Below are 71,608 nucleotides of genomic sequence, written 5' to 3'. Positions count from 1 at the left end.
AAAGAGTGAGTTTTCGATTCCCTGGCTTGTGTTTTTGTTTATTGTTGTAATTGATTGATGAGAAATGGGTGTTGATAATTTTGGGTAATTTTTGTAATTTATGATTCTTCAGGGGTATTTCATGGGCAACGAAGGATAAGATTGAACGAGCTAATTACTTTGGCTCTCTCACCCAAGCCTCTGCTATCAGAGTTGGTTCTTTCCAGGGAGAGGAAATCTATGCGCCGTTCAAGAGTTTGCTTCCAATGGTAACCCTTAAAACAAACACCTTCCATTTAATTGTATAATTAATTAGCTGATTTTTTGGTTTAATTGAGAACTTATTGTATTTAGATATGTAATGAAGTTATTATATTCTGTGATGAAATAACATAATTTTCTTTTTAAAAAGTCATAAATAAAGTAAGTAGATTGAAGGGTATTTCATCCAATTTTATTCAGAGCCACCCAGAAGAGTATTTTCTAAGTTTGCTTGGATTTTGTTTCTAAAATGAAAAAAAGTTAATCTATATTGAATGTCGTAATCCTAGCTTGAAATTTTTTAAATGTGATTACATCTTTATTTTATTTTATTTTAGAGACAAAATTTAAATAAATTGTTTTCCTCCCAGATAAGCTTTGAAAACTTTGTTTGAGCTTAATCATTAGTGTTCGGTTAAAATTATTAGAGTAGCTTATGATTAAACTATAAAATCTTTTGAGTTACTTCACCTGGCTTGGCGTAGTAGTTTATCATTTCGTCCCTTACGTACCCAAGTGGTTGGGAGTTCAAATACCTTGTGAGGGGAAAAAACTCTGTAGCCAGCCGACCCTTACCGCTTAGTGCGTGGATTGTGAGGCAAGATATTAGTCTCACGTCACACCTAGCGGCGGTGGTGACATCTGACAAAAAATAGGAGTTCAAGATGTTTTGATTTTTCAAACGTGTGATAAACTTGACCTTGTTTAAAATCTGCATATGCAGGTCAACCCTGATGACGTTGTGTTTGGGGGATGGGATATCAGTGACATGAACCTGGCTGATGCCATGGGCAGGGCGAGGGTGTTCGACATTGATTTGCAGAAGCAGTTGAGGCCTTACATGGAATCCATGGTTCCACTCCCTGGAATTTATGACCCCGATTTCATTGCTGCCAACCAAGGTGACCGCGCCAATAACGTTATCAAGGGCACTAAGAAAGAGCAAATTCAACAAATCATCAAAGACATTAAGTATTTCCACTGTCAATCTACCTGCTTTTATTTTTGCATGCTTATATACCTATACCCTGTTAAGCTACAAGCTTCCTGAACCTGTTCCTGTGTTGACATAAATTCAGGGAATTTAAGGAAGCCAGCAAAGTGGACAGGGTTGTCGTCCTGTGGACTGCCAACACAGAGAGGTTTAGTAATTTAGTTGTGGGACTTAACGATACCATGGAGAATCTCTTGGCTTCCGTGGACAGAAATGAGGCTGAGATTTCTCCTTCAACATTGTATGCCATTGCTTGTGTTATGGAGAATATTCCTTTCATCAATGGAAGCCCTCAGAACACTTTTGTCCCAGGTTTGTTATTTGCCTTTATTTTCACCCCATATTTATGCAAATATGACTTGTATTTATGCAAATTTGTTAACTTTGCTTGTGTTCTTATCAGGGCTGATTGATCTTGCTATCAAGAAAAACAGTTTGATTGGTGGAGATGACTTCAAGAGTGGTCAAACCAAAATGAAGTCTGTGTTGGTGGATTTCCTTGTGGGGGCTGGTATCAAGGTACATTGTTTTTTATCAATGTCATATCATGTGCTTTGCCTATTCTTTGTTTGTTTGTATGTTTAATATTTGCAGTATGCTAATTTCATTTGGGAAAAAAGGGTAACTTGATTGATTGTTTAAGAGTGTGGTTCATGATTGACAGCCAACATCAATAGTGAGTTACAATCATCTGGGAAACAATGATGGCATGAATCTCTCAGCTCCGCAAACCTTCCGCTCCAAGGAAATCTCCAAGAGCAACGTCGTTGATGATATGGTCAACAGCAATGCCATCCTCTATGAGCCTGGTGAACATCCAGACCATGTTGTAGTAATTAAGGTAATTTTTCATTTCACCCACCTCTGTGTTTTTGTTCTTGTCTTTTGACATAGTTTTAATTTTCTGCGCTTTGTTCCTTTGCAGTATGTGCCTTACGTGGCGGACAGCAAGAGAGCCATGGATGAGTACACTTCTGAGATATTCATGGGTGGAAAGAACACAATTGTGTTGCACAACACGTGCGAGGATTCGCTGTTAGCTGCTCCAATCATCTTGGACTTGGTTCTCCTTGCTGAGCTTAGCACTCGAATCCAGTTTAAATCTGAAGCTGAGGTAAGTAATATGTATGCTTTGCTTAACAATTTCATTGCTTGATTGTGCTAGTCCATGTATTACTTTTAGCCTTCTGAGGCACACTAAATTGTGGTTCCTGCAGGACAAGTTTCACTCATTCCACCCAGTTGCTACCATCCTCAGTTATCTGACCAAGGCTCCTCTGGTGAGTTCAATTTATCTGGCTCAATGTTAAGAATACACGCAAGTGCTTATTTTTATGTTAAACTTTCATTTTTACATGGCTTCTCACAAGATAATTGTGGCAGGTTCCTCCAGGCACACCCGTGGTGAATGCATTGTCAAAGCAGCGAGCAATGCTGGAAAACATCCTGAGAGCTTGTGTTGGATTGGCTCCTGAGAATAACATGATCCTCGAGTACAAGTGAAACATGGGTAGAAATAGAATGTAGTTGGAGTTCTCTAGCTGAATGCTGAGAAAATTTGTCTCCTTTTCCCCTATCGTTGAGAATGTGTTTGCTAAATGTTTTCACAAGTGTAATATTTTGATTGTCTTTGCTCCCAAGTGCTCAATAGCATATTTTGCTTTCTAGTGAAGTGAATGTATAAATTTGTGTTCTCAGATGGTCTTTAATTTTTTACTATTTTTCAGAGGTAGTACCCATTATAGTACACACGGTAGAACCTGCTCTTTAAGATCTACTCAAATTGCGGTGGATGTGAAATGTAGTCATAAACTTATAATAGGTTATTCACATGGCTAACATCAGTTGATTGAATCTTCAATGATTTACCTTCTCTGGTGCTAATTTCTTGAAGATGAGTCATAACTCGAACAATAAAAATGCTATAATTATAGAAGTTGGAATACACATCACAACAACAAAACTCCTGATATTGACTCCTCTTTAGAAGAGAACCATAGGAAATTATCAATTGGTGCAAGGCTCAACTTATATCTGGTAATGTTGCTGGCTGTGGCATAAAATGGTGGAGAACTGTTAATATCATAACTTCTCTTATATAACTTTATGGTAATGTTAATATCCTGGAATATCTATTAATTATGTGGAAAATAATGGCATTTATTCCTTTACCCTATCTTTATAGTTTATCAAGTTTAGTTCCAACCGTGTAATCAAGCCTATCTATGTGATTTAAGGCCTATCAACATGCTGCTAATGTAAGGATGGCTATGGTCTTTATATGATATTGGCAAAGATGAAAGAAGTAACAATATCGCAATCAGCCAAACTTGAAATGAATTATTTAGTGAAATAAGTTAAGTTGTACCAAAAATAATTACTACTTTTCAGACACCATAATGGCTCTTCGCCTTTAATTCAACACCACTAGATATTACTCTCAAAAGTACTAAACGTGTGAGATTTGGTGAGAAGACGTAGATGAACAAAAATGCATCTGTGGCCTTTATGGGACCATTGGCCCATTTATAGATGGATCAGTTATAACTCGAACAAGGAAAGGTTCAATGTTGTTGCGACCGAAAAATAATGTTTCACTCATGATCATATTTAAAGTTCAAAAAAAAAAAAGACCTTGGATCGAAAAAAAAATTTGACCATAAAAAAATCATGATCATAAACAAAAAATGCAAATGATGTTTCAATCATGTTGACTAGTGTCAGTTCACTTGTGGAGAATTTCTCAGTGTCTGTTTTATTCTTTTGGGTAAAAAGATACTCTGAAGGTTTTGAAAATGACCCTCTGATAAGTAGATATAATTTTGATTAGCTTCCTCTCATGAAACTTATACTCTAACACTGTTTTTTTCAATGGTTCATCAATTTTATATAAAAGCCCACTGAAACGGGTGGGACTGAGTACAATCCAAACCAAAACAACCTAATCCAAGTACGGAGATAAAATGTGACGGTAAAGTCAATAGCTTGGGGTCGGGTTTTGCCTTTTTCAAACTCAAACCCGAACTCTCATACTCAATCCAAACCTAAACTCGTCGAATTTCGAGTTTACCAAAATCCATTGTAGCCTCAGGCTCACGTCCTAACCTAACTTGATGCATTTACTTTTTACAAAAGAAAACGAAATTTATATTATTTTGTTGTGAAAAAACCGTTTTATATATTTTTGAAAAAAATATGGTGTATATATATATATATATATATAAGAGAAATTATGTAATTTCCATATATATTGTTCGGGTTCGGATGTTGGTTTCATAAATATCAAATCCAATCATATCGAGTTTTACCTGTCAAATCGGGTCGGGCGGGTGCCCACAGATTCAGGTTATCTTGCCATTCCTACTAGGTCTATGGTTAGATGATAGATCACATGTTTAAGGTCCGATGTGATATGCATATATAAGAAAATGCTATATAATTAGTGAAGACACATATAAAACTCCTTGCTATATACCTAATTACTGTTAGGTACCACTGCACGTTCACAAAAATCCTAAATTTCACTTTTATGAAGTTATTTAATTAAGGGGAAATATTGGATTATTTTTTGAAAAAAAAAAGTTATTTAATGAAGGAAAATGATGGTAGACGAATGAGTTTAGACTTTAGACATACAAAATGAGAAACAATTAATGTGGTACATATATGATGTAATTTGATAAGAAAAGAAATCTAATTTTTTTTTTGGATGTATGTGGACTTAATTTGAGTGTCAATGTATAGTAATTATTTAATTAAATAAATCAGTGTACACATATAATTATATAGAAATAATTTTTTATAATATTTTAATTAAAAGTTTAAAATAAATATGTGTTACTATATTAATGTGTTCAATAACATGTTTATACATATAATTATATACAGTTTTTCTTACAAAACTTGTTGCACAAGTGAACAAGTTTTGGAGTTTGTTATTCTTTACCATCTTCAAGAGTCAAGAGAGATGAGTGATAGTCTTGATGCTGAGCGTTCTATAACAAGCCATCGGACACCTCTACATCAACTCACTTATTGTCACAAAGTTATATTAACTAATAATTCTAAATTTAATTAATTTCAAGATTAGGAATTGAATTAAAACTTTACTCCAACAAATGATAATATTCAAACTTCACCTATTATACTGAATTAAAAACTTTAAAAAAATAAAGTAACTCATTCACTTGTTTGTCAAAGAGAGTAACTGAATTCAAATCTATCAATCAGTGTAATTAACCTAGTGTTCTGAAAATTGGACCGGACCGACGAGTTCGACCTGTTCAACCGGGAACCGCACATCATTACATGTATGATACCGAATCTAGTTCGCTTACTACGCCCCTCCTCGTCTCTGGGTGCCTAGGTATCCACCATAAGCCTTTCCTCGTTTGAACAAAAAAAAAAATTATTAGATTAGAGAGGCTCCATTGTAGAATTCGGTCCGGGGTAGTAACCGGAGGATGAGAGGACCAGTGTAAAACCGGTCAAGAACCGGCAAAACCGAGGAAAACCGGTGGTCAGAGGTCTAACCGGTTCAGGTAGAAGAAGCTTTTTTTTTTTTCAGAGTTGTTCATGTTCTCTGAAAATGAGAAAGTGAAATCTTCCCATTCTGGAAAAAACAAAAACCAAACGTGTACTGTGCGAGCTCTTTGTTGGGAAACAACAGAGCTGAAGAAAAAAACAAAACACAATCACAACACAAGAAAATTACGTGGAAACTCCAAAACCGGAGAAAAAACCACGACCGTTGTCTAAACCGACAACCAGAGAAATATCACTATGTGAAAATTGTTACAACACATAGACTTCTCTCACTCTCACCTCAATGCCCCAGTACAACCACACTCTCACAAAGCAAATATTAAACTAAGTCAGATATAAGCTTAAAGTGCTACTGACTGTGGTGCATCTAAAAACAAAGAACCTAGGTCCAATATATAGCCTTGGTCTCCCCCTTGTTTCACCACACTAAGCGATGTGGGACTTCTCCAATAGCTAATTTTTAACCTCCTTCTTTATTTTAGAAACTTGGGCAATGTGGGACTTGACAATCAACCCCAACAATCTCCACCTTGATTGTAAGAGTTACACATCTTCCGCTTGCATTGTCTATACCGACAATCATACTCCACCATAAAAGAGTACACTTTACTTGGAAACAAACCATCCCAAGAATTTCACTTGGAACTAAACCATTCCAAGAATTTCCACATGTCGAAACCTTGCTGAAATTTTATGGTGCAACTCCCATGTTGGCTTCCAGGAAGTTCTTCAGCCATCGACACCTTTCACCACACACCTTGCATCAATGTCAACCAATGCCCGTGTGTTGTTTCTGAATCCGCTAGCAATAACTTGTCCTTTTCCATGGTATAGCGGAAATACCATAAGGACAAACTTTATCTTCTATATGAGATCATCACCATCATCTCCCAAAACAAGGGAGACAGTGCTAGCACTTACCTCAGAGTCTTTTTCAGATACTGCTCCATCTGAACAATTTCTCTTCATATGCCCAGACTTTCCACACTTCCAGCACGCCAGATTCTTTGCAAGGATCTTCTTCCCATTAGCCCCACCTCCAGTTAGCAATATTGAGCTTGTTGAAGTGCTTTCATCATTTTTCATTCTCCTTTCTTCCGAAATAATTTTAGTTTCAACTTCTTCAAAACTCAAACTTTCCTTCCCATACATCAAAACAGGTTTCAGATGAACATAGGAAGATGGAAGGGACAAAATGAGCCTTAACGCTTTATCTTCATCATCAATCTCTACTTTGATAGATTCCAGCTCGGAGATAATATTATTCAAAGTACTCAGATGATCAGATATTTTCGTACCTTCATCCATGCATAGATTGTGGAATTGCTCTTTCAGCAACAACTAATTTGAGATGCCCTTTGCCTGATATAACCCTTCAAGCTTCTCCCAGAGCTCCTTGGCTGATGACAAATTCTGCACATTTACAAGAACATTCTTTTGCAAACACAGACGAATTGCACTTGCAACCCTCAAATCTAGTTCCTCCCACTTGTCGGCCTCCATGTTGGAAGTGTTTCCTTTCAGCGCCTTGTGTAATCCTAATTGTATCAGCACATCCTTGACTTGTACTTTCCACAAGCCAAAGTTGATTCTTCCATCAAACTTCTCTATGTCAAACTTCTTAGCGCTCGAGTAAGACATAACAGCTGCAAACTTCTTCTTCAGCACCTCCACATTATCACACTTCTTTTCTGGTGTGGAAGATCAGATAATTCTGCAACCACAGAGCATACTAAGAATTGTGATATCTCATCGAACCGAAGCTCTTAATACCACTGTTGGGAAACTACAGAGCTGAAGAAAAAAACAAAACACAATCACAACACAAGAAAATTACGTGGAAACTCCAAAACCGGAGAAAAAACCACGACCGTTGTCTAAACCGACAACTAGACAAATATCACTATGTGAAAATTGTTACAACACATAGACTTCTCTCACTCTCACCCCAATGCCCCAGTACAACCACACTCTCACAAAGCAAATATTAAACTAAGTCAGATATAAGCTTAAAGTGCTACTGACTGGTGCATCTAAAAACAAAGAACCTAGGTCCAATATATAGCCTTGGTCTCCCCCTTGTTTCACCACACTAAGCGATGTGAGACTTCTCCAATAGCTAATTTTTAACCTCATTCTTTATTTTAGAAACTTGGGCAATGTGGGACTTGACAATCAACCCCAACACTCTCAACCATGTCGTAACTCTATATGCAATAAGTCTCTATTTTTTTCCTCGATGTTCTCTCTATCGGTTTGGGACTGAAAATATAACATGATGAGAAGAAAGCTGCGCAGTGTTGTGTGGCTGTGATGGAAACACTAAAAATTGGAAAAGATAGATATTAGGGCTTCTTTTTGGGCTGGTTACATAGCTTTACAACATGGGTACATATCCAATTGGACTGCTAAGTGAGTGGGCCATTGATAAAAAACAAACGTGATCCCACTATTGAATAAAGCATTTGTTTTTTTTTTCTTTGCTAACAAAATTTAATGGGCTGGTTATAAGTATTTATTATTACTACTATTTCAAAAATATACTAACGCACCATGACATATCTATGGCTTCCATGTTATGTTAGTTCTCTTTCTAGATTCTAGTTCTCTTCTATTGAACGTGGTGGATATGGTCTTGGAGTGCTTTCGAAAAACCGTCTAGATTCAATGTATCTGAAAGCTTTGGTGATGGTGCTCAATTAGTGGACCAAAGACATTGTGCTTGGGTGCTTTTTTAGGTTATTTTATTGAAAATTTACTTTACTTGGCTGTTGTAGATTCGAGTGAGATGGCGTTGACTGAGTAAGCCTATATACATAAGACCTTTATATTTATGGCATCTTATACAGATTACCTTTTATCATGCGACTTTGGAAGGTAATGTAACACCACTACCACTTTTAAAGGAGCTGATGCAGACAATTGGAGGGCGTGTCTGTATCAGTTCTAACATGAACAACAACATTAACAGGTTCTAACTTTTTTTTAAAAAAGAACAAATTCTAAATTGATCGTGTCTTACATATATACAGATCAATGTATATAGCACAGAAAGCTATCCACTTACTTAAACTTAACTCAACTAACTCAGTAATAATTATTTTTGCTTAATAGTTTTATAATACAACATTTGTTCATATTTAACTATTCGGAGATAGAAGAAGTATACATATTAAGAAAGATAATGAATTTTGTTAATTTTCAAAAATAAAAGAATACACTAGGCCCCGATCCTACTCCTGGGACACGTCATACATCTATCAACTTGATCGCCCGATGCCCAATTCCCCTGAGCCTTCTAGAAGGGGATCCACCCACTATAGCTTCGGAGTTGATGAGGACTCCGTCAATCTGATGGTAGATTGCTTGAGAGGTTTCTTAGTGGCGGTGCAAGACTTCTAACGCTTGACTTCACGATCGTCAGTAGTTGTGGCGGCCCGACCGTCATCACGAGACGCCATAGTCTCTTTTCTTTTCTTATTCATGGCCAGCTCAGTTTGCTCGGCCAAGAAGGCGACCATGTTTCCGGCGGAGATGTCAACCTTTCCTTTACCCATTTCACCTGAGAAAAAGAAAATCAGTAGTAAGATTGAAAAGAGGAAATAACTTACTCATTTCATAAAAATTAGGAAAATTACTAAAAAAAATTGATTCACGCGCCCTTCTTTGGCGGCTTGAATCAGTTCGGTACCGGTAAGAGTAAGCAAATGGGCTAGATAACAAGCAACCCTTTTTTTCCGTCGAATCCAGAGCTTTGAAATCAACCACGATGGACCGGCGGGGTTTCTTGGTCCAGTAAAAGGGAAAGGGGGGATGCTTCTAGGCGTCGAAGAAAACGTTGGCAAAGTCTTGTGTATCAACAAATTTAAAAAACTTGCGTTGCCAATGCTTGAAGTTACTCTTTAGTGGAGAAAAAAGCGCCATACAATGGCGAGGGGATAAGGAAACCTACTTAAACATTGGGGGTTTACTGGTGGCGGTCTTATAGAAAAAAAATAAAGGATATGTGGGCGTGACACTAAGGTATTCACAGAGGATTTCGAAGCAGTGAATCTGATGGTAAATTGCTTGAGAGGTTACTCATTGGCGGTGGAAGACTTCTAACGCTTGACTTCACGATCGGCAGTAGTTTTGGCGGCCCGACCCTCAGAACAAGACGCCTTAGTCTCTTTTCTTCTCTTATTCTTGGCAAACTCAGTTTGCTCGGCCAAGAATGTTTCCGGCGGAGATGTCAACCTTTTCCTTACCCCTTTCACCTGAGAAAAAGAAAATCAATAGTAGGATTGAGAAGAGGAAATAACTAAGTCATTTCATAACAATTAGGAAAATTACTAAAAAATTGATTCACGCTCCCTTCTTTGGCGGCTTGAATCAGTTCGGTACCGATAAGAGTAGGCAAATGAGCAAGATAACAAGCAACCCTTTTTTCCGTCGAATCCAGAGCTTTGAAGTCAACCACGATGGACCGGCGGGGTTTCTTGGTCCAGTAAAAGGGAAAGAGGGGATGCTCTTGGGCATCGAAGAAAAGGTTGGAAAGTTCTGGTGTATCAACAAATTTGAAAAACTTGTGTTGCCAATGCTTGAAGTTACCCTTTAGTAGAGAAAAAAGCGCCATACGATGGCGAGCGGATAAGGAAACCCACTTAATCATTGAGGGTTTACTGGTGGCGGTCTTATAGAAAAACAAAAATAAAGGATATGTGAGCGTGACACTAAGGTATTCATAGAGGATTTCGAAGCAGCGAATGAAACCCTAGGCGTTCGGAAGAAGCTGGCTAAGGGCGACATTCAAAAAATTCAAAACATGGCAGATAAAGGGAGAAAATGGAAGTCTCATGCCATGTTCAAAAAATTGGTAATTATACATATCAAAGAAGTCGAGCGATCCATCATAATCACATTTGCGGGTGGTGATGAAATCACCCTCACCGCAGGGAGATATATTGAGGAAATTGTCATCGTTTTCGTTGGTTAGAGGGTTTATTTTGGTAAACCCTTGGGTGTTAAGGCGATGGTTGGTACTTGTCGTCAACCAGGTTGGCGTCCGATCGCCAGTCGGGCGAAGGAAGTTGACTCTCGGGGTGATAGAACAAAGGAAATGGAGAAGGATGGGATGGGCGGTCTGTTTGTTTCGGATGGGTCGAAAATGAACATTACAGAGGATGATGATGAATCGTTGTCATCAAGAGAGGGACTGGAAATCTCAAAAGACGACACAAAACTTTCGTTTCCACTGACCATTTTAGAGAATTTCATGAACGCTTTATCAAAATAAAAAAAAAATAGATGAAAGAGAGAGAAAGAAGGAGAAACATAAATGAGTTTGAAAGATGGATGAAACTAACCGGAAGAAAGAAACTTGGGAGTTTTTCCGGAACAAGGGGGGAGAAAGCGATCAGCACCGCGCTATATGTTGACTAATCGGAAAGAACGAAGGTCACCGGAGATGAGAGCGGTACGAAAGAATTTGGGAAGTTGAGGGTTGAGTAGAGTTGAATATTTTTGAAAATTTGAGCAAGGAGGGGTTTTTATAAGCAAAGGAAGGAGAGATAAAAATGGAACGACGAAACGACACCTAAACCCTTTAGGTCTTCTTTCACCAAACGAGGCATCCCTCGATATGTGTGCGAAAAGACAGCTGCCATTACTGCTTATGAAGGCAATCCCTCGAAATCCACGGAAAGCGTGTGTTAGTGGGATATGAACCGTTGGCGGCCCCCACTTAATGAGGTAACAATATCTGAGCATGACCATTTGTATTCAAGGCGGGAAGGATAGCCGTGGTTGCATGATCGGGTGGCAGAGCAGTACCAATTAAGTGATGAAAGGCGCGAGCCCATTCTTTTCTACATTGAAGACATCGATGCTCTCAATATTCGAGTCTCATGTCTTATGGGCTGGGCGAGCGCCTAAGAGTTTAAGTGGAAGAGTAATGAAGTCTTTTTCCTTTCACTTAGAAGACATTGCAGCTCTCAATAATCGAGCATCATGTCTTGTGGGCTGGGCGGGTCCTTCACAAGCCCCAGGACCCGCCATACATGATCGGGCGATCAAGTTGAGAGATGGATGACGTGTCCCAGGAGTTGGATCGGGGTCTAGTGTATTCTTTTATATTGGGAATTGAGCCTTGGTTGTAAGGCCCAATTCCCCTGAGCCTTCTAGAAGGGGATGCACCCACTATAAAAGGGTGTCCTCCATTGTACTTACTCACTTAATGAAATAATACTTTTCTTATGTCATATTTCCTTATTTAGTGTTCTACTAGAGTTTATTAGATTATTTCTTTATTCCTTAGTTGCCTCTACCACGAAACATTTCCCATGTAATTTCACGCTAAAAATTATATCTTCACACTCCTAACACACTCGTACTTAGAAATTAATAGCATGAATATTTTATATAATTAATAATGTGATAGGATAGAAAGATATAAAGTGAGTGAAAATTGGAAAGAAGGGAAAATGTAGTGAGTATATATCAAACCTGATTTGAAGCTAGCTCTATATAATACTTTACTTATAATGTAATTAATCTTAAGCTAAAAACTATATTTGATACCACTACATACTCACACCTCGAAAAATGAGTGAGTGATATGATGAATGATGTGATAGGCTGATAGCTAGAAAAATAGAAGATTGATAAAAGGATATAAAGTGAGTGAAAATTATATTGGATATATAGGAAAGAAATTGTGAGTGTTAATATATCATAACTATTATCAAGCAAGTCTTTCTTGCTCTATATATAAGGTTGCGTTGTTTGTCAACAAACCTTGAATCCCACAGCTGCGCTCTTCAATCATCCAGGTAAGTTTCACCATCCAAAGTTCATGAGAGTGTAGTTAGATTCCACAGGGCGAGTTCTCCCAAACACTTCAATACTATGGCTTCTTTAGTGGCACTGGACATTGAGAAGAACACCCAGGAGGTGAGGTCTCAGTGGGTTCTCAACGCCCCTGAGCCCCCCACTGCGTGGAACATGGTTACAGATTCTGTGAAGAAAACCATCTCACAGTTTCCACGGAAGCTTAGTTATCTCAAAGATCAACCTTGCAACACCCTCATGTCATTTTTGCAGGGGATCTTTCCTATTCTTTCTTGGGGCAGAAACTACACCGCTGCTAAATTCAGGAAAGATATTCTTGCAGGTCTCACTATTGCAAGTCTATGTATTCCCCAGGTTTGTAATTCTAATGACATTTAATTGATTAATTGATTAGTGTACGCACCACTATTTTATGGCAGAAACCGGGCTAAAAACCGCTACAAAGTGTCTGTGTGTCTGGTAGAAAACGTGATACATAAATCAGCATGTTTCTAATTAAATCATGTAGTAGCTATATCATGACTCAATTAATTAAGAAAACATGTACTTTTCCAATGTAACAAAAAATATTAAGAAAACATGTTAACTCTTTTGTCTTTATTTCAACTTTTAATGCAGAGCATTGGGTATGCGACCTTGGCACATCTTGATCCTCAATATGGCCTTTGTAAGCTAATTTTTTTTTTCAATATTTGTGATGTTCATGTTTTTCAGGTTCTTTGTTATTTTTTTCTTTTGAGTTTGCAAATTTTGCATTTGATATTGATTTTTTAAATTTGTGTGATTAAATAACGACCTAGATACAAGTGTTGTGCCACCACTTATCTATGCTGTAATGGGAACATCGAGAGAGGTAGCGGTTGGTCCAGTAGCTGTGGTTTCACTGCTGTTATTCTCAATGGTTCAGAAATTAGTAGACCCTGCTGTGGATCCAGTGGCTTATACCAAGCTGGTTTTCCTCACCACTCTCTTTGCGGGAATCTTTCAGACTGCTTTCGGACTCTTCAGGTGAGAAATTTCTACAAATATTCTATCTAATTTAGTATTCATTTTTCTTCAGTTTTATTTTCTTCAAAAAAAAATTCTCTTAATTCTTCACATTACTCTCACATCACTAATCTATCTCTATCATAAAATAAATGTGGAATGAATGTGAAATAATTGTTTTAAAAATAACCAATTTTTAACCCTTCCGACAAGTTTTGGTTTCGGACGGTTTTGACCGGTTCTCTGTCGAATCTGTTATTAGAGTGGACCGAACCATACAAGTTACTAGTTCCCATTCGAATCGAACCATAATTAAATCAATAATAATTAAATAATATTTTTAAATAAGTATATAAATAATGACATATAATGTATAAATGTTTCACTTTCAATAAATACATATATAGCGATTTTTAACAACTGATTTTACAAATAGCCTATTTTTTTTATAGACAAATGTTAGTGGTTAGTTGTTAGTAAGTTAGAAAATCTCATTCAAATCACCCTTTCAGGATTTGAACCCTGCACCTTCCCCTTCCCAACCCTTATGTCCCTAGCTCTTTACCACTGAGCTAACCCTTCTAGGACTACAAATAGCCTACTTAATTCGTAGATTATCCTTTTTGCATGGAATCATAGCCTAGAAAAAAGGTAAGAAAATGAATGATCGGGTTTAAACCGATTTTTGACCGTTCTAACAAGTTTTACCTGTTTTGGACGGTTTTGACCGGTTCTCTGTCGGGTCCATTATTGAAGTGGACTGAATCATACAGGGTACCAATTCCCGATCAGACTCGTTCTTCTAACATGATAAAAAGTAATTAAAACCATTAAATTTAAAAGTAAAAAGATGAAAAAATTGATCAAATTAATCTGAAAAGATTAATAAATATATATTTAATTTTAACATTTTGAAAGAACTGAACTAGACATTTTGAAAGATCAAATTAATCTATATTTACTTTTTCTTTATGAGAATCTTCTAATTTTTCCAATTAACAGGTTGGGGTTCCTTGTGGATTTCCTATCCCATGCTGCAATTGTTGGATTTGTAGCTGGAGCAGCCATTGTAATTGGCCTTCAACAGTTTAAGGGACTGTTAGGCATCACTCATTTCACCACCAAAACCGACATAATCTCTGTTATGAAAGCTGTTTGGGAAGCACTTCATAATCCTGTATGTAGACGCTTTTCCTTCTCTATTCATTTACTTTTTCTTTTGCCAATAAATTGGGAGCTGGTTGAAAGTCACTAAGAATAAAGTTAGCTTTCGACACTAAGAATAAATTTAAGAAGGAAAGTTTTCATTTTAATAATGCACAACCTAGTAGCACACGATTTATTGCGGTTGTGGACCCCCTCCTTAATGATAAATTTCATGTCACACTTCCGAATTACCGGCACAATGGGTAGATACTAAGATTTTTAACCATTTAGTTTAGCGAATAACCTATTGATATATAGTGTGAATAGAGAAAGATTTATACTTGATTCGGATTTTGAGAGTATTAGTCTCATTGATAGTGATAGTAGGAAATACCCTAAGTTGCAAATAGTTATAAATTTATAATCAACAACAGCTAACAAATAAGTATAGATTCATCATATGATCATATTAATAATGCTTGTATATATTGGATTACAGTGGCAGCCTCGTAATTTTATCCTTGGAAGCTCGTTCTTGATCTTCATCCTAACGACTAGATTTCTGGTGAGTAATATTGCTCAAGCTTTTATTTTCTTTTTCTTCTTTAATTAATTTCTGGTTTGAATTTGAATTTCCTCAAATCAATGTTTAATCCATGACGGGGGTTAATTTCCATTTTTCAGGGAAAAAAGAAGAAGAAGCTATTTTGGTTGGCATCAATCGCACCTCTTGTGTCCATTATACTATCAACTCTAATTGTGTTTCTGACACGAGCTGATAAAAGTGGAGTTAAAATTGTGAAACACGTCAAAGGGGGATTGAATCCAAGCTCCCTCCATGAGTTAGACTTCAACAATCCTCATGTTGGAGAAGCGGCCAAAATTGGACTTGTCGTTGCTGTTGTTGCACTTACTGTGAGTAGTCAATTATAATTGCACTAACATACATGCATACACATAATCTAATTACATAATTAGTACATGATTGTATATATAACATTCTCACACTAACAATATTCATATATCCACATAAATATATTATGTATATAGAGAAGTACATATTTTAGGTGATAGTTATTTTTGATAGGCAACGAGGATGACTAATTAATTTCTAACAATACAATCACTAGACTAAATATTGTTCATAACGACAAAAAACCGTTAGTAATGTTAATTTACTGACGATTCATGATCCGTCGGTAATAGGTATGTCAGAAAAATTTATCGATTATTAATACATATAATCATTTGTAACTTTACTGACCATTCTATTTCTTGACGACTCATACCGTCGATGCATCGAAGGAAAAGAACGTAAGTAACTTTAGAATTTTTTTTGAAAAAAAAGTTAATAGAGCTCAAATACATGATAGCCCTAAAAACCATCGCCGGGAATAAGAACAAGCAGCAACATCTCGTGAACAAGATCCAATGGCATTAGGTGGAGTAGCGCGAAGAGAAGCAACAATAGCTGAAGGAGGTTGAAGAGCAGCAACAAGCGGCAGTAGGAGTAGGCTAAAGTACAGTAGCAACATGAGCAACACTATGGTTTGTGGCTTGCAAAATCCTAAGATTCTCTATCAAGCACGTGAGATGTTAAGTCATTTCATGTATTTGCACATCCTCATAAGTCTTAATTGCCTCATTTTCTGCCCCTGTCTAGACATTCGCTTGCTCCATATGCTCTCAGATTGAATTATTCTCCTTCTACAACCTCATCAATTTCTCATGAAACTCAAGGGTCATCTCGTAAACCTGAAGCTTGAGACGATTGTGAGGCTCTTGACTCTTGTGTAGGGGGGTGGACATTGTCAACGGGTTTGTAATGTGTAGTCATGTGTCGTCGTGATATATTTGACCTTTTTTGCTCCCCCCTTCTTTTCAATCCATATTGGGTATGGATGGAGGAGTCAACCTCTACTGACTTGCTATCTGAAGATTGAAAGACATATCTGAACTCCTTTCTCAAACTTAGCATGAACAAATAAAAAACAATGTTAAAGCAACACATAAAATATATATTACAAGTTACTCAATGGATGTTCATTGACATTTATTTGTCTATCTCTTGCTCATTTATCGACCCAGCTGTTGTCATTCTTTTGCGTGTGTGTACACTGGAAGACCTCCTCAACATTTTCTTCTATTTAATTATCTCAACTAGAATAACATATAGATAATAATGGTTAAAGATTCATAATACAAATCTAATCTGAATCTATCTTAATTAAGTTGAAAAACATACTAAGTGTTAGCATGCTCAACTGTTGAGCTAAAGCCACCAGTGTGAAGTGGCTCCACTTCTCTGACGCCCAGTTCTTCTTTGCCTTCTATGAGATGTTTACTTAAAAATCTAAAGACCAAAACCATGAAGGTTGGCTTGGTCCTTTCTCCTATCTAGTTGGGTCTTGCGTTGACCTTCACTCATCCTTGAGTATCTCAAACAAGCAATGTGAGCATTTTCGCTTACAATTCTTGTTCACAGACTGCTGATCTTGAGGGATCCATCCAATATGCTTTTGTGATTGGGTAAATTGTAATGTCAAAAATGTAAATAACATATAATGGATAATTTAAATGAAGTTAACACAAAAAACATGAAAATTATAAACATGTCGTGAATGTCTCCTACCATTCCCTACAAATGGCTTTACCATTCCTTATAGTCTGAAAATATTTAATCCCCTTTCGATATTGGGTCTGGATTACAATCCCTTGAGGCCAACCTACCGGGTAAAAGACGCAATCAATGATATAATGATAGTAAAATATAGTTAAAAATATTAATAATATTTAAGTCAAATATAACATACCTGTTGTTCTCTAGGAAAATTGTTGGTTTACCCTCGTCGCCAAAACATATCCTCTTTGTGCTTATGTTGAGGATCTCCAAGGATATATGTCTATCTAAATCTCCCCTTTACCAACTTACATATTCAGTGAGAAGGAGTCAGGTCAGGTGTGTGTGATGAGTGTCTGGTATGTTGAGGTGTCTTAGAAAGTTCCCTTCATGCCTCCCTGAATGTTGTTTGTTGAATGGAGGGGATGGATATGGTGTCAAAAATGGTGGGGATAAGAGGACAAGTGACGATGGTGACTAATAACAACACTTGCATTTCATTTGCACGTATACTTCTTCTTCGAAGAGGAAAACTCATATCGTATTTTTCCCTTTCCATTGGTTGAGTATCTACCATCAAATGGACTTGAAATATACACAAACCTTTACTTGGTGGTTGTCCAGATTTGTGTTCCTTGGAATGCATTTAAGATCATTTTGAGCCCTATTCCATATATTTACATCATTTCGTTAAGTTTTTCAATTCATCAGTTTTACATTATAGGTTACGGTTATTTTATTTTTGTATTACATTAATTCATTACATATTAACAATAGATATTCAATATCAAAAAAAAATCTATAATTCTTATATTTCAGAACTAAATTTTACATACAATAAATCCAAATATGAGAATAATTATAGAATACCTATATAGTGTTTCTCACTTTTACATACATGAAATTATTTCTATAATTCTTATATAGTGTTTCCCACTTTTGCATCGAACTAGTCAAAAATAGTAAATGATCACCAATACATCGCTATTCTTCACAAGTTTTGAGACTGCCCTTACCATATATTTGGTCACACTTTGGCAAACCAATTTATAACATAAACACAACCTAACAAAATAAAACTCAAAATAATTATAATTCATAATCTTTTAAGCATCAAAACCCACAAATTAGTATAAATTTACAGAGGTACATGTGCCAAATCACCCTTGTCGTTCCCCTTGATCCTAAACTACACTTTTTCAAACCAATAAATAACATATTCAGTTCGATACCTGTATCACATAGATAAACAATGTAATGAAGCATAACTCAATAAAGTCAGTAAATTAACCTCATCAGTAGCAACAAGCCACACAAATAATATACTTCTCCGGAAAAAAAATTGATGAACAAATACCACCAAATCCAGAAAAAGATAGTAAGTACTAGATGACACAGTAGTGGGGCGACACTAGGGCAGCGATGGGTCGGCAAGAGTAGGGTGGTGATAATGGGTCGGCGGGAGGGGGCAAGAGAGAGAGAGAGAGAGAGAGAGAGAGGCCCAGGAGGAGGAGCAACCGCGTAGGGCAACTGACCTGTAGAGGGTGGAAAAAGAGAAGTGAGACTGTAAGATTCATGCAATTTTTGGCAGAGAGAGGCTTATATGAAAACTTGGACGGAGAAATAGATGAATTTTAGTGTCGGCCTGACCGATGCAAATGTTTCTGCCCATGAATTGGGTCGTGCACATGTGGAGTTAGCGTCAATTCTCTCTCACCCTAAACTGGTCGGTGGATTTAGCGTTGAGACTTACTCAACGCGATTTGTCCAAGGTCGAATGTTGTATTGGCCAACGATTATAGCTTCCACTTGAACTCATGCTAAATTGTTAAAACTTGAGGATAACTATTGTTGGTCAAGCCACCGAAAAATTTAAGTGCATTTTTTGCGGTACTGGTGGGGGTGATGGTGAGACATTACAAGGGAGGTGATGAAAGGGATTTTGAAGAAAAGAAGGGTCCTGAAATAACTATAATTAAATCTCTTTGAAGACTCAATCGTAGTATAATATCGGGTTATGTCGTCTCCACAGGGATCATGTTGCTACGTACTAATCTTCCTAACTAGATATTCGATGAGCTGTTCAAAGATAGTAATTTATATAAATGAGAAAGGTAATAAATATAACGAGAAAAGAAAGAAGAAACAAGCCTAGGGAGTGACTTCACTTGATGCACAACTTGTTCTCAACCCTTATACTCATACAAGATGTGTTTAACATTCAAGATGCTGATAAGAGCTATCCACCCACTATTCCTAGCTAGGTAAACCTTCCCGTCGAAACCCTAGCCTCAATTCCTTGCAGTCCTAGTGATCTCTAAAGGAGCATTGTGCTCTAAACCTACTCGATGAGACATACCCAAAGCTTTGTTCCTATATAAAGAAGTTCATGCTTGGGTGGAAGGAATCTAAGACTGTCACTCTAAAGATCCCTTTAGCTCCTAACTAGATAACCCTATCTAAGCGATGAGTGTTCCGACTGTCACTCGATTTAGACCTCCTTCCCAACTTAAGACATTATTACCTAAGAGTCTTAGTCTTCCATTGTCACCTAGAAAACCTCAACCCTACCCAAATACAAACATTTCCTTGGATGACTAATGCAAAGGGTGGTTCCTCTCATTTACTAAACTCACACCCACTTTCCAGTTGTAATGCAAGCCATAGAAATCATCTAAGGGGCAATTGATACATGAAGCTCAAAGGAAATTAACAAACCTAAGACATAGATGTTTCTCCCTTTTTTATGAACTAAGCTAACGATAACCCATATCAATCTTCCAATATGTTTATGAATTATGAAAGCTCTTATAACACCAATTGACCTAAAGAAGCATTAAGCATGGAAAGGAACTCCAAACAATGAAAACTCCATATTATAATTGCATAAGGGTTTATTGAACAAGAGTGAATCAAATTACATCACAGAAATAGTAAAAACCTACATGGAAGGGAGGAGAGGAAAGGAGAAACCCAAGGTAGATAGGAGTCATGACCTTTAGGAGGAGCTGTCACCTTCCTCCATGGTGCTCAAGCACCACCCCTAAGGGGTCAACCTCCCACTCCACCAAGCAAGCCTTTCAGCTCTGGAAAACTTCCTCATTCTAGGTTTTATTGGAATGAAAAAAAATACATGAAAATGACAAGAAATACAAAAGATGTTGAACTAAACAGCTTAACAACTATTTATAGAGAAATTCTGACGTGTCGGCCGCTCGAGCACCAATTCCTTGAAAAATATCTGTGTGCTGGGCGCTCGAGCGCCAATCTTGATTTTTTTCAGCATTCTTACTTCTGAGTGATGGGCGCTCGAGCACCAATTGCTCGCCCAAAATCCTGACTTCAGCCTTCTTCAATGCACCATTCAAGGCTCCGAGTCTCTTGCCCTTTCAAGTTCCATCAGTTTTCCTGAGCTTACACATTTAAAGCACTTGGGAAAAATATCAAGAATATCAAGCATCAATTAACACTATGGACCCCAAGTCTAATGATGATTAGCTAAAAGACCCAAAACTAAATGAAAATTACTCAAAGACCCAAAACTATGCTAAGACATGACAAAGGTCCCCAAAGAACCACCTAATTACCAAACACATGCAAATGCAAAACAAAAGGAAAAAATGCATGAAAAATGATGAAACACTACATGAGACAAAGAAAAATGCTAAAAATAAGAAACGAAAAGATACTAAAAACTAGGATAATATCGGGTAATCAGGAGGGTGATGGGCGAAGTGCACAAGATGGTGACTTCTAGGAGCGGCGGAGGAGGGTTACAAGGAGGAGTGGTAGCGGGCGGCTTACTTGGAGAGGACGGAGGAAGAGATGAGATAATGTAGGGTTTGAGGAAGTTTTGGCAGATAGAAAGGCCCATACGAATGATTTTTAGTGTCGGCATGACCAATGCAAATTTTTCCGCTGAAGAATTGGATCGTCCGCACATGGAGTTAACGTTGATTCGCTCTGTGTCTAAATTGGCCGATGGATGTAGCGTCGAAACTTAGCCACTACTATTTGTCCAAGGTCGGATGCAACATTGGCCAATGAGTTTAGCTTCCGCTTGAGCTGATGCTAACTAACATCGGTGAAGTCGTTGTGAATTTTCTGTGATTCTTTTCTAGTTTGCATCAATTGGATGACGCAAAACAATCAAATTTAGCATTTAAGTAATGGTCGACGCTAAATTTTCACGCTAAATCAACACATTCTTTCAATGTACAAATGGGCTAGGGAGGTGGGGGAAATAATCGGGCGATGCTAGAGAGTCAGAGTGAGATATGGTTTGAGTGTAATATTCTGTTTTAGCCTCGACAACAACTAAGATGGCGTGTGTATGACTCAATTCATTTGCAGGAAACTTAGCATTCGTCAGGTCGACACTAAATGACACAAATTTCATCGCATATGTGAAATTATAAGCCTTTGTCCTTCTCCAACATTATAAAAAATTCCCAAAACAAACCTTCCACTCCACTTTCATACCACTACAACATTGCGTAACCACCGTCAATTCTTTGTTGCCGCTCATCACTCCCACCCATGTGTTCCCCCACCCCATAATCTATGCCCTCACACTCAAAAACCTCACCTCCGCTGCAACCTTCCCCCCTTCGCCCCCATGTCTGTAGCCACATATCCCTCCACCATGATATCCTCCCGCTTCGTCAACCCAAGACATGCCCAACCCCCTCCAAATGAGCTTCCTATCCATGAAAAATTTCATAGCCTTAGATCCACCTCCCGTTTGGTGGCTCTTCCCACTTGAACCACCCCTACCAATCTACTACTCCAAGCATGATATCCTCCCGCTTCGTCAACCCAAGACATGCCCAACCCCTTCCAAATGAGCCTCCTATCCATAAAAAATTTCATAGCCTTACATCCACCTCCCGTTTGGTGGCTCTTCCCATTGGAACCACCCCTACTAATCTACTACTCCAAGCATTAGAAATACAAACCTTGCCAACCAAAGAGTGGTAGACACCCACAAAGTGGCTATCAATTTTTGTATTTCCTACTAATAATTTCAAGACTATTTTGAGTAGTTTATTCCTATTGCATTTGAATTATTTTGGTAACTTTCTCAATTTCACCTGCTCTATAATACACGACATCATTATTTCAATTTTTCATACTTCCCTTATAATGTGATTGTTTTAGAGTCGGCCTATGCGGCTGACAGTAAACGGATCACCCTTAGCATCAGCCATTATCTCTAGTGAGTTGCATCGGTTTCAAGTAGTAGACGCTAATGTTTAGAGTCCACCTTGCGTCCGACTTAAAGAGCTAGCTTTAAGCCTATTAATGTCTTCCCCGACACCAACTCTAAGACGACGCTAAATTGGTTGTTGCGGTGATTTTTTGCATGTTAGTGTCAATTTTTGGTCGATGCTATTTGTAATTTTTTTATAATGAAAGAGTGTGAGAGCTTATAAAAGGGAACCAGCGTATATTTCATTGGAATTTATCATCCCCTAGACCAATACAAACTCATCTACCGATTAAAGGGTTGGATCATCCTAATTCGTTAGAGTTATCACTATTGACATTAGTTTCGTCGATGACAATATCGTTGACAAGAATTCCCTTATAATAGGCGGTGGCCATAAACAAATTTGGTTAGGGAATTCGTCACTGGCCTAAACCAACTTTTATTCAGCGGCTAGCCGACGTTATCTTTAATGTGATACAATTGAACTTCATTACTTAGCATCAACTTTACGCTGGTGTAGCTGCTACTAACCATTACAAATTATATTTAACATTACGTGTCTCTAAATGATAACTCAAATAGTAAGAACTGCAAGATATGAGTTGGGAAGGAGAATATCCATGAATAAAATTTCTGGAAGGAAAATTTGACCGAAAAAAAACGTTCAACATTGACTTAACCCTAAATCAATCTTTCTTATAGTTCTTAATTGATTCTTAAGTATATATTATTATTTATGATTAGATATAATATTATGAGCAGTGCTATTGAGCACGATGAACAAAGCACGAGAGAGCACGACTCATCATAATTGCTACTCTTTCTCTCTCTACAGTCACGTGCCCTGCCCCTTATCCCTCAGCCATCAATATTCATCAATCAAATCAAACCCACCCTCCCCAATCCCCACCCATCTGCTTCTCTTCCTTCTTATATCCCTCATCACAGTTTATCACTCAAACCCACGCTTTCCCTTGTTATCAAAAAATTCAAGCCAGTCTTTGGAAAATAAAAAATTGAAAAGAAAGGGTTTTTCATTTTTGTGAAGAATCAAGCAATTTTGGGTAAGAAGTTGCTTTTATTGGAGGAGCTCTTAAAAGCAAATCTGGATTTTTAACCGCCATCTCTACCGTTGCTTCGCCTCCACCAACACCATGTTCCTATGGCCCCTCTTCCTTATCTGCCAATTCCATTACTTTGCTCTCATCTGATAACAAATGGCTACCGCTGCTTCGTTCTTGAACCCTTTGCCGGAGAACCAAGACTTTCCCCTCCCAGGACCTCACTGTTCTCTCTCGCGAGGCCTGTAGTTAGCATCTCACAAGGATACAAGAGAGGAATAACCGAAGATAAAGATGTAGAAATTTCAATCTATTTAATTTTAATTTTAAAAATGTTATTTTTTTTTACTCTCGTGCGCTCTCGTGCTGTAAAGGCTCGTGCCTTTTAGCATTTTCCTAATATTATATTTACTCTTCCATGCAGCCTCATTTAAAAAGACTCTTTTATCCCATACATCCGATGTACATACATACACATGCACACATAATCACACACATAGGGGAGAAAATGCACATATAGTGGACATGTCATGGCAGAGATGATCCCCTTTTAAAGTTCAGATCATTTTAAGAAGGGATTATCGAAATGATCTATGACCCCTTTTAAGTAATTATGTAATCGCTAAACAAGTCTCATAATCTCTAAATAAGTCTCTATATGATAGTTTAAGTTGTAGGAGTTGTGGGACATATGGGTTGGGAAGGGGATGTCCAGGGATCGATTCATGACGGGTGCAATTTATCTTTCCAATGTAAAAAAAAAAAACTAAACAAATTTTAATTGTGCAGTGTCAAGATTTAATCCTTTCATCTCCACTAATAAAAACTCCTTCATGTTATCCAATTAACTTGTGTTTACCCAATACAGGAATCTATTGCCGTTGGGCGATCTTTTGCATCCATCAAAGGATACCAACTAGATGGAAACAAGGAGATGATGTCAATAGGCTTCTCAAACATCATAGGATCTCTCACCTCCTGCTATGTTGCAACTGGTACAATTCTTTGATCCACGTATAAATTAGCAATGGAATTAGATTGTTAAGTGCTTAATCATTTTCTAAACTAAGCTAGCTTTCTTGAATAGCCATGGCGGTAAATTAGCTTATAAGTTGAAAAAATATAAACCCATTAATAAATGTTCACATTGTTTGACTATGCAAGTGTGTATATATATACTAACTGTTCCACCATTGTTGCAGGTTCGTTTTCCCGCACTGCTGTTAATTATGCGGCTGGGTGTGAAACTTTAATATCCAACATTGTGATGGCCATCACCGTTTTGATATCACTGCAGTTTTTTACAAAGCTCTTGTATTACACTCCAACCGCGATTATTGCTTCAGTGATTCTCTCTGCTCTACCAGGACTCATAGACATTCCAGAAGCATGCAAAATTTGGAAGGTTGATAAGCTAGACTTTCTTGCTTGCGCTGGAGCTTTCTTTGGGGTTCTCTTTGCTTCTGTGGAGATTGGTCTTCTAGCGGCGGTATTAATCATTGCCACTTCTTAGTCTTTCCTCGTTTGACTTTATCACTTGCAACTATTCATCACCTATTAAAAGGAAAATGTTTGTTGATACATAATCCAGGTCCATCCATTGAGTAGAGATACAAAAGATTATGAAGGAAAATATGTGAAAATGAAATATTAGAAAATTAAATTTAGCTATAACTTGTATCAAAATTGCTATTAAAGTATAAAATGATTTGTTTACATTGGTTTTGGTGACACTTGTGACACTTGACAGTCACAAATTGTAGAGTAAAAAAGTTCAGCAATTTATGAAGAATAATGATTCATAGACATCTAAATAGTAGAAACACCCCAAACACCCTTTTTTCCTGCGGATTTGGTCAAATAATACACTGAACTAACCACCTAAATACACATGACTAACCATAAAGCACATAACCGTGTAAACTCAGTTGAAATTCATAAATTCAATTTTACACGGTTCTGTGCTTTATGGTTAGTCATGTGTATTTAAGTGGTTAGTTCAGTGTATTATTTGGTCAAATCCCTAATTTAGGAATTTCAACTTTACACGGTTCTGTGCTTTATGGTTAGTCATGTGTATTTAGGTGGTTAGTTCAGTGTATTATTTGGCCAAATCCCTAATTTAGGAATTTCAACTTTACACGGTTATGTGCTTTATGGTTAGTCATGTGTATTTAGGTGGTTAGTTCAGTGTATTATTTGGCCAAATCCGCAGGAAAAATAGGTGTTTGGGGTGTTTCTACTATTTAGATGTCTATGAATCATTATTCGTTTATGAAATTGCCACAAATTATAGGTGTCATCTGAAAATCAGTGTACATCATTCGCCACTTTACATGATTAGCCATATATTACTCTCATTTTACACCACTTATATATTTTCTTTAAAATTTCATCATATCACAACATACCTAATTTCTCTATTTTACTTTCAAAAAAAACATTTCTCTATTTTTTGTTTTTTGTTTTAATTCTTTCTTCAGTTTTTTTTTTAATTTTTTTATAAATAATTTATAAATATTTAATATTATATCTTTTATTTCATTAGCAGTCCTTTAATATAATGGGTGAAAACTCAATGATAAATTTCCAATTCTCAAATACAAATTTCTGATGTCAGTTATTGCTGCTGGAGTTATCTCGCTATAATGATGTTGCAACATGCCTTGAAATCAATTCCCTTTTTTAGAAAGTCAACATATTTCTAGCCATAATTCAGCACCACTATATTATCCTTTCACTGAAGACCTCTCAACTATTAAGTTCTATATTAATTCTCGAAGAATCAATACTAGCACTTTTAAGCTGCATCACTCACTTGCATTTCAATTAATGTTCAATTGGCTCCACCTCAACGTGTCATTGTGCTCACATATAGAACTATTGCCTTTCATGATTATTGTTTAATATAGTAAGGTTGATTTGGGTGCTTTCACACTAGCTAGGAATTTCAGAGTATCATATGTATATATCTCCATAATTTTATTAATTATTTGAAGCAGAAGAGTGAGTGAGACATTATACAAAAAGTCAAAAAGGTATGCCCCACCCCTAAAACATATAAGTGTGATGCAGACTGGATGTGCTATATGGAATAACTCCACTCACTCTCATTGAGAGATTTCATCTTAAAATTTGAGAGTATATTTGGTTTCTATTTCGATTTTTTATTTTTATAATGTTGTTCTAATTAAAAAAAATCTCCATTATTTTATCTTATTTTCTGTTTTTAAATTTTTATATAAAAACATTGAAAACAAAACTAAAATAATTGTGCAATATTCTGTAATTAAAACAGGAAAATAAAATGAAAATTGAAAACAAAAATAGAAACCAAAACGATCCAAAACTAGAAAAGTAAGTATAAATATTTCCAACAAATCATTAAGAAAGGTGTTAGCTAAGCCATATTGTATATCTTTGTTAGACATGGCATGTGACAGCCCTTTTTTAAATGGGGCCACAGTTATGCACAACTATTAATGGACAAATTTAATTTTAGCTGCAACATATATCCTCCGCACTTGCTACAAGATATTACGAAGAAGAGTAAAAATTAATCATGAGAAAAATTATTACCATCGTTTAAAAAAAATATATATTAAGATGTGTCATTAATTTTATTAATATTTTAAAAAATATTATTTTCATATTTTACTTTCTATAATATGTTTTATTTTTCCCAATTTATGAGAATTGTTGCTTAATTAATTTAAGGGATACTGTCAGTTACACCTATTATTAATGTCCCGGCCATTAAAATTAATTTGAATTCTCATTTTTGGCAGGTAATGATATCATTTTTAAAGATCATTCTCATCTCAATTCGACCTGACACAGAAGCTCTAGGTAAACTTCCTGGGACTTCTTTGTTCTGTGATGTCTATCAGTATCCTATGGCTGTTCAGATTCCAGGGGTTGTTGTAATACGTGTCAAGTCTGCGTTGCTTTGCTTTGCTAATGCCAATTTCGTTAGAGAAAGGTATATTTGCTTACAGAATATAATGAGAAGAAGGACAACATGCATTAAGATCAACTATGAAGTATAATATGAAACATGCATAAACTGATTAATGTTTAAAATTTTGTTATTTCAAGGATCATGAAATGGGTCACTCAGGAAGAGTCCAAAGATGACAAGGGAAATTCAACAAATACCATTCAACTCGTCATTCTGGAAACCTCAAGTAAGTCATTTTTTTGGGTATATATACTCTCTAGCTAATAATTAGCTTGTTTTTTATGAAAATCCTGTCCATTTCAATATGTTTTGTGTGATCATGTTGAACTTATGGGGGATATTACAGACAGAGTTATTGCCACAACATAGTCGAATAATTAATTGACTAGGTGGGTAATCTTAATCTTTCAGAAGCAGCCTGATAAAGATCGAAAGTGCATAACCTCTAAATCTAAGACTTAATTGACGTTTCATTTTGTTGGAAGGCTTTCAACTCCTCATTAATTGTAGCTGATCTCCATCTTGGTTCATCTAGAGCTTCCTTGAATTTGTTACGAATAGCTAGTTAGATAATTGATTTAGAAACGATTTAGTTAATCCATGACAGGAAACAGAATAACTTATTTTTTTTTTTTAACAAACACCAGCTTTATTAAAATGGGAAACAACATTACAAGAGAGAAAGGGTGCCTTTTAGAAGAAGGCCCAAATAGGTCTCTCCCTATTACAACCTTGTTCAAAATTACTTATATATATAAGGTAAATTATGTGGTACCTTGAATATATATAATACACACAAGTGTGTGAGAGAGAATATAAGAATTTTGGTAATTTAGACCGATGTAGTTAACACTACCATCTCGTTTGCTGATGTGATTAACTTTTGGTAATCTTTTCTGATAGATTTGGTAGACATTGACACCTCCGGAATTGCTTCCCTAGAAGAAATGCAGAAGGTGTTGATCTCAAATGGGAAACAGGTAATACTAAAGTGTTATTAGTATTCTGCATCATAATATATTTCATCTTATTTTTCTTGTTTTTAATCACATTACTATCACATCTTTCATTTAAATTTCTTTCATTGTTATTTTGTTAGGTCTCAATGAAATTTATACTAATATTTATCTGCACTAATCTTTACTTTTCATTCTTTTTAAGAAATTTAACCAAGCATTTCAGCATGTACCATAAAATCAACCACAAATCATATATATTGTGATCTCTGTTAGGATAATGTTGAGGTTTGACTTACTACTTTTTGTATTGTTCTCTCAGTTAGCCATTGCAAACCCTAGGTGGCAAGTGATTCACAAGCTAAAAGTGTCCAACTTTGTCAGCAAAATTGGAGGCAGAATATATCTGACTGTTGAAGAAGCTATTGGCTACAAGAGTGAGTTCTAAGTTGGATGGCTACTAGATAATTGATCTCTTTATTGCCATTTTCTCCATACATAAGGAGATATGTACATATGGCAAAATAATAATAATAAAAACATCTAACTGTTATTTGTATCTTTAAAAAATCATAACAGTATGATCGATGCTTGCTTGTGTGTTGGATTTCATGTCCCACATTGCATTAAGCAAAGAGTGGGATATTAGAATAAGTCCTCTTGTAATTGTTAGTTGTGCAGGTTTCAGACAATTTGTGTGCTTAATAAAACAGCAATTTGTTGTGGAGTGTGAAAACAAATTTGAAAGTCATTTTCTGTAACTAAGTTAGGCCTAAAAGAAATTTGTGTAGAAAGGAAAAAGTTTTGTTGACACCTCACACACCTCCACCTCTAGAGAGAAAAAATAAAATAAAGAGAAGTGAGAGATATGATTATTAGAAAAGTAAAAGAGAGATAGGAAGAGGAAGAAGGTGAAAATGAGTTGGAAGAAAAAGAGAGGTGTGAACATATTATAACTCATGTATAAACCAACGCAATTAGCTTGTATAAACCAACGCAATTAGCATGGACCCACCGGTCCTGGTCGATATTAAAATCACGATGAAGTTGGCGTGAATGCAACCATGTAATAAAAAAAATAAAACAGTAGAAACTTGAAGAACTTATTATATAAATCAGGGAAGAGTTTAAGATTCCAGCAAGAAGTGATTCACTGAAAGGCAGAAGTTTGGTAAGGAGGCAGATATAGGAAGAAGACAAATAACGCATAAGTTCCAACTTTAAAGGCACTGAACCGGGGACTAAGCCAATCTTTCACCTTCCAACTGAAGGCATAGACGAATTTTCGCACCCTAAACCACATCATCGCACCACCTTTAGAGAATTGCACCAAACCAATTCTCACCAACCCAAAAGCTACACACATTCAATTGCTCCATCAACGATCAAACTGTGATGAGACATGCACGTTTCCTCTCATTTTGGGTGACCTCCGACAAGGCGTCGGTACAAAAGGTTACGCCTTATGGGTGAACGAGTATGGATCATATGATTCATATCATCTCAGACACATTCCTTGAAGCTCTTAAGATCATCTCGAATCACGATTATACCTCATGGGGCAGGCATGCATCACATTGTCGCAGATCGGAGACCATCTCAAATCTTGAAACTCGAAGCACCATAATGCCTCAGATACTCAAGTTCGGGGCAACAATTACGAAATAAAATAATAGATCAATGTACTCTGTGGCCAAATATCGACAACATTGTGCACATACGAGAACAATGACTCTTAAAACAATGTGATATATTATATTACAGACTAATATCCATTATATCTTTGCATATCTCTATCATATGGACAACCCCTTACATGTTTAGTATAACATAAGTATATAAATACAATTCTGGTTCGGACCTTTTATGGAGGAGCTATTTGTTTGTTTGGAAATATTGATCAAACAATTATATGGGATTCATTCGGTGGTGAATTATCTTTTGTATGGCTGGGCAGTTGGGTTTGGGGTGGGTTATTAGATTTCTTTGTAAACTTTCTTGAAAATTTCATCTTGACTTTTCAAAATTGGTACTCTTTTTCCTTGCTAGGTTTTCTCAAGGGGGTTTCATCCTAGTAAGGTTTTAATGAGACTTGTTTTGTTAAGTCTATTTTCAAGGAGGTATTAGGTGGGGTAGTTTCAACACTTTTAGGGTCTTTTGTACATGTAAGTTTTAGCTTGTCTCTTCTTCTCTCCTTCTTTCTCTTTGTATTGGGTTGAAGTACCCCTTATACTTCTATTCAATATATCCCTTATTGCCTATCAAAAAAAAAAATACACAACGACACACCACCCCATGTACATACTTCTTCTAGCCCTAATTCGTATTTCTCCATTAGCTTTGTTGACTTAAGTGTCGGAGTGCCTTGCAGGTTCGAAATACCCTAAGTATATAAATACATACCATCGGACACAACCCATGTACACACTTCCTCCTAACCTAATCCTTATTTTTTCCATTAGCTTTGCTGATTAGAGCGTGGAGTGCAGCCTTGCCGGTACCCTTTGAAACAAATCAGGCTTAGGCCTAAAAGAAAGCTTATGACAAGTAACAGATCAGATTCATGACTTAAATTTTTTAAGTAGGTCAATTCAATTTAAGCAAAGTCATTCTAGTTCAATCTATTTTCACCTATAGCTAAAAATTCTCAAGAAAATATAAGAAATAATTTTTTGTTATTTTATTTAGTACTTATATACTTAAATTAATCGATAGTTAGTTAAAGAGAATGTTCTATTTGAATCTTTGAAACTTGTGTTAACTTGTTAAAATAGGTGTAGTGAGGTGTAGATTTTGGCTAATAATGTGGTTAAGTGTGGTTCTGACAAACTTTGAGGGTATCTATGTACTCCAACAATAACCCCCAACCAAAAGACTCCATGGAGCACACAGTCACAGTTTACAGTTTGCAATTTTGCATACATCAATAGAAAGAAATTTTTATTTTTATCTTTTTTTCTGAAAACAAATAAGTCTGACTCAGGTCATGACAGAGATGGCAATGAGATGTTAAAATTACAGTACAATAAACCCGGGTAAGGTCTAATCAAATGAGTCTGTCGTACTTAGCTTTGGAATCAGCCAGATTACCCTTTGATTAAACAAACTAAGCAGAGGTTAGAGGGAAAAGTGCTTTCTTAATTCTCTCTAAGGCTGCCTCTAAAGTAGGAAGTGATGCTGCATAAGAGATGCGGATGCAAGAATCATCTCCAAATGCACTCCCCGGCACCACGGCAACCTGTAAATTACCCCGTGTTAGAAATATAATAGAAAATCATTCATGTGTTTATTACCCAACAATTTGAGTTTTTTTGGATAGTTGACCTATAAAATGGTACTATAATTGGTATCCGAGTCTCTGGACAGTGATCTTTAAGCTCAATAAACTTTAAACTTTTGTGTGAGCAGACGTGTTAAAAGTATAATGTAAAATCATTCGTGTTTTCGTGTAAGCACAAGCTTTTGTGATAGTTGGTTCGAATCGATTTCTCAAATGAGTGTGTTAGAAAGAAAAATAATATGCTAAAGAAGATGTTGGTAGTATATATTTCCTATTTTAGAAGGCCATTAAATGAGAGTATATACCAGGCCCTTGTCCAGCAAGTATCTACAGAGCGAGTCAGAATTCTCAATTGTACCAAACCCTTCCGCTTCTCTTCCATAATATGAGCTGAAATCAATGAACAGATAAAATGCTCCCTGAAAGTACAAAGAATAGTATATTTATGAAAAGTATAATAAAGCATAATGTAAAGTAACTGTTGAGCAACAGCCTTATGAAGTAACCATGCTTGCACCTGTGGTTCTGATATTTTCACCCCTTCCATTTCTCCAAAACTTCTAATCAAAAAATCCCTTCTTTCCCTGAATGCTTTCACCATGGAAGAAACAACCTCTCCCCCTGCATAGCCTAGTCCTAATGCAGCAACAGCAGCTTTTTGAGATATGCTACTTGCTCCAGATGTGAACTGTATATTCAACAAGATTTGTCACACATTATATGATACATAATACATATGATACAAATACCAACATGTAGTAAAATCTAATCTACTACATGTCTTGGATCAATAGGAAATCAAGGATTGTTCAATGTTAAGTTCCACATTGTTGTTAAAAAGGGCAATAAAAATTACAGCAGACCTGACTTTGAATCTTTCCACATGCTGTAATGAAATGTTTTGGTCCTGCAACATACCCAAGCCGCCAACCTGTCATTGCAAATGTCTACAAGAAAACGATCTAAAAGCATCATAATCCAATTCCAAGGCTTTCTACATTGGTATAATTTACAAACATATTAAGAATTACTATTAGAATTTAGAAGGCTAAGGGTTATGGTAGAGGTTCATTAATTCAAAACCTAACATGAAACTTTTATTTCATTCAGTGTAACGTTTGAATTTTATGGTGGAGAACTTCATTTAGTCAGTTATAGTGAACTAGTGATCCTGCTACTGTCAAAATATATGCTGGACAGCGATATTTGGTTACAATTTCAAATCCGTTATTATATAACCAAACAAGGGTTCAACAACACAAACACCATACAGAATTTCCATTGAGTTGAAAACAAAAAAACAAGGGCTCAACAACACAAACACCACCAACCTACCCATGAATACTTTATAGTAATTAGAAGTTACATTCTCTCAGCAAAATAATGTATCATTACAAACTAACCTTAGAAAATCCATTTACAGTTAGAGTTCTGTCCCACATGCCTGGTAAAGATGCAAAGCTTGTATGAGTTGCCGGTGCATAGATTATGTGCTCGTAAATTTCGTCACAAAGAACCTGTAAAAACCAGCCATAGATATCTTGAAAGCAAATTTGTTTAGGAGAACACAATCAATCAAGCATCATGGAGTAATGTCTGTACCAGAAGCCTAGGGTGCTTTGCTACAATTTGGGCTATCTCTTCAAGTAATGTCTTAGGGTACACAGATCCTGTTGGGTTAGATGGAGAACAAAGAATAAGAAGTCTAGATCTTTCAGTAAGGTTGGATTCAAGGAGTTTTGGATCCAAAAGAAAATTTTCGGATATGTTGGTCGGAAGAATCACAGGAGTTGCATCAGCCAATCTTGCCATTTCTGGGTAACTCACATAGAATGGAGCTGGAATAATGACCTGAAACATTCAAAGGAGCAATTCTTGCATGAGAACAGCGTCTACAAGTACAACCAATTACTCAAAAGCTCAAATCGAGCTAACATAATTATAAAAATGATATCAAAACTCATGTTATTTTTTGTCTAATACAGGTATCCAATATAGGAGGAAATCCTGTTCTGGCCAGAACATCCACATCCCGGTTGGGTTTTCTCTCCTGCCGATGGTTTTTTCCAAATACAAGACTTGAACCTGAGACCTCGCTTAGGGTAATCAATCAAAACTCAAGTTGAAATTATTTTAAGATTGTCTTCAACTTTTAATTTCAACTAGAAACACTACCGCACTCAGGTGAGCATTGCTCAAATACAGAGTACAAAGCAACTGAAAATCACCACAGCTTGCAAAATAGAAACAACATGAATGTAATAAGCTTTCCAAAATCACAAGTATTCTGAAAGCTTATCACAGAGTACAGTACATACCTCATCTCCTGGGGAGCAAACTGCAAGCACTGCTTGAATAACACTCTGCTTGGCTCCATTACTAACCACAACCTGATCAGGAGTATATGTAATTCCATTCTCCTCTGCAACAACATTACGAAACACTTCAAACTTAAATTTGTAACTTGATGATCATGTAAGCCAAATTTCAGTTGAATCAGAAATTCTTTGGCACATATTTAAATTTTATGAAATTTGGTAAACATGATCTACTTAATAATATAGATATGTATATCTCACAAATGAAGAAGAATGTGCAACCTTTTAGCTTATGACAAATTGCTTGGCGTAGTTCTAATGTTCCAGCATTGGGGGTGTATCTCGTGTAACCTTCACGAATTGCATTCATCCCAGCCTACCATGCCCATAAATGTGTCATGACATGATCATGATATTGATACCCCCATAAGAAAAAAAATAGAATAGAATTCAATGAACATGTTTACTTAAAATTTAGAAAACAAATTGAGTGGAAATTACAGAGAAATTAAATAAGAATTGTTCACCTCAGCTATAACAGGCGGTGTATCAAAATCAGGTTCTCCAGCTGCTAAGCGAATAACAGGAACTCCAGCTTGTAAAAGAGCAGTGGCATGGTCACTTATGGCGACTGTCTTGGAAGGTTTCACAGCATTAACTCTCGGGCTCAAAGAAACATCAACTTCTTCTGTGTCATCAAACTTGTTACTCTTTGCCAACACAATTGTTTTCCTCAGCTCAACATGTTTTCCCTTCTGCAATGATCTACAAATCCAAAATTATCATGCAAAAAGCCTTAATTAGCAGAATGAAGCTAATAGAAAAACCTAAGGAATTGAACACTCACCTAATAACAGGAAGATCAGAGGAGATGGATGGAAAAGCGCAACAACGTGAAACAGAATCAACAATATTGGGGCATTGATTTCCTAAGGGGATTCTAGAGATGGAAGCGTTATGTAGCATGTTGGCCATGGAAATCACAAGGATAATGGAATCAGTAGTAGAGTTTGTAAAATGGAAAGAAGCAAATCAATTAATGGTCAAATTTGCATGAAGAAAAAGAGAATATAATATGTCAAGTGTTACATTAGTAGTAAGAGTATGAAGGAGAAGGGTTGGTGGGAGCGAGTTGGTGTATAGTATAGGAGCAAATGCAATGAATGTAGTGTTAGTAAGCAAATCTAAGGGGAACTTCTCTTGTTCCTTCACAAGTCTTTGTCTTAGACCTAAACAAAATAGTTTAATAGGATCATGTTTTCGTGTTGGTCTTACACCATTCACCAACTGAAACACAATGAGTAGGTACGAGGTATGTTCGTGGATTGGAAAATTGGAATATATGAAGGGAAAATCGTTTTTGCACTCCTCCACATTTTCCAGCAGGAAAATTTTGGTGAATGGGAAAAAGCAGGAAATTTATTTGATTTAATCTCTTGAATTTTCTTTTTAATCATCTAATCGGTTTGATTTTAAATTAATTTGAATTTGATTCAAATATGCATTCCAAATCTATATACTTTAGAAAAGAGGAAGGCTGTGAGCCCCACCTCCATGACTTGGCATTCCAAGACTCACTCTCCACCACCCCCCTCTTTACATGACAAGTGTCACCTCCTAATTATTTTGGACCTCAATTGTAAAAGCCCAATTACGTATTTCAGTTTTTAGCCCATTAATCAAAGATTGGTATTCAAGTTTTAAATCTGTTTTCAGCGTGTTGTGCATATAAATCCTTTGATTATAGCCCATTAATCAGTTTTTAGCACAATTATCAACGTATTTCAGTTTTCAGCGTTTCAATCATTTCTTATTTACACCACCTACTACTATAATAATTAAATGGTTCGCATCCACGTTATTTCAATTGAAAACAAACCTGGTATTTACCTTAATTAGCTCATCAAAATTAAATTCCATTAAAGGACCATTCTATTATGAATCATAACAAATAATAGTGAGATTGACCAATATGATTTAAAAACAAAAGTCAAGACTGATTCAGAATAACATTCCGTGTGTTGATTCAGGCCGCACCAAATATGGAGGTGGACTGCCATTATTTTTTTTTCTTCCATTTTTAGAATAGAGTAACCCTAATTCTCAATTTCCTATATAAATAACCTCATGTTCATCCTTCAAATTCATCTTTTATTCCCACCAACCATTACCTTTGAAGATTTCTTTGTTCTAATGGCAATCGACGATCTCTCAACCATCGATGCCTCTAAAGAGAACTGGTGTATTGTCGCAAAGGTGAACCGGTTGTGGCTTAGTCCAAGCCTATATGGATCCAAGCTTCCATTTTCCATGGACATGATACTCATGGATGAGAAGGTAAATCACTTTTCACATAAACTATCTTTTTTTACGTCATTTTTGTTTAAATTATAAATTCTTACGTTATCCTTTATTTGAATTTCAGGGTTGTAAAATACATGCTTCCGTTCGGAAGACTCTGATATACCGATTCCAATCTTTACTAAGTGAGGGTCGTGTATATCAGATTTCGTTCTTCGGCGTTGGAGAAAGCGGTCGTGATTTCCGACCGACCTCGCATCCTTTCAAAATTAACTTTGATATTCATACATCTGTGCGCTTGGTTCCCAACAAGACCATTGACTTGAGCCCGTACAATTTTGTACCAATATCTGATATAATGTTCAAGGATCTTGATACGTCTTTTCTGATAGGTATGTGAGATTAATTTAGATTTAAATGCAAGACCATTGGCTAGAACCCGTACAATCTATATCTATATACTATAGAAAAGAAGAACACTGTGAGACCCACTTAGATGAGTTAGCACTCCCAGGTTCACTCTTATCCACCCTCCCTCATTAGCTGACAAGTGTCAAGCTCTAAATCATTCTGACAAATTTATGGTGAGACAATTTCTCCTTAATTTTGGTTTTGTGGCCCATAATTGACAATCTATTGAATAATTATAAAAAATCTCATTAATTGTTGATTAATTTTTTTAACTGTCCATTTATGCTGAATCAAAAGTCATCACCCATCATTAACTACTTATGGAATAGTCATTCAAAATATTATTAATTGTTGTTTAATTTTTTTTAAACTCTCCATTAATGTTGTAACAAAAGTCATCACCCATCATTGACTACCTATGGAATAATCATTTAAAATCACATTAATAGATGTTTAATATTCTTATTCATACATAAGGCTTAAAAACAAAAACTTTCTCACTTTTGTTATACGTATTTTCCTTTTTTTTTATGTGATTAAAACTGATTTTGCTAACCTTTCAAAAAGTACGTTTTTTGACATCAAGATTCAAATTTTAAAATTTTGACAACCTATAAATTCAAATTTTGAATATTCTTTTTGGAACAATATTCTCCTTCCTTTTTTCACATGCAAACAACATAAACCCTAATTGTTTTCATCTATATAAACTCTCTTATGTAATTCTTCTCCTCTATCATTCCATTATTTAACCATCATCTAAGAGTTTTGAAATAACTATTGTTGTGATGACTGGAAAATTGAGAAGCAAATGTTGAAAAAGCAAAAAAAGTTCAGGTATTGCTTCTGATTCAACCAGTTTCTTGCCATATCATAAGGGTATAGTTACATTTCTATGAACATTATGAAATGATCTGCAACGTGTGTGATTTATTGAAATGATTTTGATTGGAGTGATGCTTTTTTACTTTTTCTTTGTAATTTCATAGGCCTCATCACCATGGGACTTTTATTGTGAATTGGAATTGGGGATGGTGAGCTTATATGGAAGATTCTTCAAGAGTGAATACAACATGTGAGGTTTTTGCCCTCTTCCTACTTTCTGTTAGATTTCGCTGAATTTTTTGGTTTGTTTTTCCAGAGTGGCTTGGTTGAGTTTTGTTCTACAATTAAAAACCAAAGAAGAGATACGAGGAAGGAGAGGTAAGCCTTATGAATTTTTTGATTCACATTTATTTTGAGCAAAGCATATTGAAACATATAACTCAGGAAAACATATACATCTTTATATTTTAGGCATGAATCTTCATCTACTGTCTACTGACCTTGCTGCTTGATTTAATGTTTAGCATGTTACAATTTGGTCATACTCTTTTTCTTTTGGTGTTCACAAATTTTGGTTGATGATGACAGTGTTGAACAGTTGCGGCTTACATAATTAGTATTAAGTGATGTAAGTTAAAATAAAATTAAATACTATTATATATGCACATGCTATCACTATAGATAGTTATGTATTGTGAATTTCAATTTTTACTCTTATTTCAGGATAGTTCAGATCCGTTCATGACAACTACTTCTAGATTAAAGGCTGATGCATCTTCTTCCAACTTAGCAAAGATTGTCGTTTTATGTTGTAATTTATTTATTTATTTGTGCACTTTGAGTTATTTACTGTTTTGCGTTTAGATTATGGTGTGAATATTATATTTTTTAGGTCATATAGAATTTTTTAGGTCATAATATTATATTTAAGTTAATGGAGTTCTTTTTTTATAAAATGTAAACAAAAATTGAGATTTGAGTTTGAAATTTTAATTGAGTACTAAATAATAGTAATTGGAGCCTAATTTTCAGTCAGATTTTAAAACACTTGATACTTTTTTAAACAAAATAAGCAAATCAATAATAAATATAATGGGTAGAGATTAACTTTCTTATGCAAAATCAGATTTAGTTTGTGATCAATATAAATAAGAGAAATCCGTTTATTTAATGAAAAGGAAATGAATAATCAATTTAAAAAAAATCATTTTGATTGGGATACATTTAATTTCAAGGTAAAATAAATTAAAAAATGTCAATTCTGTTTTAGTGAATAAATTTGATTTCTCCTTTAATGGAGTTTCTTTAACTTTTTTATGTAATAAATATAAAATTTAGAATAATTCCATAGATTATGGTGTGGATATTCAATTTAATATTGAAATTTGAGTTTGAAATTTGAAATTGAAAATTGGTTGTGAATAATAGTACTTGCGTCAAAATTTATGGTGTGATATTAAAAAAAATGTAAACGCTTAATCCTTTAGTTTTAATGAAAAAAGAAAATAAATATTGAATTTAATGAGTGCAGTACATAATCAACTTTCTTAAGCAAAATCAGATTTAGTTAGTTATGAGTATAAATAAGGCAAATCCGTTTTTTAAGTAAAAAGGAAATGAATAATCAATTTAGAAAAAAAAACATTCTAATTGGGCAACATGAAATTTCGTAGTGGAATGATGAAAAAAAGAGTCAGTTCCGTTTTAATGAGTAGATTTTAATTTTTCCTTTCATAATAATTATTGGGGTTTCTTTTACCTTTTTTAGAAAAAAGGTAAATAATGGAATGATCTCATAGATTAAGGAGTGAATATTTAATTTTATTTGATTAATTTATTATTTTTAAAATTGTAAAAAATAATTTTGCGATTTGAGTTTGAAATTTAAAATGGGTACTAAATAAAATTAATTTGATCCAACTTTTCACTCGGATTTTAAATTATTATGCTCAGACACAAAATACGCTTTTCTTTCCACCCTAAATCATTTGTAAATTCATTCATATTAATTAATTAGGTTTCTTTTAATTTTTTAAGAAATAAATATAATTTATAGAATGATCTCATTGATTAATGAGTCAATATTCAATTTAAGTTAATGAATTTCCTTTTTTAAAAATTGTAAAAAAAAAATTGAGATTTGAGTTTGAAATTTAAAATGAGTACTAAATAATAGTAATTGAGGCCAAATTTTCAGTCAAATTTTAAAACATTTTTCTTAAATGAGTACTATATACTTATGATTAGATTACATGGTAAGAAAGTTCGACAGGGAAAAACATTCTACACAAGAAATAGTTCATGTAAAAACTAATAATTTTTGCTAACTCTTCATTCCCATCCTTCCCTTATGGCTCCTAGCTTTTACCACTATTGCTAACTCTTGGAAACAATTTTTAATCTAATTTAAGTATATTTTTTATAATTTTAAAAATATTTAGAATTAAATGTATATAAAGTTTTTGTCAAATTTTGCAAGTTGTGTAATACTCATTGTGATTTTGTTTGGTTGAATGCTCATTTTTCAATTTTTCATATCTTAATTCAAGGCTTAATAGCTTTTTTGGTCCCTCACTTATCACAGTTTTGCACTTTTGGTCCCCAATAAAAAAAAATTAGCACTTTTGGTCCTCCACATTGCTTATTTATTTGCAAAAATGATCCCTATTTAGACGAAAACTGTAAAAGTGTGTAAATATGAGGGATTAATTTTGCTAATTTTTTCCTAAAGGGACTAAAAGTGAAAAATTGTGATAAGTGAGGGACCAAAATAGCCATTAAGCCTAATTCATTAATCGTGCTTAAATAATGAGATCAATATTCGCCGTGCAACGCACGGGGTAAAAACGCTAGTATAACCAAAAAAAAATTGATTCAATCTATATAAATATAAAACTCTTCAGATTTAGTTCATTAACACTCTTCAAATTTTGTTATTTTTTCGACTTAAGTCTAATTATTTTTCTTTTGAAATTATAGTATATAAATCTTAACATGTATAATACATAATAATTATAATAATAACAAATGATTTATAGCATCCAATATATCATTAATGAATTATGGCATAACTAATATTGTTAAAAAGTTTAATTATATTTGATTAAAAAAGATTTCTATTAATTTTTCAATTTTAAGGTGGAAAGGCTTTCATTCAGTCAAGATATGGCTATTCTGAATGACACAGTTGGCCCAATTATGTGATATGTGTTTGGTTGAAGAGGGTTGTTTCCCCAAAAGTAAATCACTTTTTGGTAACTGTGCTTAGAGATACATTTGAACAAAAATTAATCTCTTATATTGTCTTGAAGTAAACTAATTCAAACTCATACCCACCATTTTGGGTCCAAAGAAGTTACTTACAAAAATTGATGGATTACTTTGCATTTATTTTTGGCTTGAATAATCAACCAAAAAATATATTATAGGAGCTAGAAGTGGGACCTTCAAACCCTAATGGGGATAAAGGAGGAGTCTCAGAAAATTTGCTTCACGGAATAAATAGAAAGTCTAGCTAACCTCTGCCAACAAAATGTTTAGCTTCAAACTTAGGTAGTCCACACTCTTGAACAACTAAGGAGAATTGGAGGTCCATCGATTATAGAGAATGACAGGCAAAAGGAGGTGACGACTGCAAAGATGGTTGGAAACATATCAGGGTAGCATAACGACACATCAATTTGCAATGTCGAATAGGAGGTCGTCCAATAAATATAGCGAATTTAGGAATCCAATTTACCAGACATGCGTCAACAAAGTTTTCTATTGCAGTACCAGATGGCGAACCTAGTTCAAGATCAAGAAAGAAAAAAAAAAGGTGGTCATCCAATCACTCTATGAGAGAGGGATATCCTGGTCATTAGTGTGAAATAGCGACCACGAAATCCGACGTTTCATAGTGATGAAATTAACCATTTATGGAGGGCTGAGTGACCTAAGCAAAACTTGTCAAAGTTGAAAGGAGATCACACTTCGTGAATGTAAAATAACAATTACCATATGCAGGGGGAGTTTGGGCGCGAGACATCAAAGGACCAAAAGCCACCACGTAGAAAGATCCAATAGAGGCTAATCTCTGCTTTGAATGAGCACCATTGTTCCTGCTCATTTAAGTGTACCAGGCACCCAAGAGTCACCCCAAATGAGAATAAAAGGCCCAAGACACTAACCTCACATTATTCAAGCTCAAAGGACCTTGAGCCTGAAATAACGATACAACCAACGTAGTACCCTCCGAAGAGCAATTGCAAGGCTTTTTTGTCTTTAAGCTTCTTAACCCCAAGCCTTGCGGATTGTGGACCATTGGAGAGCTTCTATATGACTGAATTGTCCACGTTGGGCGTCTCTTTCCTACGTGTACAACGGATATTGACCCCCACCGGCTACACAAATGCCAAGATGAGCTAGCCACCGCTGAAGGAAACACCAGAATTCCCTCCTCCCCTTAAATGTGATTGCTTGATTTGCTCCTCACCATGAACACAGTTAATGGGATCACTTGATTCTTTTCCCCTCTAATGTTATTACCTGATTCTCTCCATCACATTAATTGTAGCCAATGAAACCTCGATTATATAGAAGGCTCTTTCATGCTTAATGAAATATGTACATTCCAAGGTTCTTAAGGAAAAGCAATACACTGACTAGTTGACTTTGTTCTTGATGCTTTTTCTTTTTTTTGATGCTTTTTCTTGAACAGAACTTATGCTTTTGATGAGATAAATATTAGAAGAATCAACCTGACCACAGGACGACCAAACGAATTTCAACAATTATGAGGCACTCTATTCGACTCCACCCAAATCAATTCTTCAAGACATAATCCAAAGGAATGCATGTTCATTAAAATGAAGAATAAGGTATACTAATCAAAGGCTTTACATTTTCATCTCACCTTCCACCAATCATATTCAATTAACAGAAGGTAATAATAGAGATGAAATAGAAGCAATACGCAAAGTCGCAAATACTCCAATTTGCAGTTCAGTAAAAAGGGATAAGCCAACCAAAACCGAAGGTCCATCGCCATAAATCACAGTAGTACACTACCACCACCATTTTCTTCTTTTTTTTTTTGTAATAAAACAACTCAAAAGAATAGCTTATCTAAAAAAAAAAAAAAACAACTCAAAAGAATAAAAACAAAAAAGTGCATTTTCTTTAGTTCTTAACAGACTGTAAAAAGATAAAACTATATACAAACTAGAAATGCTAAATTAAAAATGGCAGTCATAAAAAAAGGTTAGTTATGACATTATCTTTACAGAAACAAAGACAAGGTGGACTGATTGGAAACAAAATCATCAGAAAACTCAAGAGAATTCCAACTTCCAAGTGCATCTCTAAAGTCTGAAGAAATTTAAGGCATATGAGGAATCAAGAGTATTTCGAATTCAAATCACCAATACAAAGATGTAACTTGGTCTAACAGGATCAAACAAGAGGGAAATGAACTAGTTTAGCAGAGACACCAATTCATCAATAGAAGCGATCACCTATTTGCTGCATGAAAGTTTCACCAACAAGACAATAACCATAGATTGAAAGACTCCATGTATAAGTTATAAAACAAAAGGCCACTTTCATTCCAACATGGAAGATACCTTGTCCAGAATGGGCTTATTAGAATTCTATTCTAAAATCATTCATGTGTCTCCCTCAAATAACTTCTAACATTTTGAATAGTTAATTCATTATAGAGCTAACAAACAAAGTCAGCAATCATCCATACTCTTAGATTTTATCCTACCATGCTGATGCTCAAAGTTTAAAATGCACTGGCCAATACTCACGAACCTTAATATTTTTTACTGTTATTTCTTCAACCACGTCGAAGCACAGAACAGATTGAAGAGGTGTTTGCAAATACATACACCAGTAGCTCAATTGAGTATGTTACAACTTTCAAGTACAAGGGGATGCAATGAAGTATGAACATCTTATTGCATCAATGAGATAGACACAAAGGTAGGCCAAAGATATAATTGAAAGCACAAACAAGTAAACATGTCGGAAAAATATAAGAATAATCATCATCCTATTAATGAAACAGAACACAAATTCATCATACATTACAAGAATGCCAATAGCAGCAGGCAAAAAGAAAACAGAAGCTACCTCACTCACGTACGAGTACACGTTGAATCAAAGTCATCCGGAGCAACGCGAGCAATCCAACTACTAAGCGTTCTCTTAATATCAGAGTGATTAACATAAGCCAACTCGTACATACTACACAAATTGACAACAATAGTCTCATTGAGAGCCACAGTAGGAACCCTTTCAAGTGCATTTTCCAACACCTTGATCGAATCCGACAAGTCCCTCAAATACATCAAACTGAGAGCCTTATTGTTCACAGCAACCACATCAGTCGAATCCCTCTCAATGCACTCCTCATACTCCCTCACTGCAGACACATAATCCTTCCCAACCATATACACCAATGCCTTATTTCTGTTCACAAGATTCTGATACTCAACCTCACTCAACGACCCATGATTCTTCCCCTCATTTTCCACCTTCATAAACGAAACTTTCGCGCCCTCCAAGTCCCCAATTTGCAATTGCATATACCCCAGCTGCGAAATCAAAATCGGGTCCGAAGAATCGCGAGAAAGCAACTCCTTCATCAAACTCAAGCACGCACCAAACTCCTTGTGACTCAAATGGTGCCCAATCACGCAATTCACAACGAAAACCTCTCGCTTTCTCCACATACCAAGCGAAACGCTGAGATTACTGTTCTCCTTGTCCTTAATCTTCTCCCGCACGAAATCGAGAAGGCGGTACAACCGGTCCATCCCTTGCTGGCGTTGGCCCAATTTGATCGGAATCAGAGCGTGGAGCCACCGGAGGGAGAACGGGACCATGGATCCGACCCGGTTCGGGTAGATTTTCGGGTAGGTTTCGTAGCGGTAGTGCGCGCTGTCGAGATCCTCCATGGAGTCGAGCTCGGCGGAGGCTTCGTTGAAACGGCGGAGCTTGGTGAAGGCGAGGGCGTTGAAGGCGAGGTAGGTGAGGTGGTCGTGGGGCTTGTGGAGGAGAGAGAGGGCTCTGGCGCGTGAGACCTTGTCGATGACGGAGCGCCACGCGCCGCAGCTGGCGAGGTCTTGGAGGGAGGAGAGGTCGTGGCAGAGCTCGTCGAACGGGTCGCGGAGGAGAGGGTCCGTTTGGGATTCGGATCTGGGAGAGGGAGAATCCGAGTCCATTGGTCGGTCGGAGATGGGAGACGCGGCGGCGGAACGGAAAGGGATCGCCGGAGAAACTAAACGGATCTCGCTCAGTGTTGGCTATTTTGGTTATTATGCTTCTGCACCACTTGGGTCTTCTTGTCTTGGGCCACAGGCCTTGGTTGACTACAATCTCTCTAAAATAAAATAAAAACGTGTCTTTTTTTTTTTAAACAAAAAATTTTATTGATGAAGAAAGTCAAGTGAGAACAACTTTCTTATGAAATAGGGTCAAATTCCAACACCCAACAAGACTTATTCAAAAAAGAATCTCATTAAAATCTTAGTAAGCAAAAGACAAAGAGTATCACATTCTCAAGTAGCCATTCTACAAATATTCATCATATCAACTACTACAGTTCTGCGTCGCTAGCTACCACGGTTGAACCGTGGTAATTGTGCGGCGAAGTAACGTTTCCACGTTGAACAGCGGTATTATGCTTCTATGTTACCACGGTTAATTGTGGTATTATGTTTCGTTGTTACCGCAGTTATGATATTGAACCATGGTAATAAATTGCACCTTTAACCACGGTTTGTGGTTGAACCGTGATTATAGACGTTCCTATATATTTTTTTTTCCTTTATTACCATGGTTTGAGATGCAAGTAAATAGCACAAGAAAGGGAGGGGTTTGAATTGTTTACTTGAAAATTGCTTTTAGAACTTAGGTTTTCGAAAAGAATATTAGTTCTTGAAAGCGTTTAGTAAAACTTTTCGTAAACTGTTTAATGCAGCGGAAATATAAGCAAAGTAAAGCAGGCGATCAACACACACAGATTTATACTGGTTCACCCTAAACGATTGGCTACGTCCAGTACATGGCCACCACCAAGATTTTCACTAGCAAGTTTCAAGGACTTTTCCGATACAAGTATTCTCAAGGACTTCTCCAACAAGTATCTCTTCGTACAAGAGTATAGGTAGAGAATTTATAGTAGTGGAACTCTAAGTGTTTGGGTTCATATTTGACTTTGGTTCACTTGAGAGTTCTGGATCTAAGAGAGAAGGGAATAAAGAGATTTGACTCTTTTCAGGTACGAGGTTCTCTCTTTCACTTTGCAGAAGTAATGGCTTGGATTTGACACTTGGGAAATTTTCTGCTTTGAGCTTTGAATGCTTTGAGTTCTTGTGCTTGCAACGTTAATTCTCTTGGCCTTCGTTCTTCATGAGTGCCTTAAATACTCGCTTACTAGTGTTGTAGCCGTTGTGAGTCATGACCTAACCGTTGTTCTAGCTGTTGAGAGATGAGATCCATCCGTTGATTCAAATGGCTTCGGTTGGTAGCTTCATTGAATGCATGCTCAGAATCAAGTCTATCATTTAATCGAAAAGATGATGTTTGTCAGCTAGTAGGTGGCAATAGACTTGGGCTACTTTTCAGACATGAGACAATTGAGAAATTTGATGTTGACAACTTGTCTTTTTCCCTTGTTGGTCAGCGTGCCTTTAGCAAAAGCAACATAGTCTTCACGTGATCTGATTTGAATGTAAGTCAATTGGTTGCAATCTGACTTTGTCTTTGGCGCTCAAAATTTGTCTTCAATTTTTCTAACTGATGAGCTGGCATTGGACGGTCAGAACAAATGTGTCTTGACTTGAGTTAGTTTGCTTGCCAAACAGTCTTGTAAATTCTGAAGATTTTTCTTTTTGTGATGATTGAACGTTGAAGCATAATCAGCGAATTGAATTTCTCATGAAATTCAAATGATTTAAGAAGATTAGTTGACAATAGAAGTGCTTCTATAAAATTGTTATGATCAAAACTTGGCTTAATTGCACTTTTGATCCCTCACTTATATCAATTGTGCAATTTCGGTCCTTAACAAAATAAATTAACGCTTTTCATCCCTCACATTAACTGTTATTTGCATTTTTGGTTTTCCATCATCTTTCTGTTAGAAATTTAACGTTTTCTGGAAAAAAAAATAAAAAATCCAGAACATTCTTCATCTTGCTCTAACATTTTCATCATCTTCAAACATCTTCAACAGAAAACCCAAAATAAATTCACAAAATAAAAAACTCATCTCCTCAAACTCACTTATCATCAAACAACTTACATAAAAGAGAAAACAAATAATCACTCACTCATAGAAACACTTTTAACACATCTTCCGTCATCTTCATTGGATGAAAAGCCAAAAACAAGCAACCAAACCCCCTAAAACAGTGAGTGCAAGCGCAGAGATATAGGGAGTAGAAGCCCTCAATATAACTTTCCAAATCATAAATCATAGAGGGAATTACAGATCGAAAAAACATCGGGTTTTATAAAACCCAGAATGTGAAATTCTCATAAACCATGAAATGACAGAGCTTCGCGGTGGGGGATTTCTCTTAGGAAGCTTTTTCCAATTGCGATTAGTTTCTAAGTTGAGTTGTTGCTTAATGTGTAAGTAACTGTTTTTGCTTAAGGTTCTGAACCAGCAGAGTTCAGGAACTTAGTTTTGAATCGAGGTGTGGATTCAAACTTGGAAAGGGAGAATTACCCAAGGTAAGGGAAACTCTCCTAACTACTAGTTATTATGTTCAGATGTCGAAGAATCGACGTTGTTAATGATTTGGATACATTGAGGCTTCGGTCTTTTACTGTGGTTTCAGTCTTATCGCTTTCTAGTGGATAGGACATGATTATGTTTTACAACACATATAAATTGCTTATCGCTTTCTAGTGATAGGACAGGGTTATGTTTTACAGCATTGTATTACGTTTATCGCTCGTGTCAGTATGATGATATTGGTGCATGAATAAAAAATGTGTTATTGCTCGAACATCTTAAAGATGTGTCGTTGTGGCTGGAAGGCGACTTGTGTGACGGGAAGGTCACTTTAGTGCGAGAAGGCGCTCTTTTCTGGTAAAGCAAGTTTTGGTCAAACGACTAGCGTTTACCTTAGGGAAACGATAAAGACAATGAACCATAGCTAGGCACGTATCTGGGTAGGGAAGAATTGTTGTTTGCTAGCTTTTTCATGTGTGCATATCTTGACGTTGAGACGGTCGAAAGATCGGGCTTCACTTCAGTTGAGGGAATGGACCTCAATCGTGTCAACTGTTATCTGTTTGACCTTAGTCATTTATTGATGAATCAGTAAGGAAATAATTCCAAATTGTGTTGGTTTAATTGGTTGACCTTTGGGTCTTGCAGGCAGTGTTATTAAACTCGGCTCGAACCGGCCGGTTCGACCGGTTGAACCGGACGCTAGACCGATTCGAGCCGAGCATCGGATCGGCCATGCAAGTGACTCGGCGTGAACCGGTCAGACTCGGCCGGTTCGGTCAGAAAATCGGTGACTCGACCCTTTAACGGTTGGACCAGTGAGTTAGTAAAGAAAAAAAATCTCAAAGCATTGCTTTTCATCTACTGTTGCGTGCAATTTGAAGCCTGAAGGTGTTCTGTATTCGTCTCTGGAGTAGTCCTTCCAGATCTGATTTATGTGCCATCAAAAAAAGAAAACAGAGTAACGTACTTCAGTCACTCTATGTCTTCAACCTTTTCTTCTTGCCTCTGATTCATGCTCCAAGAAGACACTCTATGTCTTCAACCTCTTCTTCTTGCAACTTGGCCTCATCATTTCTATCCTCTGTTTTCTGTTCTATGTGTTGCGGCGGCTATTACCCTTCCCTCTCCATATCTAAGTTCTTATGTTAGTAACTTAGGGTTAAATTAGATGGACATAACGTGTTAGTGGTGTTGGGCTTCAAAGTAATATATCAATACAAAGTTTTAAAATTTATGGTGGTTGAATGAGATTAAATTTATATATCTGTAATATATTGTCATGAATTTGTTAGAAAAAAATATACGGTCAATAATTTAGGTGCCTATTGTACCTATTAGCTGCTGTAGTGTTTCCTCTTATTAGTGGGTAAGCTTATTAGTGGGTAAAATTAACTCCTAAACAAATATATACTTTACATTTTTGTGGGTAAGCTCTTTTGATTACTTGTTAATTATTATTTGTGAGTTGTCACATTTTATTGTGGTAAAATATTTCTTGTTGTTTTTTGTATGTATGTTATTTGTGACATTTTGTTATGGTGTTATGAAATTTTTAAATTTTTTTAGTGTTAACGGAGTCAACCGGTTCAACCAGTGACCCAGTGGTCAGACCAATGACCCATTGACCCAGTGCCTTGACGGAGTCTTTCACCGGGCCGAGTTTAGTAACATTGCTTGCAGGTATGTTAGTGGCATGCGGTGTTGCCCTTGAGGTTTGAAGATGCTTATGTGTAGGCGACAAGCTTATGGACTTATGATATGATCTATGGTCATCAATTATGCTTATGTATTGTGTTGATAAATACTTACATATTGTATATATATATATATATATATATATATATATATATATATATATATATATGCTATGATATATATATATTACTATGATATATTACATTACCCCAGAAAGTTGACCTTGTTTGTTTTGTTTGTGTTTGAACGGTCGGCAAACTGTCAGGCCATAACAGGTGGTGTTGCGAGTAGCTGTTGGTCGCTGAGAGAAGTTGGTTGAATTTTTCTACGAGGAGAATCCCTCGGAGTGAGTGGACCAACCGAAGACTGGTACTAGCGATACTACGATACGTATCTCGATACGATACAAATTCTTGTGCCAGAAATACGTATCGTTGTACGTATCTAAATGTGTTTGAATCTCCTCTTGTATCCCAATTCGAGAGCTGAATCTTACGATACGATTCAAAGTTTCATGCATGTTGCACTTTAGTCCAGTTGTGTTGCATATGATTCAATTTTTTATGATTCAACTAGTTGGAATAATATTTTGATCATTTGCTAGGATCTAAGTATTAGCAAAGTAATCTGTTTTTTGTCATTTTATTGATTTTTTTTGCTTATAGCTTGGAACTAGGTTGAACACTTGAAATTTGTGCAACTATTTTTCTTCTTATGGCTTGAATCTTTAATTATTTTGAAGTATATTTGTATGATATGCCAATATATTATTCAATTTATGACTTTATTTTTTGTGTCTGTATCTGATGATACACTATACGATACGATTCACGATTCAGAAATTAGGGTCTAACGATACGTGATACGTATCTCGATTTGATAACCATGGTGGTTAGATTTGAGGTTCGAGCCTTGGGTAGGAAGCTTAGCTTTTTTGGTTAAACCTTGAGGGTAAATTGTATAACTTTACTGGTTGTTTTGGGTAGGTTTCGATGCTTTGCTTCTCTGCGATTCACTGTGCGGAAGTCGTAGGGAGTATATTGGACTTAGAGAATTATTGCATTTTGAGTTATGTTGTCAAGCTAATATTATTTTATTGTGTCTCTTGTGTCATGAACATCTGTTGCCATATTCGGGTGCTTGCCTTATATAGGCTGGATGTATGGGTTTGGGCATTGTATGCATAACAGGTTTTGGAAACGTTTTTGGTAAAGAAAAGAAAATTATATATATACCCGCATTTGTAAATTCCTTATGAAATTCATTTCATTTACTTTAGTAGGCTTCTATTTGTGACCCTTGAAATTCGGGGTGTTACAGTTTGCTGGCGGATGCCTTGGAGGCCTGGGATATTGTACTGCATTTTTTTGTCCCACGGCGCGCAAAATGGTGCTTAATGGGGCATTCAATTGTGTTTGTTGCGAAGCTGAGGGCGCCCTGGTCACTAGAGGAACCTGGGGTCGCGCCACCACCGGGGAGTTTCTATGCCACGTGCGGCTTTATGGTCCTTGACGCTGTTGTTGATAAGGGGCGGCCCTCGCTGGGCGCGACGTTTGCACTGGCCTGGAATCTTTGGTGGCACGTTGTTGGTCACTTGGCTCAAAATCCTTCCGCCATTCTTCTCTTTCTTTCTTTAATTGATCATCTTGCTCAACATAGATAAACTTCTGGACCCTTACCCTTAGTTCTGACATATCCTGACCCGGTCTTCTTGTCAAATCACTGTTCAAAGATCCCGCCCAAAGGTCGGGCTTAAATGCAGTTACACAGACCAGTGGATTGGTATCTTCCAACTGAACTGAAATTTTATTAAATCACACCATATAAGTTTTTATTCTCTCACTCTGCTGTTGGCGAACATTGAACAAGTCTGTCGTAGTTTTCTTTTGCAGTTGGTTGGCCGAAAATTGAGTCAAAAAATTAGTAGACAAGTCTGTAAAGTTACTGACAGAGTAGGGAGGCTGTTTGATAAACCACATCATCGTTATTCCTTTAAACGTCGACAGTAGCAAAGGCACTTGACAGAATCAGTCGCCCTGCCTATAACCATTTTCGTATTGAAATACATCAAATGATCCACCAAAGTCTGTAAATGCTCTAAAATTTCTACCACCGATGCAAATGGCTGAATTTCCACCACATCCTCAGCTTCTACACGTCGCCCATGGCGAAAATCACACATTTGGTTCAAGTACTCGACCTGAGCCTGCAAATGCTCGTTTTGGCGATGTACCGCCTGTATAGTGTCCAACACCTGCTTTAGATCCGCCAGTGAAATGCCCCTCGACGGATCTAAAGTTTCAATGGGCTGCTCCACCCGCTGTCGGTCCAGATCTACCACCTCCAACGTCGGTTCTCCACCCCCATGAGCTAGATCTGGAGTGACAACCTGATCTAAGTTGATTACTGGGTTGGATCTGACACGGGACTCGCCTGATCCCTGTCCACCTGTGTTGGCATAGCCCTAGAGGATGCCCCCGACCTGCTCCATCTGGGGCTCCGACTGAACATCCTGAACTAAGATCTTGTCCATACCCCGAACGTCGTACCTACCCCCACCTCTCCAGTGCAGTGTACGAAGGCTGAGACCAAGTCTAGTCTCCATCAACCACGACTCCAACCTCCACGGCGTCAGTAGCAAAGCACCTGAGTCAGAGCCACATACGACGCCAATTTTTTGTACTAAGACCTACTTAAGGAATAATGGAATCTTCTAGCAAACCCTAGCAGAGCACTTTAAAGGAAATATGATGTAAATAAAGTGTACTATTTATATTGATGGGCCCCCCTTTATATTGGCGAGATCTTAATCTAGAAGATTCTGAGCATTGAGCCTCACAAACGAGGCCCAATTCCTGATACAAATAAGGCAAAACAAGCCCAAGTTCACATAATGGGTGATCGACTCTTCAGGAGCCCCGCAATCGCCCTATCATATCTAGAACGTATCTTGGCTGAACAGTCTATGGGCGGGCCTAGGCTTGTCAAAGGCTCGCCCGGTCCAACGAGAATCACAATATTTTCCAGCGAGAGACCAAATGCAAACGACCTTACAAAGACAGGGACCAATTTGATGATTAACCCTAATAAATAAAACTGAAATTGACTCAAATTAATAAAAAATTCATTAGTTATTAATAAACTAAAATAAAATTCATTATATTCATCATTAACTGGAAATAATAATTTCCTATATTAATAGTTAGATATTAATATGGCTTTTCTTACAGGCTTTCTTGCTTCTGCTTTGGCTGTCTATAGGTGGGCTTGTATGGGTGTTGGGGCTGATTTTAGGTTCTTTTGGGCTGATTGGTTTTTTGTGTGGAATTGGTCCTTTTTGAGGTTTCTTTAGGCTGGTTCTGACTTTGTTCCAGGATGTTTTTCTTGACTATTTCCTCATTAATATATCATTATCTTTTTACTTTTGAAAAAAAAATAGTTAGATATTAACATTATTTATCACAACTTTAGGAAATATTTTAAATGATTATTATAATACTGATTGAAATAATAATAATAATAATAATAATTAAAATTGGCTTGACCTTTACATTAATAAAATTAATAATTTGTAGATAATATTATTTTATATTTATAGCTAATTATATGAATTTTCAATTTCTAATATATTAAAATTAAGATTAATATTATATTAATTATTAATCATAAATTGATGATTTTTTAAAATAATAAATTTTACTAACTGCTAGTTTAATGTATGAATAAATAAATATTTATAAAGCTGGTCAAAAAAATTATAAAGAAATAAATTAATATATTAAATAAACATAAATAGTCATTAATAAGATTCTTTATTTAACTGTTCAATTATTTTCATCTATTCATCTATATAAGATCTCACGATTGAAAGACTTTGCACTAGACAGAACAAGACCAACCAAAGCATAATGGCTAAGTTTATGTACGCATTTGTTCTCATGCTTGTCATGACTACTGCAATCCAATTTGCACATGTGAGTGAATATATCTCCTACTCTTCCATCAAATAAACATTCTACTTTTGCAAGCGTACACACACACACACACGCAGTGATCATTGCTAATATTGTGAATGAGAGAAATTGTTTTAAAATACTGCATAAAATATGTACATATTTAGTTTCGGCTTGAATTCACATTGACAATCGTTTTTTGCTTCATCAAACAAAAAATCAACAGGGTGATGGTGATGGACAGGTTCGTCCTGGAGGTACTAACTCTAGCTTATACATTTTTTATTATTTATATTTTTTTAATTAGACTAAAACTGAGTTGATTAATTAATTTAATTTACTAATATATTTTTACCACTCAAATCATGGTTATATTCAGAGTGCCCGGCAGCTTGCAAACGTCATTGCTCAACCGGCAAACCCCAATGGACTTGTTTCTCTTGTGTTAATTGTTGTTTCGCATGTAGGTGTATCCCAGATGATGAAACGGAACCAAGTTCATGCAGAAAATGTTGGCAAGAAACATGTTTTAGTCACTAAGAACCACCTTAATTATCTTAGGCTTGTATTTTCATAATGTCTTTAAGAGTTTATTTGCAAAGTATGCAAAAATTATGTGCGATATAAAAAGTACATTGCGCTGCTTAGCTCAAAAAATAATTAAATATGAAATAAATATAATTTATATATATATAAAATGGATATGACATATATTTATACATTAAAATAATATTAATTTTATAATTAATATTTTGTTCATATATTTGAAGTATGCATATGATGTTAATCTTGATATATCTCAAAGACATGTAAAATAATTTTGCAGTGAAATGAAATGCATATTGTTATATATATAATAGAATAGTAACATTTGATCAAAAATTTAAATACATTTATTTATTTGAGTATACAATCCATATTTATCTATCTATATTTATAAAAGTTAGGTTGACTTAAAAAACTATTAAATTAAATTATATATAAATTGTAAAAAAATAAAATAAAATATAATTAAATTTATATTTAATATTTATATATATAATACTTAACTTATGTTTTCCGTTGTATCGAAAAAAAAAATACTAGTAAAAGGCATTTTTGGCGTTGTGACTTAACTTATTAACATGATATTTAACTTTACTACGTCTGTGGCACGCAACACTTTGGTCTTATGTTTCGTCGTACCTCTTTCCCCGCTGTCCTTGGTTATAGTGATGCTGATTGGGCTCGTTGCACGAACACTCGCCGCTCCACTTATGGTTATGCTATTTTTCTTGGTGATAATCTCTTGTCTTGGAGTGCCAAGAAACAGCCTACTGTTGCTCGCTCTAGTTGTGAATCTGAGTACCGAGCTATGGCTAATACTGCTTCTGAGCTAGTTTGGTTGCTTAATCTTCTTCATGAGCTTCGTGTTCGGTTATCAGCGACTCCTTTTCTTCTTAGCGACAACTAGAGTGCTTTGTTTATGGCTCAGAATCTCGTTGCTCATAAGCATGCCAAACACATTGACTTGGATTGTCACTTCGTTCGTGACAATCAAGATTAGTTGTTCGCCATGTACCCACTTCTCTCCAGCTTGCTGATATTTTCACTAAGGCGTTGCCTCGTCCGTTGTCTGACCTTTTTAGACCCAAGCTTCGAGTTGGATGACGGGGGGTGTAAAAGATAAATAGGTCTAATATCCTATGGGATATTTCTTTATTGATTTATTTTGTAATATGCCTCAGAATATTCTTAGCATATTCTGTACTTTTATTATTATAAATAACATTGTCTGGACACACAATTTGTGGTGAGAGTATCCAATCTTACAATAAGACATATTAACAGGTTTTATTTTTTATTTTTTTACAAATTCCTCAATTTGTGATTAATAATTAAACTAGAGCTAAAATAATGATATTCATTTTAATTATTTTTTGAAAATAAAAGGTGTATATTATTGATGAATGAGAAAAAGACCATGAGACACTACTACAGAAAACACATTTTGCCACGCCTCAATTGTCACGGTTATAGGCGGAACCGTGGCAAAAAGTCAGTTACCACGGTTATGAACGGAACCGTGGCAAAAGGGGACAATATTTTATTATTTTTTGGGGGGGGGGACCGTAGCAATAGGTTGAGTTTTGATAATACCTCGTCATTTTCCCCCTCCCTCCCACGCACTCTCCAAATTCTTCAGAGAAACCCTAAACCCTCCCCTTCTCCATCGATCTGTTCTCTCCATCTCTGCAAATTTCACCCTCGATCCCACTCTCCCTCTCGATCTGTTGCCTACTTGCCTCTTGAAGTTGAACCCACGCCCAATTTTCCTACGAATTATAGAAGCCTGGGTGGTGGCTCAGGCCTTGAAGAACCTCGGCGAGACAGAGGTTGTGTCGGCGATTCTTGGGGGCAATATTCTGAGGCTGGGATTCCTCTCGAGTTGGGGCTGGTTGGTAGGCAAGTCATTTGTCGATTCACCACTCCACTCGATCTTTCTTCTCTCTTCGATTCTACTCTCTGTCACCGACGCTCTCCTCCATGGTTGCCCTCCTCCACCACGCCGCTCTCCTCCACCACCGTTTGCCCTCCTTCACCGCCGTTTTCCTCTCCTCTGTCGATTTCAAGTTTGTGCGCTTAGGGTTCCTCTTTCTCCTTAGATTATGAACTGATGCTTATTTGTTCTTCTCAATCTGATCTTGTATTTTGTTTGCCCTAATTTTGCAGATTCTGGAACGCTGAAAGAGGATTCTCTTCTGGTTTCGTTTGATTTAGTCAGTTCCAATCAATTTCAGGTAGGGTTCTAGTCTATCTTCTGGTTTCCGAAACTGATGCTTGTTTGTTTGATTTGCTGCCTATGGCTTTGGTGCTGCAATACTAATGTCCTATGCTAGGTTGCTGTCATGTTGTTCTATCTGTTGGCCTCGTTGATTTTGTCCTCAATCGTCCCTTGTGTAGGTTGTAGGCGTGATTGTAATAGACTATTTGCTGATATATTTTCCTGTTAGTAGGTTGGCTATTGCTGTTTGGGTTGAGTAGTTTAGCTTGTTTAATGGCTTACTGCTCTCTCTGTCTTTTCTTCCCCTTTTCTTTCTCCCATTGTATTAAGGGTTGGGGTACCCCTTGTACCCCGTTAATATAATTTCTTTGCTAGGTTGCTGAGCCTGCAATAGAATTTATGTCACAGAATCATTCACCTTGTTCTTTTTCATTCACCACAGTACCACTATTTGGTATCACCTTTAGTTGCATGTTAAAACTTAATCAAAACCTAATATCAATAGATTCTGCTCATATATAGCCAACAATTTCTTTTTACATAGTTAATTCTATAGTAGCTAATCATCATTAGACAATTAGGAGACTACAATCAACTATGATAGTTGCAAGAATGGGAAATGTGACTGAAGCTAATTCACTTGTACTTGGAGGGTAAGCTCAATTTCTGAGGTTCTGAAAAATAGACCATTCTAAAGCAATTCACTTGTACTTTCAGATGATGTGGTTGATGGCATCATTGACAAGGTGGAGGTTTCATTTATTTGAGAACACTTCAATATGCATGTCATGATATCATATATATATTCACAACTCTAGGTATATTGAAGCATTAATAGGTTGTTTCTTTCTTTCTTCATTTCTTTCTTGTTGTTGCTAACGGTATTTATGTTGTTCAGACATTCAAAGAAGTTGATACAAAGCTTGATGGGAAGATTGACTTGGAAGAATGGAAAGAACTTGTCGTGAAGCGTCCATCTTATTTATTTAGAATGCTAAATGTGAGTTGTTCTAATGTTTTGGTTTAATGATTTAATGATTTACATGATTATTATTGTGGGAAAAGCCCTACAAGGGAAAGAGTTAGGAAAAGAAGACATGATACACTATTAGTCATAGATACAGGTACTGCTCTTTCCTTTATCATGCTTCACAGCTTTATATGAGTTGATGTAGATGTGCATCTTGTAATTGAATAAGTTTTCTAGTACTTCTTTTCATTTGCCTATTGTTTTTTGAACTTCTTTTTGCTAGTGGAGAGTGTATCTTGGCCCCAGGGTCTAGAATCTCAAATAAATCATGGTTTTCTTAAACTTAAATTGACCTGATTTGCCATGTCATCATTCTCATATATTTATCTTATTTGAGTGCATCTTGTTTGCTGAATTTATAGGTAAACACCATAGAAAAAGAAAGATCTTTGATGATCATTAGGTTTAAAATGTTTGCCAAATATGTGGTTTACTAATGGTAAAGCTTCTCAAGGGAGATACTTCATCTTTTTAAAGCAATTGTTTCAGGTTTTGTATAAGTTCATTGACATCTGTTCAATAAAAGTTATTGCTATTGCTTCTTAATTGATTTAAAAAATTAAAGTTGTATTTTCCTTTGAAGCATTTTGGTGAAGGCCGATGCATGTAGCTGACCCAGCCTAGTGGGAAAAGGCTAGATTTGTAATGATAATGATTTTGTTAATGGGCTGAATAAATTATATAGTTAAGAGGGAACTAATAGAGATAGCGGTGGAGTAAAATGAATTGCAAATATTTGAAATTTTAACTTTGTCTTACTTTTTCAAGCTAGGCTATGGAAGGACTACAAATTTTTAATGGTCTGGAGTGTGAGATAGCTTGCAGTTCTTCGAAGGTATTGAATGTCAATTGTTAGTTCTACCTATTTTGTCAACATATGTCTTTATAAACTTTAACTGAGTAATTCTTCTTGTTAAGAGCCAAAGTTATCAGTTAGATGTAGATTATTTAGAGTGTATGGCTTTGACCAACAGGGCATCCCATTTTAGTATCTCAATCTCTTTCTCATATCTCTATGTCCTTTAATTTTTTTTCCATCTTTGTAGTTATTTAGCACATCTTGCTGATTATGCATTTGATTAAAGTAATTATGTTGGATTGTGTTTTTGAACTGCTAGTCCTTACATTTTCTTAACGACACCTTTTGCATGTTGTTAGGTGTCATATGTTTTAGATACCGACGATGTCTTATATCGAACGAGAAGTAAAAGAAAGGTAGCAAAGTCTTCGAATATTAGTCCAAGCCTCACGGTTCCATGGCTCATAATGATATGTAAATAGACGTAATTAGTGAGGTAGAGGACATTTTTTCTATTCATTTTTGTTACTAGTGTATTATTTTTCATTTCCTTTAGCTGCTACATTGTTGAGGTTACTTTTTATGAAATTTGGTGGCTGCAATTAGTCTCAAACTCAGTTACTTTTTATGAAATTTGGTGGCTGCAATTAGCTGCGATGGGTAGTTGACCGTGGTTAAGTACCCAATTGCCACGGTTAAGCACGAAACCGTGGTAATATATGGCACGGACGACCAGAGCAGGCCCAGGGCGGAAACCTAATGAAACGGCCACAACCGCCCGTGGACGACCACCGCTCCAGGAAACCCTTGAACGGACGACCAGAGTGGACCTAATGGGACAATCACCCACTAAACGATCGCTACCTCCTCCCGGCCCGCTTGGGACGGAGGATACTTCCCTTTTGAGTACAAGACAATCACCGGGCCCACCATGTAGGGGTTGACCTATCCCAACCACCCTACGATACTAGTGGTTGGAGGCACAGATCCCAAGGAACCCTGGACCATTGGATCACTGCTTTGCAGCAGGGAGCAACAGAGGATCCAACGGCCCAGGATGAACCAAGTACGAGCCAGGCATGACGTTGCATGGCTCCAACCCTAATTTCCCTTCGTGTATATAAGCTGAGCTCCTCCTCCATATTAAGGGGCCCCTCCCGGGAACGTCCAAATCGCCGGCTCGCCACTCCTCCACCTCTCTCCGCTACCCTCTCTCACGAGTAGTTTGGTCGCTCCCCGATCACCTTTGAATCCCTCAGCTTCAAACCCAACTTATTTCCAACCAACCAAGTTCGTTGAGCATGAGTTGTAACACAATCTTCCCCCTGAATCGGCTCTGAAAAATCAACTGGTAGAGGCTAGGGTCTATTTTTACTACCTTCGGGCGACCCCGTCGTGAGCTTTTTTTGTGAAGAAGTCGAGTGAGGGGAAGCCAAAACCCCAGGAGACATAGGAGAAGAGGGAGACACACCCTCTTTGCATGGAGGAATCTGTGTTGTACCTGTATACGTCTCCAAGCGCACTATATCTGATGGGGTGAAGTATATGCAAAGGTAAATCTTTTGTCGCTGAAACTATATGGTTTGGAAATAACATGTTTTCGAGAAGAAACATCATGTGCCAAACAACCCTCTTGACTTAAAGCAAAAACTGATTTTTGTTTGTTTACTGCTAACGCCAAGCAATCCTTAAGCATCTAATTTTGATAATATCGGTCCCAATAATAACAAACAGGATTAATACATTGCTTTCTTGCCATAATATAATCCTGGTAATTAAAAGAATAACCGTTAGCTGCAAACAAAGCTCCACAATTACGGGGCACATGCTGAACTCCATTATTTGAATTTTGAATCCACTTATCACTTCCTGTTGACTTCTTCCACTGTGTAACCAGATTCAAAGAGATCACGTAACTACCTCATTGGTACCGTTTCTGGTTTTTTGAAATTCAAAACCAGCTGGCCGTTGTTTCCCGTCAAATTTGGATCCACCTCTTACGTTACCGGCAACGACTGCACCTCACCCTGCACCGCTTGAACTCCAACTGTCGTATCTTTCCCAACCGGAACAACATCATCCTTGCCCTCATTACCGACGCCAAAATCCTGCTCTTCATCCTCAGAATCAACATCGACAACACACTCATAATATTTTTCACGAGAGAAGCATCATATTCTTCATCATCAGAATTGACATCATCTTCCGAATGATAAACCGTCACCAGGCTTGACGGCATACATGGAACACAACCATAATCGTAAGTAGTAGAATCCTTTTCAACCAAGATAATGCACGACATCCCATCGACGTTCGTCAGACATCGTAGAACACTGACATTTAATGTACTTGACAAAGGTACTCAAAAGCACCAGAAGATCCAACGGCTATAATCTACACGAAGAACAAACTCCAACGACTATATTCAACCTTACTGTAGATCAAGGAATATAAAAGGAGAACTTGAAGACCTCAGAAGATGACGATTGAAACTCAACTGCAATATCTTTCATCGTTCCAAACCAAGGACAAGCAATTCAAGAAAACCTCAGAAATCTTCATCGTTTAAGAGAGAAGAACCTTAGAGTCAAACCCTGAACCCAAAATCTCTCAAGAGTTAGAACACAAAGTAGTGCCCAAAGTCAGACCTCAACCAAACACTTTGTTGTTCATCACACTGTAAAAGTGTACAATCCCTCTTGTGAAAAGAGAACCTTGTAGAGGCAAACGATCTTGAAAAAGATCATAGGAGAAGTCCTTACAAACTTATCAGAAGGATTCCTTATAAACTCACAAGGAGGAGTCCTTAGAAAATCATTAGGAGGAGTCCTTAGAAACTCATTAGGAGGAGTCTTGTCCAATACTCGTTGTAGGAGAAATTCTTGATACTTTATAGTGAAAAATCCCAGTGTTGCTGGGGACTGGACGTAGCCCTCATCATTTGTGGGTGAACCATGATATATCGTTGTGTGCTTATCATCTATTTCTTTAAATGCTCTTATATCTGCTGCGTTCAACGATGACAAAAACTCTTTCAAAACTTATAATCATTTAGAAAATCTGATTTTCAGTGAACACAATTCAAACCTCCCCTTTCTTGAGTTACTTTTCCAATATCAATTGGTATCAGAGCTTCGGCTCTGAGAACTAACATCTTAACAGGTGCAGAGAAACGATCCATGACACTGGTAATGTCGAAATCACTGAAGGTCTGCAACTGTGGAAAAGAAGAAGACGAAGTATACTCTGTGAAGCAAAAGAAACATCAACAATGGTATCTTGATAGTCTTCAGAGGATGAACCGCTTAGGTGATTTTGTTGCACGTGTAAGCCTTCTAGAACTCCTTGAAAATATCTCCTTTGTGAGCTTGATACTTGTGTCTCTTTTTTAACAGTTCTATCCGAGTCAAGATCTTAGTCAATCTCTGCTACCTTGAATCGGTCGCTTGCTTTCTTCGCCCAAAGCCTTCCTCAGCTACTTTTCCAAGCTAGCATGCGAGGTGATTAATTTCTAGGTATGCATTTTTATTGCCAACAGACATGCTTGAACCATTGTAGCCCTACATAAAAAGGCAGGTATACTTCTCTTCTTTTTTTTTTTGTAAAAATGCATCTTAAGTCACATTTTTGTAATTATGCATCTTAAGTCACATGATAATGGTGTTGATTTTCTGTTATTTTAAATCTCATCAAAGTTTTGAGAAAGATGAGATGATCTTATCCTAAAAAAATATATCCAAGTAAACCAAATTAAAGGCTTCTAATATCAATTTAAGTTGAGGGGTGTCATCATCTCTTTCTCTCGCTCTAAATTTCGACATCTTGTTTTTAATTTATTCCTTGATCCTTCTTGGCCTCCTTGAAATAATAAACAAAGACCTTGGCAGAAAACAGTGAGATTCAGTTGCAACATGGCTACAACATACAGGTTTCGGAAGGTTACCCGATTTTTATGTGTAACTTTTCACAAGGGGAATCTCACCCTCTATGGGAGGTTACCTAGTTTTTTTAAAATAATAAAAATACTGCTAATTAATTTTTATATTTTCCCACTAAATAAAAAAAAACTCAGCCTTCGTTCCTGTGCCCTACTCCGCCATCTCCGCCCTTCTCTGACGCCGACGGTGAGTCCTTCATCTTCTCTCCCCTTTTCTCCCCACACCCAAATTTGGAACCATCCAACACCTCTGCAGCTAAAGTCTAAAAATTCAAGGATAGCAAAAACAACAACTCAGAGAACATAGACAATCCAGATCATAGAGTGAGAGAGAAGTGATGCACTGTGAGAAGGCAGGGACGGTAGTTCCGAGAGAAGCTCGATGGAAACCACCGTCGCGATCCACAACAACCCTTCATCTATTGAGAGCAAGGGTTCAGGAGAATTTGGGTATTTTGCCTCTGTTGTTTGCCATTAATCTTATGTTTGAAATTTATGCCTAAAGAACTCACCAGATTCTTCTCGTGCTTGCCAATCTCCAACAGCTGCTCAATGGCTTTGTTTATAGTCATTTATCAGGATGGCGTTTCAATTTTAAGTCACCACCAGAGTGTGGCTTCTTTTTGTTTATAGTCATATATCTTCCTTCAAACCTTTCATTTTCACTAACCCAAAGAAAGATAATAATCTTCCTTGTCGACACATTCATGGTTTTCTCGTTTAAATTTGTAGTCACCACCAGAGTGTGGCTTCTTTTTGTGGGATGATGAATATGTGTTTGAACGAGAAAATACAAGAGTTGTATTTAAACTAACCAGAACATTGCATGGATTGGATGAGATGAAGCTGGAAGAGAGCAAGAAGACCTTAGAGTAGAGTAATATGAACTTAGAATATTTAAAGAGGAAGAATGATAAGGTACAGAGGAAGCTTGATACTGAAATGATGAAGAAGAATATGGCCATTGTGTGTGTTGTTATGTCATGGTTTTTGTTTGTGTATATGTCAGGAAAAGTAAATGTTGTTGTGTAGGTAGATAAAATATTGAAGGAGATTAAGTTGGTTGTTGGGTTGTACCTAAATGTATCACTGTTTTCATTAATGTATTGGTACTGATTGCTTTTGTTTATCATCCTCTCCTTATTTTATTACTTTGCTTTTGGTTCCAGTAAAAGACATAGTGAAACCTAACATAATTGAGAATCTTAACTATTCATGTATTGACAAAATGCAAAAGTGAAGGATTCTTTAATGGAAACACTTGTTTAATATTGTCAACAAAAGCACATGACTAATCTAACAAAATGAGAATCTCAATGATTCATGTCTTGACTGTAACGCCTCAATTTCTCAACCGGGGATTACACTAGTAACCCAACAAATATGAGAACTAACTCGGGTTTTGTTTTTCCAAAGGGTGATATTTTGAAAACAAAGGTCCATCATCACCCAAGAAATGCCCCGAGAAGTTCCCAGGTAAGTTGGTTGGGCACAATGCCTCATTGAAAGCACTCCTTACCTAGACAAAACAACCAGAGTTCTTACTTGAACTCAAATGAGGTTTTTCGATAACATTTTCAAATATTTTCCACACGATTCAATTATCCGTTAGGATCGAAATCTGTTGATTACTTTTATCTTTATCAGCTTTCAAAATTTAAATCCATTTAATCGTTTGATTTTCAAAACTCTTATGATTAATAATATTCCAAAAAAATTCATCATTTATCGTGTAATAACAATACCCCAAATAATAGCTAAGATAAAAATCGCTAGCGTAATATTTAAAAAAAAATAACAACACTTGATGATATAAATTCATTGTTTAAAGATAACAACTATTTCAAAACGTTGCTTTGCAAGCCTTCCTTCTTCGCCGCTCCTAAGCCTCGTCACCCAACTCTTCTTGACGTCAAGAAAATCAGACCTTTCCACTTAACGACTCGTCCACTAAAGCGTTAAGCGCCCACATAGAAAAGTAGCAAACTCTAAGGGTTAGCTCCGGAAAAAATAAATAAATAACCAAAACTCGAATTCAAAATCAAGATAAGATATCCAATTTTGAATTCGAATCTCAAGACAGGATGACAAATTTTAAAATCATCTTAAGATAACAAGAAGATAACAACAAAATTTATATCTCTATCACTTAACAACAACTTCATAATCTTGATTTAAAGGATAGAAGATAAACAACTTATCAACAATTCAAATGTTCATATCACAAAAGCAAAACAAGTGACCAACGGCCACCCCAATGCCCAACATGTCTTTTTCAGTTTCATACGACAAGATCAAATATGACATCTTCAAGGCATATTCAACACTTAAAATACTTAAAGCATGCCATACAACAATAATACAACAACATGGAAAATTCAAGTAAACAACTAAACACCATAACACCACCTTCATCTCAAGTACATGCAAGAAAATAGAAAACAGGCAGACGCACGCACTAATTAAGAAGCTACCCTTACCTCCTTAAATAATAGTACATACGATAGAACTTCAACTTGAAAGAAGGAAGGTAGTCAATCTTAATCAACAAGGGGAAGAGAAGAGGGGTTTAGCCAACACTAATCAAAGGGGCACTTGAGTTTGATGTCTCTCAAGTGTAATTTTCAAGGTAGAGGGTAAGCAGCTTTAGGGTTTATGACTTTTCCACACAACTGAAGATCCTATTTATAAGAAAACTCTTAACCTAACCCTAGGCCACCAAAATTTCGGCCACATACTCAAAAAGAAGGAGAAAATGTTCTGAATTCAACCCCTTTGCTTCTTCCTTAAGTCATTGTTCCAGTGTTATTAAACTCGACCCAGTCATCGGCTCGGTGAGGCTACTGGGTCAATGGTCGAACCACTGAGTCACTGGTTGAACTGTTTAACTCGGTTTATATTATTTAAAAAAAAATCATGATATAAGATTTTTAATTATTACAAAAGGAAGATTAAATCATTAGATAAGTTAATATTGAGTAACAAGTTCAAATTCAAAATTTAAAAATAATAATAATTTCTCAAAACCTAGCCTTTATATTAAGTACTAGTCAAGTTCAAAAAAAAAATACTAGTTGATTAACCCGTGCAATGCACGGGTGACTTTTGTTATATCTAAAATTTGTTTAATACTATATTTTTTAAATTTTTTACAATTTTCAAATGTATAAATATATAAGCGTTTGTTAGATTTTGTGTGTGTTAAAATGTTCTCTCAATTTTAACCCGGGTGTAGTGGAGATCAAAAGTCTATCTAAAAGTGTGGTTCTTAAGGATTTATTTTTCGACCTATACGTTTAAATAAACACCTCTTTAGAAAAATGTATTTAAATTTATTTTTTATGTAATATTTCCTAAAAAAACCAAGATGCTAATGTTAATTTAAAACATATTTTGGATGAAAATTGTACATAAAATATTAACATTTAAAATCAATTATTAGTAATAGTGTTTTATATTAACAAATTAAAAATTTTCAAAAAAATAAACTAATAAATAATATATCTGTTCTTTTTACATTTTTAAAATTTTGTTTTTATTCATAACCATTATTTTTTTGTGACTTATATATCTATAGTAATATATATAAGTTTGTTATTCACTCATTGTTTCTTTTCTCCATTTTTTTCCACTGTTGATACTTTGAAGTGAATTATCAAAAAATGTTGTAAAATCTCTCATTGTTTCATTTCTTGCATTTTAGGTTCTATTAAAACTTTATGTTCTTTTCCAAATATATATATTGCCTATAAAATTTTATTGAAAAAAAACATGGGCATAATTTATTGTCAAAGTTGACTAATTTTGTATTACTTATGCATGATTTCATAAAAAAAGATTTACTATCTATATTTCGAGATTTAAAAACATTATTTTAAAAAAATATTATTATTTGTTAATATCAAGTTACATTTTTTGGAAAATCATGGATTGGTTAAAAATAATATATTTTTTCAAAAATAATTCATTATATTTTACACAAATATTATTTTTCAACTTTCAATAGGCTTCTTATATTAAGATTAAAAATGAGAAATCATCATCCAGTTTCTAAAAGACGTCATGGTGAGTACCTCATCACAAATCTTTGAGTGTATCGTTTTGCTCTCTCACTTGTCTCAAGCGCTCTGCTTCTGTCATGATGAGAAGTTTTGGTGTTATGGTGTGCTTTTTTTAGCTGAGTGTTTTAAATTTAACTTCCCTTTGTTATCATTCAAAATTGTCTAAAACATTTCGGGGTCGTTCGCCTGTTCCTGTTGGTATAGTCCAGTGCATATAGCTAAAAGATAAAAAATTACTTAACTCTAGATATCTAGCAGATTTTGCTATGATATAAAATAGCTCTAAACACGAAAATAAATTGTAAAACTCCTAATTTTACAATTTTTTAAATTAGCCTTTTTATTATTATCTAATTTTTTTTTTGTTTTTACCTATGCAACAAATAGTTTATTTTTTTATTTTCTAAATATTTTCAGACAGCCAGTTAGATTATTATTTGCTGCCTGATTTAATTATTTTTCAGAATTCTGTTTTTTTTATATAGGTTTTTATTTTGAATTTTTTTAAAAAAGTGTAATCAATTAATTAGATTATTATTTGGTGTCTGATTTTATTATTTTTAAGAATTATGTTTTTTTATATATAGGGTTTTTTATTTTGATTTTTTTAAAAAAAAGTGTAATCAATTAATTAGATTATTATTTGCTGCCTGATTAAATTATTTTTAAGAATTATGCCGTGCTACATAATTTTGATTAGTTGTCAATTTTGGCTTGGGGACTTATAGCAGAATGTGTAGAGTTTCAAGTTTGTCGGGAGTAACCAATGAAATAATTCCTCAAGGAATGGCTAAAGTGTAGAGTTTGAAGTTTACACTCAAATAGAAAAGGATCAGGAGAAATCATAAAGAAGCAAAATAAAAGAAGAGTTTATACCGTTGTTGAAGATGATGACTTTGATGGACACCTCTCAACAAACACTCTATTCCCTTCCCTTCTCTTCAATCTTCAATGTTCTAGTCCAAAATCAAAATAAAAATGCAAATTAAAATAAAAGTGGAAACCAGAAATAAGAAGTGAAATTAAATAAAAGAAATCTAGAATAAAAAAGATTGAATAAAAAAAAAGACATAAATCAAAATTTTCAGCCTAGTTTATGTGAAGAAGTCAAAACAAATCATGTTGTTATACAAATTTCATAGTTTATATGAAGAAAATTTCACAAAAATAGCTCTTTTAATCAAACTCTTCCTTTGTTGAGCAATAAAAACATGGCAAACATTCACCAACACTTGCTTATAAAAAAAAAAAAAAATCCACCAACACTTGCTTATAAAAAATATAAATAAAATCCACCAACACTTGAATTCCTTTATCCCAGGCAACTGAGTTTTTCAGTAGCCACATCACTACTTGGACCCATGAATCTTGATCGAAAATGTTCTTTTTCAAAAAATAGACAGAGCTAACTAACAGTGAGTTTGTTTGAGGGAGAGTGTATATTGATTCCATTGGGAGAGGCATATTAGATGATTTGGTGGGTAAAATAGGATTTGGGGATTGCTGCCACTACCACCACCATTCGTATAGCTTCTTGATCATCTTCAATCTAGAGATAAGAAACAATGAATGGGCTCAATGTTTGTCAATTACTACTGAAGCAATATGAAAGAACATAAATTACCAAATCTTTAAACAAAACTCAGATATCCATATTTTTAGATATAGAGAGTCTAATTTTTTATACTGTCAAAGCATAGAATTCCAAATCATAATTTAAGAGCACAAAAACACAACTGTAATCTAAAGAGTGATAGACAGTCATCTATTGAAAAAATTTACTCAATAGAAGATAAACACCTAAATCTCTTATCCCTCTTTTGGTATGACCCATTTTTTTTCTTCCTCACACTGTGTATTGCACAATTATGTGCTTGACACAATTTATAGCACTCTTATAAAAAAATTGATATCGTGGTCAATCTATAAAAAATTGTTTTTAAATTACTATAATAAAATTAAATTTAAAAGATTTTATCTTAAATTACTATAATTAAAGAGATGAGAAGTTTATTTTGATGATATCGTGGTAGAACTATACAAAATTGTCTTAAATTACTATAATTAAATTATATGTACCCAATTTATAGCATCATAATAAAAAAATTAAGAAATCATGGTCAATTTAAAAGATTTTATCTTAAATTACTATAATTAAAGATATGAGAAGTTTATTTTGATACAAAATCACGTTCATCTATTATCTATATCTAAAAAAAAACTTTTCAGATAAAATATTTCCAATATTGCACTTTTTTATATATGATGGTTTTTTTTCAATATTTGGTTTTAAGATAAAAAAAATTAAATGCAGATTTAATAGCGTTTTAAAAAATATGTATTTCAAAGTTATGAAAAAAAAATTGTATATTTTTTTTATGGGATAATATGGTGGTGACACGTGGCAAAACCTTCTAGAAAAAATCTTCCTTTAGTATATTATATAGACATAGATAGACTAGTGTTTTGTTACCCGCGCGTTGCACGGGGAATATGCTTATCGTTTTTTATACATCAATTAATACCTTAATTATTAAAATATATTAAACAACAGATGAAATAGAAGAGTTTGAAATGTTAAGCAAAGTGGACCAAAATACCTCTCTTCTAAACCTGATTTATCCGTAAGTAACTAAAATGCACAAATCATAGATATAAAGAATTACTAACATATTAAACAAAAGGTGAAATAGAAAAGTCTGAAATGCAAGAGATAACATGGTTGATACCAAGTCATGACATCATTTTGTGTTTATACCAAGTCATCCAAGTTTGAGCAATATTGCAGGGTTCCTACCTAATTTATGATATATATCACACTTTGTACGTAGTTGGTTTAATCAGTAAATAATTATTTAACGGTAATGGAAATAGAACGAACCTTAAACTGACAAAAATAATTTTGCATCAGATGCTCATCAACTTATAAGATGTAACATACATCTTGTTGACAACAAAATAAAGTTAGGCCACCTAGAAATCCGTTTGTATTAAAAAAATATAAAAGGCATGTCATAACCAAAATTTGCTCTAGTTTTCATAATGTTATTTAAAGACCTGTCCAACGCTTCAAAAAAATGTTTGTTCAACATTGGTGTCTCATCCCATATAATAAGACTCGTCTTTCGGAGCAATTTAGCTTTAGGTGATCCTGACGAATGTTGCATGTGGAGACTTCATTTATTGAGATAGGTATTGAAAATCTGGAATGAGCAGATCTCCCGCCGGGTAACAGTAAAGAAGCTATTCCACTGGAGGTAACATTTAAAACAATTAAACATTTAGATCGCACGCAGCAGACAATGTGTTCCACCCAAAAGTTTTACCCGTTCCCAAAAACCTCAAAGGAAAAAGAACCCTCCCTTATTAGACATGATAACATATTTAATGAAAGAAAAAATTATGACAAACAACCCCTCGTATGATCAAAATTTATGTTTGAATAATATTTTCAACTATTAATATATTCCTACACTATAAAAAAAAACATATTTCTACATTGATATTATTAAAATATAAGTCATTTTTCTTCTAATAATTTAAATGTTGATTAGAGCAGACTTTGGCTGATTTTGTGGTGGAGTTGACGCCGTAAGACGGTGAGAAGGTGAGCACGCAGTGGATATTGTTCGTCGATGGGTCATCAAATGACAATGGAAGTGGAGCTGGGGTCATGTTACAAGGGCCTGGGGAGTTGGTATTAGAGCAGTCCCTCAGATTCCAGTTCAAAGCCAGCAACAACCAGGTAGAATATGAGGCCCTGATCGCCGGGCTGAAGCTAGCAATTGAGGTACAGATTGATAGTTTGCTGATTATAACGGACTCGTTGCTAGTGGCAAACCAGGTCAATGGGGAATTTCAGGTGAAGGAGCCGGCCTTGATAAAATATCTAGAGCACGTACGACTGCTAATGGGTTGACTGCAAGAGGTTGTAGTTGAATTCGTGACAAGGGAACAATCGAAGCGTGATCCAAGAGACACTCGCCAATCCTAGCATTGAAGGAGAGTTGGTAGCCTCGGTTGACCGCCAAGGAACTTGGATGGACCCCATCGTAGACGTCTTGACGGGTGAGCCGAGCGAGGTGATAAAATACTCGAAGGAACAAAGGAGAGAGGCAGGACACTACACTTTACTCAATGGGATACTCTTTCGACGAGGATTTAGTTCGCCACTCCTGAGATGTCTCCCGCCCGGAAAATACAAGGCCGTCATGGCAGAGGTTCACGGGGGGGGGGGGGGGGTTGTGCTAGTCACATTGGAGGAAGGTCTCTGTCTAGCAAAGTCCTCAGAGCAGGTTTTTACTGGCCTACAGTAAGGAAAGGCTGTGCAGAATTTGAGAAAAAATGCGAAAAATGTCAAGTGTTCGCAGACTTGCCCAGGGCCCCAGCAGAACAGTTGGCCACGATTAGCTCCCCATGGCCCTTCGCCACGTGGGGGGTTAACCTCGTTGGGCTTTTCCCCACCGCCGGTCCCAAATGAAGTTCATCCTCGTAGCGGTGGATTACTTCACCAAATGGGTGGAAGCCGAGCCCCTCGCGAGCATTACTGCAGCCAAGATCGTAAGTTTTTACTGGAAAAGAATCGTATGCCAATTCGGGGTACCAAGGGCGATCGTTTCAGATAATGGGACGCAGTTTGCAAGTAACCAAACAAGAGAATTCTGCGAAGAGATGGGCATTCAGAGAAGGTTCTCTTTTGTGGAACATCCTCAAACTAACGGGCAAGCGGAGTCGGTGAACAAGGTAATCTTACGGGGATTGAAGCGTCGGCTCTCGGAGGCGAAGGGAGCCTGGTTGGATGAATTCCCGGTTGTAATCTGGTCCTACAATACTACGCAGCACTCAACCACTGGGGAAACTCCATTCAGGATGGCCTACGGGGCGGACGCCATGTTGCCCGTAGGAATAGACAACAACTCGTGGCGAACAGCGCCGCGGTTTGAGGGCGGTAGAGTTAGATTTGTTGTCAGAAACACACGATGAGGCTCGCATCGGAGAGGCTGCGATGAAACAGCGAGCTGCGGCAAAGTATGACTCGAAAGTGCGACTGAGGGCGATGCAGGAGGGGGACCTGATGCTAAAGAAGCGAACCGGGGGCAATGGGAATAAGCTGAGTCCAATCTGAGGAGGCCCCTACAGAATTTTGAAGGCCTTAGGGAAGGGGGCCTATCTCCTGGAAAGCTTGGACGGAAGGAGACTGCCACGCTCCTGAACGCGGCGAGCCTAAAATACAATTACAGCTAAGGGATTGACAAGGAGCTGGTTTCGGCGCAAGGATGATCAGCTAAGCGCGTCTCGCGAAGATTGAAGGTGTAAAAACGAAGACACGTTCTTGTTCTCCATTTCGAGAGTTTGTTGGCCAAAGCGCCTAAATGGTAAAAACAAAGACACGTTCTTGTTCTCCATCTCGGGAGTTTGTTGGCTATCACGTCTGATTGAAAATACAAAAATTGTATCCAACAATTTCAATCACACTGAATTGCGGTGAGAGCTAGGTGGGAAAAATTTCCTGAAGGTGGCGATCCCAACACGACCTTGAAGTCTGGGGATCGCTCCGGAAAAGCCGACGCAGCTCGCCGTCACTCGTCGGCGATGTGTGCGGATAAGCTTCTTATCCCTAAATTCCTCCGAAATATGGGCTTGCGAACATAATTAGGCATAAGTCTGGGTAAACCTATATGGCCATTGGGTCCCTAGCAGCAATAAGACCTCGCCAGGGCAAAGCCGGCGAGGCTACACCTGCTCTTACGGGAAATATTGGTGTGATGAAAGCCTCAGTTCAAAAATTTAGCAGAAGTCCTAGTTAAACAAAGCACACCATCAATGTCGTCGGACGTAATTCAGAGACAAGGGAACTATGTGGGGTGTTGAGAGAAAAGAAAAACTTCGGAAATGCGCTAAAAGAAACGTAAAAGGTAAAAAATAAAGCTGAATTGATCAAAATTGAA

The 71,608-nt window shown here is 36.1% G+C and overlaps 6 protein-coding genes and 1 long non-coding RNA gene across 7 annotated transcripts in view; 5 read left to right on the top strand and 2 right to left on the bottom strand.

Annotated features, from left to right (window-relative positions):
- Positions 1-2,931, top strand: part of LOC130722947 (inositol-3-phosphate synthase) — a 3,426-nt gene extending 495 nt beyond the window's left edge. Inside the window, exons 2-10 of the mRNA XM_057573845.1 lie at positions 1-5; positions 113-248; positions 965-1,212; positions 1,320-1,546; positions 1,638-1,753; positions 1,899-2,075; positions 2,160-2,348; positions 2,452-2,514; positions 2,618-2,931. The exon at positions 1-5 is cut by the window's left edge and continues 64 nt beyond it. Coding sequence (XP_057429828.1) covers positions 1-5; positions 113-248; positions 965-1,212; positions 1,320-1,546; positions 1,638-1,753; positions 1,899-2,075; positions 2,160-2,348; positions 2,452-2,514; positions 2,618-2,737 — 1,281 coding nt within the window. The 3' untranslated portion in view covers positions 2,738-2,931. The remainder of the gene's footprint in view (positions 6-112; positions 249-964; positions 1,213-1,319; positions 1,547-1,637; positions 1,754-1,898; positions 2,076-2,159; positions 2,349-2,451; positions 2,515-2,617) is intronic.
- A 9,567-nt stretch (positions 2,932-12,498) lies between these two features.
- LOC130726037 (sulfate transporter 2.1) lies at positions 12,499-29,297 on the top strand. The gene is made up of 12 exons (XM_057577247.1): positions 12,499-12,961; positions 13,226-13,274; positions 13,408-13,615; positions 14,597-14,771; positions 15,240-15,305; positions 15,425-15,655; positions 24,502-24,628; positions 24,836-25,122; positions 27,422-27,615; positions 27,732-27,820; positions 28,498-28,574; positions 28,873-29,297. Exons 1-12 carry the CDS (start codon positions 12,665-12,667, stop codon positions 28,996-28,998), a joined length of 1,926 nt encoding a protein of 641 aa, XP_057433230.1. The 5' UTR covers positions 12,499-12,664; the 3' UTR covers positions 28,999-29,297.
- Positions 29,298-31,462: 2,165 nt separating this feature from the next.
- On the bottom strand, positions 31,463-35,301 carry LOC130726534 (bifunctional aspartate aminotransferase and glutamate/aspartate-prephenate aminotransferase-like). Its single transcript, XM_057577810.1, has 10 exons — positions 34,996-35,301; positions 34,676-34,913; positions 34,431-34,524; positions 34,149-34,252; positions 33,433-33,681; positions 33,234-33,347; positions 32,694-32,777; positions 32,348-32,518; positions 32,136-32,249; positions 31,463-31,788 (listed from the first exon to the last, which is right to left on the bottom strand). The coding sequence occupies exons 1-10, from the start codon at positions 35,121-35,123 to the stop codon at positions 31,657-31,659; spliced, it is 1,428 nt and encodes a 475-aa protein (XP_057433793.1). The 5' UTR covers positions 35,124-35,301; the 3' UTR covers positions 31,463-31,656.
- A 1,040-nt stretch (positions 35,302-36,341) lies between these two features.
- Positions 36,342-38,430, top strand: LOC130725016 (uncharacterized). Its single transcript, XM_057576280.1, has 6 exons — positions 36,342-36,485; positions 36,574-36,841; positions 37,669-37,697; positions 37,850-37,894; positions 38,002-38,063; positions 38,409-38,430. The coding sequence occupies exons 1-6, from the start codon at positions 36,342-36,344 to the stop codon at positions 38,428-38,430; spliced, it is 570 nt and encodes a 189-aa protein (XP_057432263.1).
- A 5,273-nt stretch (positions 38,431-43,703) lies between these two features.
- Positions 43,704-45,036, bottom strand: LOC130724174 (uncharacterized). The gene has a single exon (XM_057575347.1). It carries the CDS (start codon positions 44,894-44,896, stop codon positions 43,808-43,810), a length of 1,089 nt encoding a protein of 362 aa, XP_057431330.1. The 5' UTR covers positions 44,897-45,036; the 3' UTR covers positions 43,704-43,807.
- A 7,967-nt stretch (positions 45,037-53,003) lies between these two features.
- On the top strand, positions 53,004-53,710 carry LOC130722341 (uncharacterized). The gene is made up of 3 exons (XR_009013899.1): positions 53,004-53,090; positions 53,296-53,326; positions 53,449-53,710. It is a non-coding gene; the product is annotated as an uncharacterized LOC130722341 (long non-coding RNA).
- Positions 53,711-54,240: 530 nt separating this feature from the next.
- LOC130725015 (uncharacterized) lies at positions 54,241-58,275 on the top strand. Its single transcript, XM_057576279.1, has 6 exons — positions 54,241-54,485; positions 55,185-55,681; positions 55,782-55,849; positions 56,732-56,833; positions 57,636-57,698; positions 58,022-58,275. Exons 1-6 carry the CDS (start codon positions 54,241-54,243, stop codon positions 58,142-58,144), a joined length of 1,098 nt encoding a protein of 365 aa, XP_057432262.1. The 3' UTR covers positions 58,145-58,275.
- The last annotated feature ends 13,333 nt before the right edge of the window (positions 58,276-71,608 follow it).

Source organism: Lotus japonicus, chromosome 6 (assembly GCF_012489685.1).
Source record: "Lotus japonicus ecotype B-129 chromosome 6, LjGifu_v1.2".
NCBI classification, from domain to species: Eukaryota; Viridiplantae; Streptophyta; class Magnoliopsida; order Fabales; family Fabaceae; genus Lotus; species Lotus japonicus.
The sequence above is the reverse complement of the archived record's forward strand: the minus strand, read 5'-3'. Positions and strand labels throughout refer to the sequence as shown.

Bases quoted from the DNA above. Each gene is read 5' to 3' on its own strand.
- LOC130726534 (XM_057577810.1), bottom strand. From the start codon at position 35,123: ATGGCCAACATGCTACATAACGCTTCCATCTCTAGAATCCCCTTAGGA. The intron at 34,914-34,995 runs GTGAGTGTTCAA...TTGGATTTGTAG, and splicing joins TCTGATCTTCCTGTTATTAG to ATCATTGCAGAAGGGAAAAC. The intron at 34,525-34,675 runs GTGAACAATTCT...TGGGCATGGTAG, and splicing joins CACCGCCTGTTATAGCTGAG to GCTGGGATGAATGCAATTCG.
- LOC130725016 (XM_057576280.1), top strand. From the start codon at position 36,342: ATGGCAATCGACGATCTCTCAACCATCGATGCCTCTAAAGAGAACTGG. The intron at 36,842-37,668 runs GTATGTGAGATT...AAAATTGAGAAG, and splicing joins TGATACGTCTTTTCTGATAG to CAAATGTTGAAAAAGCAAAA. The intron at 37,698-37,849 runs GTATTGCTTCTG...GTAATTTCATAG, and splicing joins AAAAAGCAAAAAAAGTTCAG to GCCTCATCACCATGGGACTT.
- LOC130725015 (XM_057576279.1), top strand. From the start codon at position 54,241: ATGTTTCGTCGTACCTCTTTCCCCGCTGTCCTTGGTTATAGTGATGCT. The intron at 55,682-55,781 runs GTTTGTGCGCTT...CTAATTTTGCAG, and splicing joins CTCTCCTCTGTCGATTTCAA to ATTCTGGAACGCTGAAAGAG. The intron at 55,850-56,731 runs GTAGGGTTCTAG...TATGTTGTTCAG, and splicing joins TCAGTTCCAATCAATTTCAG to ACATTCAAAGAAGTTGATAC.
- LOC130724174 (XM_057575347.1), bottom strand. From the start codon at position 44,896: ATGGACTCGGATTCTCCCTCTCCCAGATCCGAATCCCAAACGGACCCT.
- LOC130726037 (XM_057577247.1), top strand. From the start codon at position 12,665: ATGGCTTCTTTAGTGGCACTGGACATTGAGAAGAACACCCAGGAGGTG. The intron at 15,306-15,424 runs GTGAGTAATATT...TCCATTTTTCAG, and splicing joins TCCTAACGACTAGATTTCTG to GGAAAAAAGAAGAAGAAGCT. The intron at 27,821-28,497 runs GTAAGTCATTTT...CTTTTCTGATAG, and splicing joins CGTCATTCTGGAAACCTCAA to ATTTGGTAGACATTGACACC.